This window comes from Rattus norvegicus, chromosome 4 (genome assembly GCF_021556685.1).
Source record: "Rattus norvegicus strain SHRSP/BbbUtx chromosome 4, alternate assembly SHRSP_T2T, whole genome shotgun sequence".
NCBI lineage: Eukaryota > Metazoa > Chordata > Mammalia > Rodentia > Muridae > Rattus > Rattus norvegicus.
This window is the reverse complement of record NC_141537.1, coordinates 43,751,971-43,824,059: the sequence shown is the minus strand read 5'-3', so window position 1 is coordinate 43,824,059 and position 72,089 is coordinate 43,751,971. Positions and strand designations below refer to the sequence as shown.

Below are 72,089 nucleotides of genomic sequence, written 5' to 3'. Positions count from 1 at the left end.
CAATAATCACTGTTCCTTAATATCTCTCAACATCAATGGCCTCAACTCCCCAATAAAAAGACATAGATTAACAAACTGGATATGCAACGAGGACCCTGCATTCTGCTGCCTACAGGAAACACACCTCAGAGACAAAGACAGACACTACCTCAGAGTGAAAGGCTGGAAAACAACTTTCCAAGCAAATGGTCGGAAGAAGCAAGCTGGAGTAGCCATTGTAATATCAAATAAAATCAATTTTCAATTAATAGTCATCAAAAAAGATAAGGAAGGACACTTCATATTCATCAAAGGAAAAATCCACCAAGATGAACTCTCAATCCTCATCTTCGGTTGGTTTATATACAAGTGTGCAATTTCTAGGCTTGAAAGTAAAATGATGCTATCTGGTGCTGAATAGAGGAGCCTTATTTTTTATTATGGCAGCTTGCTATTTTTGTAACATGGTGATTTGGTTGAACACAATAAAGTACAGTAGTAACTGAAAAAAAATGGAAAAAATCTCAGTTTAGAAGTTTATAGGCAAAAACATATTAAATATTCCATGCTTTAGCAAGCAGAGTGGTAGGTTGAAAATAATTTTGAAAAATGCATTCGATAGTCTTTTTTTAAGGTTTACTTATTATATATAAGTACACTGTAACTGTCTTCAGACACACCAGAAGAGGGCATCAGATCTTATTACAGATGGTTGTGAGCCACCATGTGGTTGCTTGGATTTGAACTCAGGACCTCTGGAAGAGCAGTCAGTGCTCTTAACCACTGAGCCATCTCTCCAGCACGGGTTTGATAATCTTAACCTGTAGTTTTAAAGATATGTTTTGGGTGTTTCTTTTATTTTTATGTGTATTTCTATGTATATATTGTATTATGTTCCTACCATGCCAGCAGAGGCCAGAAAAGGGCATCATCAGATCCCTTGGTCTGCCATGCGTGTGCTGGGAACTGAATCCGGTCCCAGAAGAACGCAGTGCTCTTACTTGCATGGCCATCTCTTCAACTCTGGATTGAGATAAGGTCTTACTGCAGAGTCCAGGATGACCTGGTCCTTACTATGCTGGGCTCAGACTTGCTGCCCTCCAGTCTCCATCTTCTGATGGCTTACCCTGCCCATCTAAGAAAGTATAGAGTTCAGTGCGTTGAGCCCCATACTGATGTGAAATCCTATTCTAAATAGTCTGAGAATTAAAACCAAAGATGAGTAAACTGGGGTGAAGTATTTTTGAAGGATAATTTAGAGCGTAAAATAAATTTGTTGTTGTTCGAAAAATAAAAAAAATAAATATCTTAATAAATGGCTCATATCTGAACATATTTTTCTAGTTTTGTGACTGTACATATTTGGACCTTTTTCAAATGACCTAAGTGATTCAAAAACCATACTATTTCTTATAAATATAATTCTAAGTATGTGGCATACTTAATTCTAATACTTAGCAATACTTCTAAATATGAAATTACATCATAAACATTTTATTGATCAACTCCCAATTTGCTATGTACGTTCTCAGTAACATCTGTTTTTGGGTAGGTTTGTTTTTCTTTTAGAGATAATGTAGAGTTGCCCACAGCATAACAAAAGAATTTTGAGATTTTGTGTTTATCATATGAACTCTCAATCCTAAATGTCTATGCCCCAAATACAAGGACACCTACATACGTAAAAGAAACCTTACTAAAGCTCAAAACACACATTGCACCTCACACAATAATAGTAGGAGATTTCAACACCCCACTCTCATCAATGGACAGATCATGGAAACAGAAATTGAACAGAGACGTAGACAGACTAAGAGAAGTCATGAGCCAAATGGACTTAACAGATATTTATAGAACTTTCTATCCTAAAGCAAAAGGATATACCTTCTTCTCAGCTCCTCATGGTACTTTCTCCAAAATTGACCATATAATTGGTCAAAAAACGGGCCTCAACAGGTACAGAAAGATAGAAATAATCCAAGGCATGCTATCGGACCACCACGGCCTAAAACTGGTCTTCAATAACAATAAGGGAAGAATGCCCACATATACGTGGAAATTGAACAATGCTCTACTCAATGATAACCTGGTCAAGGAAGAAATAAAGAAATTAAGGACTTCTTAGAATTTAATGAAAATGAAGGTACAACATACCCAAACTTATGGGACACAATGAAAGCTGTGCTAAGAGGAAAACTCATAGCGCTGAGTGCCTGCAGAAAGAAACAGGAAAGAGCATATGTCAGCAGCTTGACAGCACACCTAAAAGCTCTAGAACAAAAAGAAGCAAATACACCCAGGAGCAGTAGAAGGCAGGAAATAATCAAACTCAGAGCTGAAATCAACCAAGTAGAAACAAAAAGGACCATAGAAAGAATCAACAGAACCAAAAGTTGGTTCTTTGAGAAAATCAACAAGATAGATAAACCCTTAACAAAATCTGAAATGAAAAGGGAGACATAACTACAGATTCAGAGGAAATTCAAAAAATCATCAGATCTTACTATAAAAGCCTATATTCAACAAAACTTGAAAATCTTCAGGAAATGGACAATTTCCTAGACAGATACCAGGTACCGAAGTTAAATCAGGAACAGATAAACCAGTTAAACAACCCCATAACTCCTAAGGAAATAGAAGCAGTCATTAAAGGTCTCCCAACCAAAAAGAGTCCAGGTCCAGACGGGTTTAGTGCAGTATTCTATCAAACCTTCATAGAAGACCTCATACCAATATTATCCAAACTATTCCACAAAATTGAAACAGATGGAGCACTACCGAATTCCTTCTATGAAGCCACAATTACTCTTATACCTAAACCACACAAAAACCCAACAAAGAAAGAGAACTTCAGACCAATTTCCCTTATGAATATCGATGCAAAAATACTCAATAAAATTCTGGCAAACCGAATCCAAGAGCACATCAAAACAATCATCCACCATGATCAAGTAGGCTTCATCCCAGGCATGCAGAGATGGTGTAATATTCGGAAAACCATCAACGTGATCCATTATATAAACAAACTGAAGGAACAAAATCACATGATCATTTCATTAGATGCTGAGAAAGCATTTGACAAAATTCAACACCCCTTCATGATAAAAGTCCTGGAAAGAATAGGAATTCAAGGCCCATACCTAAACATAGTAAAAGCCATATACAGCAAACTAGTTGCTAACATTAAACTAAATGGAGAGAAACTTGAAGCAATCCCACTAAAATCAGGGACTAGACAAATCTGCCCACTCTCTCCCTACTTATTCAATATAGTTCTTGAAGTTCTAACCAGAGCAATCAGACAACAAAAGGAGATCAAGGGGATACAGATCGGAAAAGAAGAAGGCAAAATATCACTATTTGCAGATGATATGATATTATATTTAAGTGATCCCAAAAGTTCCACCAGAGAACTACTAAAGCTGATAAACAACTTCAGCAAAGTGGGTGGGTATAAAATTAACTCAAATAAATCAGTAGCCTTTCTCTACACAAAAGAGAAACAAGCCGAGAAAGAAATTAGGGAAACGACACCCTTCATAATAGACCCAAATAATATAAAGTACCTCGGTGTGACTTTAACCAAGCAAGTAAAAGATCTGTACAATAAGAATTTCAAGACTCTGAAGAAAGAAATTGAAGAAGACCTCAGAAGATGGAAAAATCTCCCATGCTCATGGATTGGCAGGATTAATATAGTAAAAATGGCCATTTTACCAAAAGCGATCTACAGATTCAATGCAATCCCCATCAAAATACCATTCCAGTTCTTCAAAGAGTTAGACAGGACAATTTGCAAATTCATCTGGAATAACAAAAAACCCAGGATAGCTAAAACTATCCTCAACAATAAAAGGACTTCAGGGGGAATCACTATCCCTGAACGCATAGTGATAAAAAGTGCATGGTATTGGTACAGAGACAGACAGATAGACCAATGGAACAGAATTGAAGATCCAGAACTGAACCCACACACCTATGGGCACTTGATTTTTGACAAAGGAGCCAAAACCATCAAATGGAAAAAAAGATAGCATTTTCAGCAAATGGTGCTTGTTCAACTGGAGGTCAACATGTAGAAAAATGCAGATCGATCCATGCTCATCACCCTGTACATAGCTTAAGTCCAAGTGGATCAAGGACCTCCACATCAAACCACATACACTCAAACTAATAGAAGAAAAACTAGGGTAGCATCTCGAACACATGGGCACTGGAAAAAATTTCCTGAACCACACACCAATGGCTTATGCTCTAAGATCAAGAATCGACAAATGGGATCTCATAAAACTGCAAAGCTTCTGTAAGGCAAAGGACACTGTGGTTAGGACAAAACGGCAACCAACAGATTGGGAAAAGTTCTTTACCAATCCTACAACAGATAGAGGCCTTATATCCAAAATATACAAAGAACTGAAGAAGTTATACCGCAGGGAGACAAATAACCCTATTAAAAATGGGGTTCAGAGCTAAACAAAGAATTCACAGCCGAGGAATGCCGAATGGCTGAGAAACACCTAAAGAAATGTTCAACATCTTTAGTCATAAGGGAAATGCAAATCAAAACAACCCTGAGATTTCACCTCACACCAGTGAGAATGGCTAAGATCAAAAACTCCGGTGACAGCAGATGCTGGCGAGGATGTGGAGAAAGAGGAACACTCCTCCATTGTCGGTGGGATTGCAGACTGGTACAACCATTCTGGAAATCAGTCTGGAGGTTCCTCAGAAAATTGGACATTGAACTGCCTGAGGATCCAGCTATACCTCTCTTGGGTGTATACCCAAATGATGCCCCAACATATAAAAAAGACACGTGCTCCACTATGTTCATCGCAGCCTTATTTATAATAGCCAGAAGCTGGAAAGAACCCAGATGCCCTTCAAGAGAGGAATGGATACAGAAAACGTGGTACATCTACACAATGGAATATTACTCAGCTATCAAAAACAATGACTTTATGAAATTCGTAGGCAAATGGTTGGAACTGGAAAATATCTTCGTGAGTGAGTTAACCTAATCACAGAAAAACACACATGGTATGCACTCATTGATAAGTGGCTATTAGCCCAAATGCTTGAATTTCCCTAGATGCCTAGAACAAAAGAAACTCAAGATGGATGATCAAAATGTGAATGCTTCACTCCTTCTTTAAAAGGGGAACAAGAATACCCTTGGCAGGGAATAGTGAGGCAAAGATTAAAACAGACACAGAAGGAACACCCATTCAGAGCCCGCCCCACATGTGGCCCATACATATACAGCCATCGGATTAGACAAGATGGATGAAGCAAAGAAGTGCAGGCCGACAGGAGCCGGATGTAGATCGCTCCCGAGAGACACAGCCAGAATTCAGCAAACACAGAGGCGAATGCCAGCAGCAAACCACTGAACTGAGAATAGGACCCCCATTGAAGGAATCAGAGAAAGAACTGGAAGAGCTTGAAGGGGCTCGAGACCCGTTATAAACAACAATGCCAAGCAAACAGAACTTCCAGGGACTAAGCCACTACCTAAAGACTACACATGGACTGACCCTGGACTCTGACCTCATAGGTAGCAATGAATATCCTAGTAAGAGCACCAGTGGAAGAAGCCCTGGGTTCTGCTAAGACTGAACCCCCAGTGAACAAATTGTTGGGGGGGAGGGCGGCAATGGGGGGAGGATGGGGAGGGGAACACAGATAAGAAAGTGGAGGGGGGAGGGGGACGTTTGCCCGGAAAACGGGAAAGGGAATAACACTCGAAATGTATATAAGAAATACTCAAGTTAATAAAAAAAAGTTTTTTTACTATTTTCTCTTCTATGAAGTTCAGTGTATCTCATTTTATTGGGAGGTCTTTGAGTCACATGGAGTTGAGTTTTGGGCAGGGTGAAAAGTATGCATCTATTTGGATTCTGCTACATGCAGCTGTTTACTTTGACCAGCACTATTTGTTGAAGACGCTGTCTCATTTTCAGTGTGAATTTCTGGGCTCTTTATAAAAAATGAAATGTCTATAAGTGTGTGGATTTATGTCTGTTACTTCAGTTTAATTCCATCAATCAACATGTCTTTTTTTGTCCGAATTCAATGTATAATCTTTTCATCTTCTGATATTTTCTTCAATTTCTTTCTTTGAAGACTAGAAGTTTTTTTCGTTTTTTGTTTGTTTGTTTGTTTTTTCATACAAGTTTCCCATTTGCTTGGAGTTAACCCAAGGTATTTAAAATTTGAGGCTACTGTAGAAGGTTGGCTCTTTCTCAATATGTTTTTCTTCTGTATATAGGATAGCCACTGATTTTTCTTGTGAATTCATTTGTACACACCTATTTTTTTAAAAGTGTTATAGGAGTTTCCTGGTGGAATATTTAGAGTCAATTTTGTTTCAATCATATCACCTACAAATAAAGATACTTTGACTGTTTCCTTTCCAATTTGTATCCTCTTGATCTCAACAGAGTAATCTCTAATGGCAGAGAAACACTTAAAGAAATATTCAACATTCGTAATCATCAGGGAAATATAAATCAAACTGACTCTGAGATCTCATCTTATAAAATTCATAATGGCTAAAATAAAAAACTCAAGTGATAAGCCCGTGTTTGCAAGGATGTGGAGCAAGGGGGACACTTCTCCATTGCTGGTGGGAATCCAAACTTATATAGCCACTTTGGAAATCAATTGGATGTTTCTCAGAAAACTGGGAATAGATTTCCCTCAAGACCCAGCTATACCACTCCTGGGCATATACCCAAAAGATACCCCATTACACCACATGGACACTTGTTCTACTATGTTCATAGACGCTTTCTTCATAATAGGCAGCAATTAGAAACAACCTAGATGTCTCTCAATTGAAAGAGGAACAAAGACAATGTCGTACATCTGCACAGTGGAGTAGTGTTCAGCTATTAAAAACAAAGACATCATGAATTTTGCAGGTAAATAGATGGAGCTTGAGACTATCATCCTGAGTGAGGTAATCCAGACCCAAGAGGGTATGCATGGTAGGTTCTTACTTATAAGTGGATATTAGCCGTAAAATGCAGATACTCATGCTACACTTGGCAGACCCAAAGCTAAATAAGAAGGAAGACCCAAGCAAGGATGGTTGACTCTCACTTAGAAGAGGAAATAAAATAGTTATAGGAGTCAGGTGGAAGGAAGGAACTGTGTGGGAGAAGACATAGGGAGGAAAATGCAGGGGAGTGGGATTTCAAGATCAAGGTTGGGGAGAGTCAGGGGCCATGGATGAATGCATGGAATCTGCAGCTGGCAGAGGTTGGATGAGGTTGGGGGCATCTCCAGTATGTGCCAGAGGCCTGAGATTGGAGAAGCTCCAATGAGTCAATGGGGGTGACTTTACCTGGGACAGGTCAGTGGATACACAGAACCTGAAGAGGATTGTTGGTTTTTAAGGAGCTGAGAAAGAGGTTATTCTGCAGTTAGTCTGAGGAGATCCCTGGCTAGAGTGGTCTGCAGGTTCTTAGAAAATGCAACTTCGATTTGGGGGCTGGGATAAAGCAGTGGGTGAGTGGATGAAAATTAGAAGGAGATCTATGTGATCTACTAGAAATGGGGCCACATGAGAAAGGCTGCAGCAGGTAGGCTGCTACAAAGCTGAGAATAAGACTTGGGGATTAGTTTTTGACCAACTGAGGAAGGTCAGTTAGTCTCCATTCCCAGAGAGTACCTGTTTGAATTAGTGGGTTTTTTTTTTTTTGGTATGCAGGTCCCCAAAGAATGCCTGCTGGGATTGTGGGCTGGGATAAATAGGATTAAGCAATGAGTGAAGGGTGGAGGAGTTTGGAGGAGCAGGTCTGTGTGATTCACTGGAGGTGGGGATTGGAGGAAGGAGGAACACAGCCAGTGGTCCACTATAGAGCTGGGGATGAGAGTGGGGATGTGCTTGAAAGATCTGAGGAAAAGGATGAAGAGCTGTGAGTAGTCCATCTGCTTTCCCCATCAGAATAATTAGTGGGTTCCCAGAGAATGCTTTGAAACTATAGATTTTAAATGATCTTTTCTCCTATAATATTTTAAGGAGTGAAATTTTTATTAATCATTTCCATTTACAAATTTTAAATTTTTCACATGTTAATATATTTCATTATTATAACAAAGTCTTGGGGTTAAGAATAGTTTATATTCCCACTTTAAGGGTGAAGGAATTGAAGACTATAGTTTAATTAATTAGCTAATTTCAATTGGTTAATAAATAGAATGATTGGATCTTAAGCAGTATATATAAGACATTATGTTCTTATATGTTATTACTACATTTCTCACAATAGCCAAAGAATTTTTACAAAATTGACATTGAATATTATGCAGTAAGAAATAATGACTGATATATATGTGTATATATATACATACATGCACATATATAATTTTTAAAGTATCTCATATTCATCACTAATGACAAGTATTTACAAGCATGTTTTACTCTCTCAAAACAAGTAAAAGAGTTAGATAATACAATTCAGTCATATAATGAAAGAGTGACATATTCTGACCACAATCAGATAGTAAATCATAACATTCAAACCAAGTCTTTATTTTCGAACACATTTTCCTAACTGCCACATCAAACTCAATCCAGTTAAATACATTTAAGGAAAGTAAAATTTGTGTTCAAATATGATACCTGAGAATGAACACAAATAACTACTTTTTAAATTTTACTAACATAATTTTAAATCTTATGCTAATATTTAAAAGAGTATTTTAAATTTTACACTTAAAAAGAGAAAAAAGGTGTATTGGGTTTTACTTTTTCCATAATTTTTGGCAATCAATGATTTTAGACTGTATTATACAAAGAGACTGCACTTTGTCATGGATTCCCAACTCTTTCTGGTACTCTCACTTTGAGTGACAGTGTGAAATGAAATATTAGCATCACTGGTTTGCATTCTAAAACTGGATCCCACACAAATTAATAGTTAACCAAATTAACAAAATAAATAGAAAGCACAAGAGTCAATATTCTGCAGGACATGGAGTCTCAATTTTTTGAAATGAGAACAAATAATTCTAATAAGCTATTTCAAAATCCTGCCTAAAATAACAGTCTAATTTGTACATGAAGATAGGAGAGTGTGGACAGAGTCCTTGAAGTCACTTTTATAATCATTTCTTCAAGGTGTACTAGTGACTGACACAAAAGTAGTGAATTCTATATGGCGGGCCACAGGTGTTAGGTGATTAAGGAAAAAATCTTATATTTTAGATGACCTGTGTAAGCTTACTGTAAAAACAATGATCTAGAACAGTAAGTTAATATGCTTTATTAAAAATAAATATCTTAATAAATGGCTCATATCTGAACATATTTTTCTAGTTTTGTGACTGTACATATTTGGACCTTTTTCAAATGACCTAAGTGATTCAAAAACCATACTATTTCTTATAAATATAATTCTAAGTATGTGGCATACTTAATTCTAATACTTAGCAATACTTCTAAATATGAAATTACATCATAAACATTTTATTGATCAACTCCCAATTTGCTATGTACGTTCTCAGTAACATCTGTTTTTGGGTAGGTTTGTTTTTCTTTTAGAGATAATGTAGAGTTGCCCACAGCATAACAAAAGAATTTTGAGATTTTGTCTTTATCATATGAAAAATGAAATATTTAACCCAATACTCTCTTGCTACATACCTTTAGAGCTCTATATTCACATTATTTTATTAAATAACTAATTAATTGTCATTCAGACTATATAGATCACATAAAATAAGGTCATGATATATATAGTTGAGTATTGTACTAGCTTTGGCCATGTAAATGAAAGGAGTTGAGGTGTGCTTTTGGTGACAAAGCTTTTTTCTATAGCAAGATCATGTGATAATACTGCACCGTTCAATTATCCAAGGAGTGAATGTCATGTCTATGAGTTGGAGCTTTATCAATCCAAACTTTCTATTTTCTGCTGACTTCTGTGTCCACAGTTTATTGGCAAATAGTTTATCAATGATTAGCATTTTGGGGGAAAATATGTCTCTAAAACTTTGGAAGAGTGTCTATTAAAATCGTGTGACCAGATTAGATCTAAAGAGACTGTGATTCTTTTTAACTTTGCTTTAAATGTAATTCTGTCACTCACAAACAGAAGTTTCCATGTGTGATCAAGTACAGCCTGAACTACTGTATGCAAATAGAGCACACGGGTTGAAAGTTGAGAGACAATGTCATAAAGAAAAATTATTTGGACACCCCAGAGATCTTTTATCAAATGGGGAAAAAAGGAAAGTTCACAAAAGTTAATTATTAAAAATAAATCAAGTCTAGAAGAAATGGATTTTAATGACACTCCTCAAAGACTGGTTAATTTATTAATCATAATTCTAAAACAAGAGGGTGTATGCGTGTGGTAGAATGTAGAGCGCATAGGCTGAAAACAAGGACTTTGTTCAACTCTCAGGTCTGTCACTAAACAATGGGATACTTCATTGCCCTCAATCTGTTTTCTCATGTGAAAGGCAAGCCTAAGTGATTGCTAAGTGCACCTGAATTGCTAATATATAATACAAGTATATATATGCAAAGTGTTTTTATAGGGATTGTACCAAAGAAAGCATACAGTATAAGAGCAATGACAGTTCCCATTGTTTCCATGAGCAGAATACAAGTCCCCAACTCTTAGGTCAACAGATGGTAAAAGGACCACTATACAACTAAAGCAGACCTGTGTGCTAAACGCCCTGGAGAAGATCTTCATCCTGGAAAACTTAGTGTTTATATCTGATCGTGCATCTGAGGTATAATCTCAATGTCTCTCACAGAGATTTTTCGTATGTGAATGGTAAATATGTGTATGTTCCATTTCTGATATCTTCGCCAAATTTATTTTTCTTCTTTTCCACCTTGTCCATGCCTCCAGGAAACAGAGAATCCAAGTGAAGCATTAGTTTCCACACTTTCTTAGACACTGGTAAACTTTGCAGGATGCCTGATCAAAAGCCTAATAGATCCGGGGTATTTATATGTCTGTACTGCTCCTAGCAAGATTATTTCAGTTAGCTTTGTTTCTTTAATGGGTCTCCATCCACTAACTACCTCATGGCACTTTTAAGTTCTTATGCTCATGTCCCTTTCTGTACTTTAAAAAATAGGAATAGTTATTACACAACTGATCTGAGTTTGGTATACTTGCCATGTGACTTATCCTGATTTGCAGTTTATAAATAGAGCCTTATAAATAGACTCTTGGGATTATCTTACTTGAGTGTGCCACCTACATCCTATTTATTTCACTCCCGGATGATCTCTTTTCTTTATGTGAAAAAAAGGTACTTGGAAATATTTTGCTAATACAAAGATGGGAGGGTTAATAAAAGTGTGAAGCTTTGCTTTCAAATGCTCTCCTTATACTAAATTCACTTTACCTGTGCAGCTGACGGTCTGGCTAACATGTTAAAATTGAGCACTCTGGGTGTGAGAAAACAAGATATTGTTCTATTGTATAAAAACGAAGTGAAGAGTTCTGGTTTTTTAACTAGATACAGATATCAAAGTACCAAGTCATGAAGGCGAGTGTGGTAGCATTTTTAATGTTTTTTTGTTTTTGTTTTTTATAAGCTTCCTAAGCACCTCAACTAGAAGCAGCTTATTAACAGAGGATCCGAGAAAGCTGGAAAGAGTTTAGACAGAAGTAGCAAAACAATTTTAAATAAAAGAAAGAAAGCACCGGAGGTTTGACAGGTAAGAAGAGATTAGAAAGATGAAGTTAGCTCATTAGAAAGATGAGATTAGAAAGACTGTGTGTTAGCAAAGTGCTGACCAAAGGTTCCAGTTATGTAAAGCTCGCCAACTTGAACAGTGGTAGCTACCACAAATCAAGAGAATTCCCCTCACTGAAGATGAGCAGTCAAGACAGAAGAATCCACTTCAAGTAAAGAAGACCATTTTCAAATGTGCATTCATTTTGTATTTTATAAAGCCAGTTTTGCAGACCATAGTCACTGTGTCACATGTGCCAGTGAACAAAACCACTGATATTTTCCTCATATGACCTAAAGGCACTTTATGTATCTTTGCAAATGTCTGTCCTCAGCCCTCCAGTTTGCATTTATATCCATGTGTTACTCTGAAGTGTTCCGTGAGGGCCATACCATACATATCCTAGCTATGTAAAGGAGATCTAACCTCAACGTTTTCATATTCTCTGGTTCTAGGTCCCATCCATGTCCACCTTTGGAGAATAAATTCTCATGCACAGAATGTGTGCAACTCAAGTTATACAATAACTTACAATATTTACAGAGTTGTCATTGAGAATACAGGGGACCATTGCAGCTTCCGATGTTGAAAAAACAGTCACCTCTTTCACTGTATGTTTCGTGTTTTAATTGGGTTCAAGTTTAGGTAATTCAAAGGTGCCGTGCTCACCATGTTTAATGTTTCAAAAGGTATTTCCGTCTCCATGTTGACTACTAAAACCACTACAAATTTCCTTTGAAGCTTTCCAGGAATTTGCCTCACACACCGGTGCATGTTTACTTTCCTTGTTCTTTGTCAACTCAGATGTTTAACTTTTTTAATTACTGCAAGGATTTGATTATAGTATGTGCATTATTTACCTACTTTTCCTGCATGCTAGCCTTTTCAGTACTGGGTAGAGACTTTAGAAAATAAACTATGAGTTGAAGAGCACACAGTGGCATTTATTCTGCCCACTTCCCCATCACATTAATAGAACAGATTTCCTGGGGGTTGATTTCTATGCTAAGGCATTTGAGTATTTACATTTTTTTGCTTTTTTAAAATTTTACTTATTTTCAGCACCTGTACTTGACCCCTGTACACTCAAAATTTGAGACGGCAAGTCTCAGAAAATGCTAGTTGCAGTTTTTAGCAAACTGTAGATCTCTGCATGTTGCAGACATTCACACATTCCACTGTCCAAATTTGCCTACTTCATGGTTTGACTCTCCTTATAGAATATATTAATTATTCACTGCTTTTATTTATTTTATAGGTTTGTATTATTTAATTAAAGCAGCATTTTTATCCTTACTTTTAATATTATTTAATGACAAAAATGTTTGATGTCTTTTCGGAACTGAGCTCATCAACACATGCAACTTTAAACATCAAGAGTGAAATCTGGAACATCCTGGCCAGAGTAGCTTGGATGCTATCTTAAAAAAGGCCTTGGAGGCAGGCTAGCATAGTTTACAAGCCACCAGACCTATTTATAGGGCTGACTTCTTTTGCAATGTCAACTGTAACCTTACACTTATTTTAAGCCTCAGTATCTCAGCTATCGGCCTCTACCAGCTGTTTTCTCTCATTTGATAAATCAGCGAGACCAATGGAGCCCGCCGAAGTACCCGGTCAGATTAGCAAAGATAACTTTTTAGAAGTTCCTAATCTGTCCGATTCTGTGTGTGAAGATGAAGAAGTTAAAGCGACCTTCAAGCCTGGCTTCTCCCCTCAGCCAAGCAGACGGGGGTCAGAATCTTCTGAAGACTTATATCTCGACACCCCAACCTCAGCTTCCCGGAGAGTTTCCTTTGCTGACAGCCTTGGATTCAGTCTTGTGTCTGTTAAAGAATTTGATTGTTGGGACTTACCAAGTGTTTCAACTGATTTTGACTTAACTAGGGATGTCCTCCACACAGATGAATATATTTTATCTCCACTGTTTGACTTGCCTTCTTCCAAAGAAGAGCTTATGGAACAACTTCAAGTCCAGAAGGCAGTGCTGGAGTCGGCTGAACACCTTCCTGGGTCGACAAGTGTGAAGGGCATCATTCGAGTTCTGAACATTTCTTTTGAGAAGTTAGTGTATGTGCGCATGTCTTTGGACGACTGGCAGACACATTATGACATTTTAGCAGAATATGTTCCTAATTCGTGCGATGGTGAAACTGACCAGTTCTCCTTTAAGATTTCATTGGTTCCACCTTATCAAATGGACGGCGGTAAAGTGGAGTTTTGCATACGCTATGAAACTTCTGTTGGTACATTTTGGTCAAATAATAATGGGACAAATTATATATTGGTTTGTCAAAAGAAAACAAAGGAGCCAGAGCCTGTAGTAAAGCCACTGGAAGAAGGTCCTAGTAGACAAATAAAAGGCTGCTTAAAGGTAAAATCAAGGTGAGCTCATGCTTTACATACTGTAATGTTTGTAAAACGTAGTTATTTTATATGATACAAGAATTAACAATGAAACAGAAAAAATGTGTTTCTTGTTCATAAAAATAAGTGTGCCCGATTTAGCAGGTTAATACTGCATAAACAATAGCATTGTCATATTCTTAATTAAGAGAAATTCATGTATAATACAGTAGTAGGTGTTGTGTATACTGTTTGCTTTCAAACCCTGAATTAGAGGCTCATTTATGAAATTATTTTATTTAGAATACATTAATGTTTCTTAAATGCCCATACTTCACCCTGAAAGATACTTAATCTATATAAAATTGTATTTCAATATGTACCTGCAGCTCAGAAATTTGTAGATTTTCAATAGCTGCAATGTAGATTGTAATTGTGTAATGGGTTATATAAAGACATTTGGAGTAATGAATACCAGGTTAAATCATAAGAGAAATTTATTCAATAATGAACTAACAAGAAGACAATTGTGAGTGAAGTAAACATTGCACTTAAAACTTCATAATCATATCGAGTGTACATTATGGAACACAAATTAGCATAATTTAGTAAAAGTAAGTGGAGCAGAATAATAAAAAAAAAAAATGACCCAGATAGAAAGAAGGCTATTCAGCTATGGCGATGAGAGTTTTGGGACATGACCCCTCATTAGTAACCCAGCTCGTCTGTTAATGTTGAAATATAGAAGTAGCCTTCAGCTCACTCTGTAGTACAGAGCTGGCTAATTTCCATGACAGTAGGTCAGCAGATAAAACACGCAGGAACAGTTAGATCCCTGTTTGCTCCTCCCCACCTCACAAAGGAACAGCCCCCCTTGCTCTTCTAGCCGCAGGCAAGCATTATTCTCTGAGTGATCGTCCTAAGGATCCCCAAACAAATAATTTAATCACTTCACCAGAAACACTTTAATACGATGAAGAGGAAACTATAAAGAATGAAAACGCGCAGATTCCAAGTACAAAAGAGAAACTTTCAGAAATTACTTTGAGAAGATATTAATAAATTTATGTTTTAATGGATAAAGAATTAAACAGTAATTAACAGACATGTTGATCTAGTGGATTCATGAATTAGGCTAACATAGGTTAATGCAATTTAAATATATAAAATAATACACTTTTAATTTTATGTCCATGCCCTTTGAAAGGAGCTTAGTCTACTTTATTTGTTATTCCATCTTTCTTACTTCAAATGAAACTTCCTTAACTTGTAATTTATATTATTAAAAGAGAAAACATGTTTATAACCTCTATATATGCTAAAATAAAACTTAGATGTCTGTGATAATACTCAGTAACATTATCTACAAATTAAAAAAAATAATAATTCAAAGAAATTCAAACTAACCTCCGAACAAAAAAAAATCTAGGTATTTTCAAAACTTTATTGAACGCTTTTACACCATGCAGCCAGGTGCTTGCTGGACATGTTAGGGCAAGCAGAATTTAAGAAAGGTAAGAATATTTGGCTAAACAAGCAGTTTATTTTTTTAATCTCAGTACATGTTTCTACGAGTTAAAAATCCAGCTTCAAAATGTCAAACAGTACATTCTGAACCGAGTTCAGAAATTTTTTTGTGGGATAGAATACATCTCACTTGCTACCAGAGTAAACAGGGGGCAGCTGATAGGCCCGGCTGAATTATAATTATGGACTCTAGCCACGGTGTCTTTGGAATATATATATATATACATATATATATATATATGTATATATATATATATATATTCACATATACCTTTGTATTCAGAACAGTAATCATCAGTTCAGAGCAGACACCACTCAGCTTTTAATATTGCTTTGGAAGAAAAAAAAAGCTGAGAAAAACCGAACTACAAAATGGTCTGAAGGCCTGTAAAGTTTCCTAATGAGTTATGAAAATGGAAAAACCTCTTTCCTTCAAAACCACAAATACATTTTCTGTACAACTATAACTTAAAAATGACCAACATAATTCAAACCACATTTTGAAGAAAGCATTTGCCTCTGGGGGAGACTTTCTGTGCTGAGTTTCAGTCCAACATGAATTTTTACATCTGATTTATATACCACTCAAGGTGGAGTGTATAAGGAAATCCTGACAGATCCTCGGAACAGCATGTGCCATAATAGAATATTTATACAGCTTTTCCATGATATAATTTATATGCAATGGGCTTTCAAATATTCCTAAAACTCACACAAGAGAGCATTATCAAATTTCTAAATGAGTAGTGCAGTTGGATTTCATTGGGAAAGATTTGGTTGGGAATAAAGAAGGATCCCTCATTAGGATTATTTTACAAAATGCAACCAAGGTTAAAATAAACTAATCGTCATTTGATAAAAGGTAATAGCTTCAAAATATCCTTCCCATAAACAAAAGAGTTGTAAGGTCTGTTACAACAATTCTACACTCCCTACACTGTTTGATTTGGCGACATTTCTTTCATGAGATAACATAAACAAAAATATGCATGAATTTGTGTTTCTTACCTTCAGGTAGATTAAGAATAAAGAGTGTGCAAAACAAGTCAGAGTTAAAATGAAAATTAGGATGACCTAGTGAGCAGAGTAACAAATAACTTCAATCACTCTTAATATGAATGCTAATTTGCTCTCGGTGTCTGTGAGACTGTGTCAATAATCCCTTCTGATAAGTATAGGGCAAACTGCATGCACACGTATGGTGAGGCAAGATTCCTCTTATGCCAATCTCCCACACAGGCTAGATATTTCCAATATAGACATTTTTCTCAGGTTAGAGATTCTAAATGTCATTTTTGGTATAGTGTCTCTGTTTTCACTCGAGGCTTATTATTCCATGTGATCTGAAGTATCTAGAGAGAAAGAAAATCAGAGCTAGTTACTAATAGGCATGGGACTGCAAGTGACTCAGAGTATCTAATATCAGCGAAAGGCATGCCTCGTGATGTATTTGTTCAGTGTCCCCACACATGCGGCAATCAGGTATGTGTTATTTAACAAACTGAGCAATGTACAGATACATGTAAGTTAAAAATGGAATGCAGATGCAGTATGCTTGGAAAGTTAAATGCATTTGAGTTTGCGTTCCAGCTCTCCTATAGAGTATACATGTGGACTGGGGCAAATTAGATTGGCTTCCCTCTCGGTTAATTGTGAGTAGCATAGAGTATTGGGAATATTCATGACATTTCCATTATATGCATGTGTGTGTGTGTGTGTGCGTGTCTGTGTACGTGTGTGTATTGGCATAGTTTCCAGTTCTTAGGAATTTACTAGGAAATTATTAGAAGTTACAGTGAGCTGCTTTAAACAATCCAAAACTAACTTCAGCTTGAGGAATCTGTAAAACCTATACTAAGGCCCCACATTGCAACCTTTTAATTTCAGGGCTCATGGACATTCAGGTGGAAAACGTTCCTCTGTGTCTCGCAAGGTTTTATTCAATGAGAAAACTTAACGTTTCAATTTTCCTGAGATATGTTTGACCTTACAATTTGCGTGTCTTTGGGAAGAGAACTTAGTAACTGCTACAATTTCTGTATTTAATAGACGAAAACTAAATTTCTATTTTTTTTTAGAAACGTTTTGGGTGAGGGTTGCTGTGTGTCACAGTACGCATGAAAAAAGTTAAAGGACAACTTACACTAGCCAGTTCTCCCCTTCCTCCATCTGGGTTCCTGGGATTGAATTGAAGAGATCAGGTTTGGCAGAAAGATTTTAAAGACCAATTAGCTACCTCTCCGGCTGCAAAAGACCATTCTTGAAGAAGTAAAAGAGACATTATTTTGGGCATTGAATGAATTCACTTTTTAATTTGAGTAAAAATAAATAAAAATAAAGGGTACATATGTTATATATCTGTGTGATAGGCATCTTGCTAGTTTTCTTAAGAGATCAGCTTACTTACCTGCCTCATGGGGATATTATGAAGGCCAGTATGAAAATTAAACAATCTTGCATCTTTAAAGATTCAAAATAACACATACAAGTTAGGCATCTGAAGCTCTCATAATTGTCACCATCATTAACAATCTTCAGCAGATAACTAATATCCTGACCCTTAGTCTTTCAGTTTTTCTCTCCTGACATCAAACATTTGGTGTCCAGATCCCCCAGCAAATCAACTGTGTAAATTCAGGGCGAGTGTGTCAGGCTCTATGTTATTAAGCAGCAGTAACAAACTGGTAAAGGAGACAAAAATATGGGGCCTATGAATATCTGCAGAAACTCTGGAGAAGCAGAGCAGAGTGGACAGAGAGGAGTGTGGGAGAAGAGGACAAAGAACCAAAAAATCCAATCCCATAAGCTGTGGGTATGTGGAAGCCACAGATTAAATAAATAATATATATTTGTGAGATGGATTTTAGATTGCAAAGTTAGAAAAGTGGCTTCACTAGAATTTTTTTTTCCACACCACCTGTCTGATGTGTGTTCTCCGCTATATACAAGATGACCTCACCTGTTTTTTCTTTATTTTATTAAGTGAAATCAATGTATTATTCTAACTAAAGAAATAGTTTGTATAGGTGTTGAATGGTATTTATGACTTGGCCAGGTGAATGCAAATAAAACCCTCAAGTGGCCTTAATGCCAAGAAAAGAATGGCTGGTCTTCACTTTTCTTCATACTTAAGGTATGGAACTAGGCACATGAAGGAAAAGGAGAGAGAAATCTTTTCTAAAGTGTGGTTTTAAGAATAGAGAACATTTATCTTTCAAAACAATAAAATCATGAAAACGAGGCCAAGAAAAGCACTAGAAAAAAGGGTATGAGCTCAAACCACGGTGTATGTTCCAGTCACAGCCACTGGACTGTGAGACTTCCTTAATTTACACATCCCACATAGTCTGCGATCCTGGAACTAGTCCAAAGCCGTGTAAATAGCTCCACGAGGCCTCTGGGACCTAATGTGTTCCATACAGAGCTCATTTTGAATACATACTAATTGTGGAAGCTGGGCCTGTTTAAGGGGAGGGACCTCTGGCAAGACCACATGGAAACATAAAACACAGCTGCACAGGTCCCTCAAGAGGGTGCCGAGAGCTGCCAGCTGCTTGACAGTGAGAGGCCAACCTGCTGACCGTCCTTGGAGACCCACCAAAGTTCCATGGCTTCCTAATGTTGTGGAAATCTGTACCCTTATAAGCCTAGACTGCTATTGCATGGGGGTGAAGCTTTCTGTCAGAAGAAAGGAGTAGGGGTTGTTCTGTGGTATCATCCTATCTCTAGTAGAAGGAATCATAGTTGAAGCCATATTTCTAGTACCTGTGCTGAGTCCCCCTGAGTCCATCTCCTTCACTGAAGCCTATCTACAGCCTGTCAGGTTAGAGAGAACAGCAGAACTACGTACCGGATCCCTTACTATCCACCAAAATATGGTGGTCCAGAGCCAACTCCAGATGGATATGACTCCAGTGTCCTGTTGGACTTAAAAGATACACTGCATTCTGATACTTTGCTCTTCTGATGTTGCCTCAAATGTGTATGCATGTGTGTGTGTGTGCGCACATACACATACTTGTCTTCTCCCTCAAGTACAAACTCATGTTTCATAAGGGTTGTCATGTACTTACTGAGATCAGATAGATACACAGTTCCCTTTGAGTTTCAATAAGATAACGCAAATGAATTTTAAAGTCCAAACTGTTGTGGGGAGCAAGGCATATTTACATGGATAATTGTGGCAAAGGTTGGTTCCTGGAATAGTCTTCTGGATTCTAAAACCAGTAAAGTACAATGCAAAGTAAATTCTGTCTTTGTCTCTAGTTACTATTTGAACTTGGAGAAGCTGTATCATACCTCTGTTTTATTGACATAAAATTGGAGTAATAATTACTGCTTGGCAAAGCTGCAATAGCAAACAAATTAACTCACACACGTATGCACCAACTCCAAGCTGCTGACACTTGGAGATATTCCAAACTGTAGTCTCAACCGCAGTGTGATAAATTCCAGAGTTGACCATGTTGAATGTGGCCAGCTCTGTGCCTAGGGTAAGTGGGGAAATGCTTTGTCTCTCATTATCATTCCTTCTGCCACCACGCAAGGTAATATAGTTTCTAAAATTCGTCACCTCCAATAAGCTCTTGACACTAACCAGCAAACTGCAAAATTGTGCTTTTGTAGAAAAGTGACTTTCAAATCTCAGACACCCTTGTGTGTGTGTGTGTGTGTGTGTGTGTGTGTGTGTGTGTGTGTGTGTATAAGCATTTTTGGAAATTGGAATCAAAGTAATTTTTAAAATGAGTTATAGCATGGTTTTGAAATCATGGTGCATTTTAAAAGATGCTCTTTGGAACAAAACTCTAGGTATGAAGACTTCACCATGTCATCTACTTATATTCATGATCAGAGAATAAAATTTGTATAATCTGTTATGAATCTTGGCATGTTTGTCACCTGTGTGTTTTAAGGAATGCTCTTTGTCCCACCAACAAAGTACACACATTTTCTCAGAGTTCAAATTTGTCCTGGTTCTTAATTAATATGTACTTATCTGTGATTTCTTTTATTGGATATTTTCTTTATTGACATTTCAAATGTTATTCCCTTTCCTGGTTTCTCCTCTGGAAACCCACTATCCCATCCCCCTTCCTCCTGCTTCTATGAGGATGTTCCCCTATCTACTCACCTACTTCCTCCTGCCTCCCCGTCCTGACATTCCCATACATGGGGCATCAAGCCTTCACAGGACCAAGGGCCTCTCCTCACATTGATGTCTGACAAAGCCACCCTCTGCTACATATGTAGCTGGAGCCATGGGTCCCTCTTTGGTTGGTGGTTTAGTCCCTGGGACCTCTGGGCAGTCTAGTTGGTTGATATTGTTGTTCTTCCTTTGATATTTTTGGAGGGTTAATTATACACCTTTGTGTCTAAAAACAAAATGAAAAATATCCAAATAAATTAATGATTTGGACTGCTATTCTATACTTTTTGTAGAGATCTGTTGTGAATTGGTTCTAATGCTTTGTCTTGGTTTGCCCCTCTCCCACTCCCCACCCCCCAAATCAGGAATTTTCAAGTCTAGACACTGAGGGTCCCACTCTCCAATTGTTTTTTGATTGATTAATAAGGAGCCAATGGCCAATGGTTGGGCAGTGAGAGAGGCGGGACTTCTAGGTTCTCAGGAGAAGAAACACAGGCTGGACAAAGAAAGGATCTCACCAGAGGAAATGGAAATAAGATGGACCCCCACCCCCACCCCTGTAAGGAACAGGAAGGTGTAAACGCAGAAAATATAAATACAAGAAGGATAATGACCCTCAAAAGGGCTGCCCAGAAGTGCATTGAGAAGCAAAGATAAGATGGCTGCCCAGAAGGAGCCAGGGCAACAAGATAAATTATAATTTAAGAGGTGTTAAGTCATGAATGCTGGAGGGAAGAATGTGCTGGTTGCTGGGAGGTTTATAAGTGTTCAGCCATTGAGCTAGTCAAGACTTAGCAAAATTAGGTGTGGTATGTGTGTCTTGCATTTGTGAACCCAGAGATCTCTTGGGCTGGTACAGTGCTCTCTATTTAAATAATTCAGTGCCACAGAGATCAAATGTGTATTCAATAAGTCTTTTCAGTTTGTTTGATAGCCTCTCCTTAATGTCCCTCTGCATTTTAAATGCTGACTATGAGACATATTCAGATTGCAACTACACAAAGAATTCTAATATTGTATAAAAAGATTGTACTGTGTTTGAGTTCTGAGCTTGACTTGATTTTGAAATTGATAGCAGTAATTAAGTTTAAAATAGAACACTCTCAACTTGACACTTCTAAATCTTGTTGAGTAATAAAAGACACAAACACTTGCTTGTCCTTGGACAGCACCAGAGTCCCAATACTAGTGATGGAATTCTGACTTATTTTACGTAATTCAGTCAGGATGAAAGCATACTAACTAACTATAGTATAAGAGAGAAACAGCAACCTCCCATTCTTAAAGATTTTAGTAAATGTCTTTGACTAATTACAAATCATAACATTGCTTAGGTAATGAAATGAAACTTATAAAGCATGTTACTGACATCTGTTTTTGAAGATTAACATTTATAGTTTTATAAACTGCTAACACCAGTTAAGTATTTAAAGTAACCAATAGGAAAATCATATTCAGACACAATAGAAATGGTGTTATTTTCTTTAGCATGACCATATTATGATTTTTTATATAAAGTTATGATCTTCTTTTCTAATATTAATACAAAACTTGATTAATCACTCTTTTTCTCTTCTTCCCTTGGTTTTGTCAATACTGAAGTTTCAAACTGAGGGTCTTCTGCCTGTGCCTGATTGACTCATGCTCTACTGACAAACAGTGTCTTTGGTTTGTAGGACATGATTTCTGAATGATTTTCACTGAGTCAAATTGTAGGAGAATTTGTCTAATTCTATGCTTTCCGGCAGAACAATGCTGAAAATTGCCATGACTTTGTAGTTTCTTCCTAATTATTTTCTGGGAATATTACATTATTCAGTAGCATGTTTGGTAAGAGAGCTCTTTAATTATATGTCTATTCATAATACTTTGCTTTAAATAATTCAGATTTTTTTCTGGCTTTCAGTTGAATCAAACATTGGAATCTCTATGCTTTTTCTTTCCACGTGGAAAGGTTTAATGAGAGTAGAGTAGAGGAAGAGAGGAAAGGAGGCTGGACATGGGCACATGGGGAGGGGAATGGGTAGACAAGAGACAGGGAAGGGGGCAAGAGAAGCGAAGAACAAAGAGAGCAAGAGAGGTGGAATCTCTATGAATACACTTTAAATTTAAGCAGATATAGTTTTTACCATTGATTTCTGATTTCTGTATTAATGTCTTCAATAATTTTAGATATTTTCCTTGGGGTATGAGCTATTAAACTTGTAACCTGGCTTAGTTTAGTGTCAAAGAAAAAAAGAACCCTTTAACCCATCAACTGGTTAATGTCTGAATGACACCATTACAAGGAAATTGCTTTCCCAGATCGAAGGTTTCGTGGCATTACATGGGTGAGTGGTGGCCGGTAAAGGAGGTTTCCCAAGCCTGCAGTCTGTCATTAAGTTATCAATGAGTAGCATTGCTATGATGGCATGTCTGCGCAGCACAGAGAAGGCTTCTGTTCATGACATTAGAAGATAAAGGAACCTCAGACGATCACTTAGTTCACAGTCTACACCAAAACAGCTGTACGAGAATAACTTAAGCCTCTTAGAAAATAAATGGGGAAGAGGTTAGAATGATAATTATGCTGGCTTATACATAACCCCATTTTTAAAATAAAATTTCATTTGACGTAATTATACAAGTAAGATGTCGAAGACTATTTCAAATAAATTGTGAAACTCCAAAGCTTTGTAGAGGAGCTTCCATATATGGCTTCCATATACCATTGCATGAAGTCAATACTCTATTTACAAGCAGAGATCATTTGAAAGTATATATAAAATATCCTCAATTCTCCACTGTTTATATATGTGTGACTTCGTGTATGCACATATATTTACAATGACCTCTCCAAATTGTTAACAATTTTGCTGGAGTCTTATATTTCTCTATTATAACATCCTGGTCAAGGCTAAAATTTGTAAACCAGACTAACTTTCAGACAATCATAATAATACAGAAGTCAATGTATCTTTTTACATGGCTTACAAATGTGTTTCTACAAGTATCTTGGTGCTACTTTGGACTTGGCCACATTATAAGGCTTATTTATTCTTGTCATTAGTTCTCATACTTTCTGTAACATGTATTGTGCCCTGCTCACAGGGTACAATGAAAACAACTTTCCTCAACTAAAAGACTTGTATTGGGCTAATACATTTGACACAACTTATTTTGGAAATAAACCACATTAGCATGTACCTGCTTAGTTTATTATTTTTGTATTTGCCGGCAAAAGTCCCTTCCAGACAGCCTTGTTTGCAAGTTGAGTCAGTATATTGACAATAGGGCATTTTAAGTAGGCCCTGTACAAGATGTTTTTTTTTCAAAATTCCTCATGTATATTATAATTTATAAATTTTACATTTTAATGTATGTTTTTATTCCTCTGTATAAAATGCAAAAGGATTTCATTGCCATGCATTTCATTAAATCCGTTTTCAAAAACCATCATTTACTACTTCATTCAGGATGACCAAAAAACAAAATACCACAACGCTACATTTTGATGGTCGTAAGTGGGAGGCTGGGGGCCAAATGTTTAGACTAACGTAGTTAAATTACCAAACTATACTCCTTTAACCCTGCAAGCAGCTTATTATAGATATAGACGAAGAATCTGTAACTCAGGTTTCTCAATATAATCCTTCACAAAGCTAGGTTTACAGCCGGTCCTAATTATGTTCCCCTCCATGGTAACCACTGCCTTTCTAAATGTACTAAGAATATTAAATCTCAATTAGGTAATGGGCCATAAATGTTCTGGAATATATATATTTAGAAAGTTCCTCAAAGTTTATAAATACAAAGCAGTGACTATGCTCAAACTGTTGTAGCAATAGGGATGTTACGGAGCAAGTTTTATCAGTGCATTATGAGTTCAATAATCCCTATTAGAGTATCCCATTTCTCCTGAAAGCACAGACATCTACCTATCATTTTTTGTGTATCCATGGTAATGAATATGATGGTTGCTATAATACCCTAAGTTTTGGGAAGTTTGGGAACTTAGTTAACACAGAATAATGAAATGAAAATCCAGGAACAAAGTAGCGACTAGGCTCATTATATGCACAAATAGAAAGTTCTAACAGACATCAATTACTAGAAGAAATTAATTGTAGAATCTTCAGTCATTTGAGAACTATTTTCTGAACACATTGTTCCAGTATTGTCTTAAGCACAGTGGATACATCAGTGGAAGACACCAACCTTGTTCTCCTGTAGCTCCTATTTTAATGGATAAGAAACTGATAGAGATAATAAACAAAAGATTGATACAAGATCTTAGTAGATGGATGCAACTATGTAAGTAGAAAGGTTCCATCCTCAAGAAAGCTGTCCAGCATTGTCGTACGGTCACATGGTCATTGTGAGTCTTTATTGACAAGGAAGGCAAGAAGAGTCTTGTTGACGAATTTTAAGGTTAAGAGTGATGGAGAAAGACCTTGATGTTTTACAGCCTTCTATGGATATTCATGTTTATTTCCTTCAGGGATGATTCCTGCCCAACAGTTTGGAAGCACAAAGGAAGGGGAGCTGGACAGACAAGGATAAGCACAGGAATTGATTTCTTGTCTTGTCTGACACCAAACTCTCTTCAAATCCTATAGCAATTCTGTTTGAATGAAGATGGAGTGGTTAGGGTTAGTGTGACCAAAGAAGAAATTCCACAACTCAGTTTTCTTTTTAAAATTTCTAAATTACCACATATCATTATTTGTTTTCATAATGCTTTGTCTTGGATATGGGCTATGGTTTCTATACCCAGTAGACAAGTTTGTGTAAATTGGCTTTTGTGAGGAAAATATTTTCTACAAATCAGTGTAACATGAATAGAAATCAAGCTAACAATTGAAAAGTGAATATGAAGGATAGCATGTCTCTTCACTCATGTACTATATTGGGAAAATAAAGACAAAAATAAATGTATTTACTTATATGTTTATGTGAAATATGCCCTTAGACATGATAAAAAGCCCACAAATTAAACTATCAGCATTATCCATGAATTTGAGTTCTCCTGCATGTTCTGCCTTTTTAAAGAACAGTCACCTCATCCCCATTATTTTTAGCTCCAGACTCTAATTGTTTCTTTTATGGGGTCTAGGCCTATAGTGTCCTTGGTAATATGCTTCATGATGCTTGCATTTACAGTAATTGTTTGGCAGTTTGCCACTGAGTACAACAACTAGAAATACTTGGCTAGGCCAGCTTCAAGTCTTCATAAACACGGTCAATTTTCTAAGCAGCAATAGTCAACACAACTGATGGCAATCTTTTACAATCACGTATTTCACAGTGGGGAACCAGATGCATTGTTTCCTTACTGTAGAAAAAACACAAGAAATATGAAGGAACTGAGGTATGGGTGTGTAATTTCTATGAGCATTTAAAATTAATGTTTAATGGATCTGATTATACCAGAAAAAGAATATATCCACAATTTGTATCAACACTAGTGCATTTGGTTATCTTTAGTGCTTTCCTCAATGCTCTTCTCTAAATAAACCTGCAGTAGCAAGTGAGTTTTACTAGGGGTTAATTTTATCCTAGTTACACCATCTTTTGTAAAAACTAGTGTAGACTAGCACTAACCAATGTGTCTCTAAACTGAATACCCTGAGAAAATAGAACAGTTAGGTATCCACACTCAGGTTCTGCTAGGAAGATTCTGATTTAGATGGTCTGGGTCAAGTTCTAGGTTCAAGGAAAGTTTTAAAGTTTTCAAGATGACTCTGGTATATGGAAGATTGAACAGAAAGGAAAGAAATGATAGGAATGCAATTGAGTTGTAATTTTAAATATATCCTAAATCTGTTATTAGTTATCATATCCTGAAAATGAAATAAGACTGTTTAACCTAGGGTAATCAAAAATTCAAATGATATGAAACTTTGGAAAAATGTCACCTGAACAGTTTCTATGCATCTGTAGCTGCACCACTAAGGTTCATGGGCGAGGAATACACTTTGTATTTATTAATGATATTTTGTCTGTTCAATGTGTTGGAGAAAAGAGCATATTTCCTTTCAGGAACAATGGAGCACTATGTAGCATGGTGAAGTAAATGTCAATTTAGAAATAAACTTCTTTTTTTTAATGTTCTTTAAGTTTATTTTTTATATTGGCTATTTCAAATTTACATTTCAAATGTTATCCCTTTTCCTGGTTTCCCGTCCAATCCCTTTCCCATTTCCCTTACCCCTGCTTCTATGAGGGTGTTCCTCCATCCACTTACAGCTCCCTGCCTCCCCACCCCGACATTCCCCTACACTGGGGCATCCAATCTTGGCAGGACCAAGAGCGTCTCCTCCCATTGATGTCCAACAAGGCCATCCTCTGCTACATATGCAGTTGGAGCCATGGATCTGTCCATGTGTACTCTGTAGATGGTGGTTTAGACCCTGGTAGCTCTGGTTGGTTGGTGTTGTTCTTATGGGGTTGCAAATCCCTTCTGCTCCTCCAATACTTTCTCTAAATCCTCCAACAGGGACCTGGTTCTCAGTTAAATGGTTAGCTGCAAGAGTCTGCCTCTGCATTTGTCATTCTCTGGCAGAGCCTCTCAGGAGACAGCTATATCAGGCTCCTGTCAGCATGCACCTCTTCGCATCAGCAATAGTGACTGGGTTTGGTGACTGTATATGGTCTGGATTCCCAGGTGGGGCAGTCTCTGGATGTCCTTTTTCCTTCAGTCTCTGCTCCAAACTTTGTCTTTGTATTTCCTCCTATAAATATTTTTGTTCCTCCTTCTAAGTACTGAGGAATCTGAACTTTGGTTATCGTTCTCCTTGAGCTTTATGTGATCTGTGGATTGTATATTGGGTAATCTGACCTTTGTGGCTAATATCTACTTAACAGTGAGTGCATACCATTTGTATTTTTTTTTGTGATTGGTTATGTCATTGTCACTCAGAATATTTTCCAGTTCCATCCATTTGCCTAAGAATTTCATGAAATCATTGTTTTTAATAGCTGAGTAGTAGTACACTGTGTAGAAGTACCACATTTTCTGTATCCATTCTTCTGTTGAGGGACATCTGGGTTCTTTCCAGCTTCTGGCTATTATAAATAAAACTGCTATAAACATAGTGGAGCATGTAGCTTTGTTACATGTTTGAGCATCATTTGGGTATATGCCCAGGAGTGGTGTAGCTGGGAGCTTAGGTAGTGCAATGTCCAATTTTCTGAGGAACCTCCAGACTGATTTCTGGAGTGGTTTTACTAGCATACAATCCCACCAACAATGGAGGAGTTTTCCTTTTTTTCCAAATCCCCGACACCATCTGTTGTCACTTGAGTTTTTATCTTAGTCATTCTGACTGGTGTGAAATGGAATCTCAGGTTATTTTTTTTTGATTTGCATTTCCCTGATGACTAAGGATGTTAAACATTTCTTTAGGTGCTTCTCAGCCATTTGATATTTCTCAACTGAGGATTTTTTGTTTAGTTCTGTACCCCATTTTTAATAGGGTTATTTGATTCTCTAGAGTCTAACTTCTTAATTTCTTTGTATATATTGGATATTAGTCCTCTATAGGATGAAGGATTGATAAAGATCTTTTTCCAATCTGTTGGTTGCCATTTTCTCCTAATGACAGTGTCCTTTGCCTTACAGAAGCTTTGCAGTTTTATGAGATCCCATTTGTCGATTCTTGATCTTAGAGCATAAGCCATTGGTGTTTGGTTCAGGAAACTTTCCCCAGTGCTCATGTGTTCCAGATGCTTCCCCACTTTTTCTTCTATTAGTTTGAGTGTATCTGGTTTTATGTGGAGGTCCTTGATCCACTTGGACTTAAGCTTTGTACAGGGTGATAAGAATGGGTCGATTTGCATTCTTCTACATGCTGACCTCCAGTTGAACCAGCACCATTTGTTGAAAATGCTATCTTTGTTTCCACTGCATATCTTTAGCTCCTTTGTTAAAGATCAAGTGACCATAGGTGTGGGTTCATTTCTGGGTCTTCAATTCTATTCCATTGGGCTACCTGCCTGTCTCTTTACCCATACCATACAGTTTTTATCACTATTGCTCTGTAATTCTGCTTGAGGTCAGGGATGGTGGTTTCCCGAGAAGTTCTTTTATTGTTGAGAATAGTTTTCACTATACTGGTTTTCTTTCTTATTCCAAATGAATTTTACAAATTTCTCTTTTCAACTCTATGAACATTTAAGTTGGAATTTTGATGAGAATTGGATTAAATCTACAGATTGCTTTTGACAAAATGGCCATTTTTACAATATTAATTCTGCCAATTCATGAGCATGGTAGATCTTTTCATCTTCTGAGATCTTCTTAAATATCTTTCTTCAGAGACTTGAAGTTCTTGCATTACAGATCTTTCCCTTGCTTGGTTAGAGTCACACCAAGGTATTTTATATTACTAAGGACTATTGTGAAAGGTGTTATTTCATTAATTTCTTTCTCAGCCTGTTTGTCCCTTGAGTAGAAGACTACTAATTTGACTGAGTTAATTTTATATCCAGCCACTTTGCTGAAGTTGTTTATCATGTTTAGGAGTTCTCTGGTGGAATTTTTGGGGGTCACTTAAGTATACTGTCATACCATCTGCAAACAGTGATATTTTTTTTTCGGAGCTGGGGACCGAACCCAGGGCCTTGCGCTTCCTAGGTAAGCGCTCTGCCACTGAGCTAAATCCCTAGCCCGATATTTTGACTTCTTCCTTTCCAATTTGTATCCCTTTGATCTCCTTTTCTTATCTGATTGCTCTGGCTAGGACTTCGAGTCCTATATTGAGTAGGTAGGGAGAAAGTGGACAGCCTTGTCTAGTCCCTGATTTTAGTGGGATTGTTTCAAGTTTCTCTCCATTTAACTTGATGTTGGCTACTGGTTTGCTGTATATTGCTTTTACTATGTTTAAGTATGGGTCTTGAATTCCTGATCTTTCCAAGACTTTTAGGATGAAGGCATGTTGAATTTTGTCAAATGCTTTCTCAGGATCTAATGAGATGATCATGTGTGTTTTTTTTAATTTGAGTTTGTTTATATAGTGCATTATATTGATAGATTTCCATATATTGAACCATCCCTGCATCCCTGGTATGAAGCCTACTTGATCCATAATGATAAAGGGAACATCTAAGGACTGTTTTTCATCTTAAAGACACTGAAGAGTTAAAGGCCGATAGTAGGACACCTTGGTAAGAGGGGAAACTATGAACTAAGTTCTGTTTAGAGAATAAAGCTAGTGAGATGCTAAAAGTTGTCTGAGCAGTCAGAAATGTGCAGTCAGCAGTGTCAATTATGTAAGTTCCGATTACGCTATATCTTCAGTTGATAGTAATGGATCTGGAATCTTGCCTTTCTATAGTGTTAAATAACCTTCATTTCTTTGACCAATTTTATGTGACAAGAATGGCGGTGCAATCCATGAGGGGAAGGATTTGCAGTCACACATCCTTTCTGAAGAACGTGATCATGGGAACTAGTCTATGCTTCAAAAACCAGGAAGCTCCATTGGCAGTCCTAGTCTTTTTCAGGGAGGGCTTTTAGGGAATGTAGGATCATCCCAATCTGTACCCTTGATCTGTTATATACTATATTGATATTATTTATCTAAGTAGAGGAGACCAATAAAATCTTCCCCACAATCTGCTTCCTGTGCTTTCAATGCATGGACTATGTCTGAGTGGCATATTCTTGCATCACCACAGTAACCTAGGGATCTCAGATGAAATGTTTCCTCCCTAGTAAAACCTTTCCTCCTAGCTACTGCACTTACTGAAATTACAAATTTTTTAGCAGTTATTTTTATGCTTTGGTGTGTGTGTGTGTGTGTGTGTGTGTGTGTGTGTGTGTGTAGATGTGCAGGTATGCAGTTGTGCAAGCATGCATTCTTCTTGCACATAGGAAGTCTGTGTGTTGTGTATCATTGTGTGTACATGTGGAATCCTAGGGAGGGCCTGAGATGCATTATCTTAGCACACTCTCTGCCTCATTCCCTTGACACGGGGTCTTTCACTGAACCTAGAACTAGGGAGGCAGCCAGCAAGCCTTTGTAGTCCTGTTGCCCTTTTCACAATACCAGGGTTACTACAGGTGTGCAGACAAAGCCAGAATCATATACAGTAGAGATTTTAATGTGGGTCCACATGCTCTCATAGTAAGCACTCTGACTTGAGGAAATCTTGCCCATCCCTGAAAGGGATTTTGGAAATGCCAGTTTGGGTTTGTCTTTCATTAGATTTGAAACTTTATGAAGACATAATCAGTTCCATGTCTGCCTGGTGGTTCAATTTCAAGACTACTGTCCAGCATGTGCTAAATTTTCTTGTAACAAATGCATTTCTAATTTTATGTAGCATTATTAAGAACATTCAATATTAGTATTAAGTTCTTTTAAAAACCACCCATAGACTTAGTTACAAGGATGACTGCACATTCTGGACTGCACTACTCAAAGTATGTAGGTGAGATCTTTATTGACGCAACTCCATCTCGTGGAAACTTGCCTCTTTCACCGAAAAAGAACAATTTCACATGTGTTTCTGTAGCATTTATATCTTATTTCTTAAGCAACATATTGCTATTTTGAAGATTTCAAACCATACTCTGACTCAGCTTTCTTTATTTCATTTTCTTAAGTTTTCTTCATAATGAAAACCACTCTGTACAGAGTGGAACCCAAAGCTTTCAGCTGGTGATCTATCTTCACAGGATCAACTCCATCCTGTGAGGATCACTCTAAAGCCTCCTGTAATACAGACAATGCAATAGTGTCCGATTTGTCCTCTCCTTGAATTTCCTCTCTTAAGTTTACATGTCCAGATACATAAATTCTAAATCTGCATTTCTATTCTCCAGTCTGGGACCTAAACAAGAAAAGAAATAGGTGTTTTCTGGCATTTAATGAAATGGTGTTTAGTATTGGAATGCCTTCCAGGATATGAAGTATAATTTGCTGCAGTGATAATTACTCTAATAAACATTAGTTACATTAAAATAATATTATTTTCTGGTAAACAGCTTGAATAAAATAAAACTGATGTAAAAATCTATTCAAGGTAGTGAGAACCTAATTTAATTTTGTATGACTAATTTAGTATCATGATACATATTTTATGATAGATTACCGAAGACTTCTGTGGACACATCATAAGAGGGTATAGCATGTGGAGTTTACCAATTGAAAACTAACAGTCTGTCCCCTGAAATTTTGCAGAAAATAGAAGCAAAGTATATTGCTTCCCTTCCACATATTAAAAATCCACATTCTTTTCTGTTTTACAAGATTGCATTGTACTTTGAATTAGCAGAAAGTGAAGAAAGGCAGAATATAAGATCTCAGATGAAAAGCACGTGAAAAGCTACAAAGGCTAGCCCGAGACTTTCCCATAGGTTCAAAGAGAATGTTAATGTAGAACTATGTCCTTGATGCCCGTTGTAAACAAATATTTGTTCAAAGACTGATATAATTTTAGATACTGTTGGAATATAGGTAGTAATTTTACTCTATTGGCATATATGTAAAATTCCAAACCAATAATACCATTCATGGTTTGCTTGCTGTGGCTGGACACTGTGTGCTATGTATTCATTTACTTGTTAAGTTTAGCATATTAGCTTGGATACTTACTCTTGATTGAGCTCCTAGTGCCTGCTTTCTTACACACTTCATTGAGCTTTTGTCTGCTCTGATCTCTTGTTCTTAACCGAGTCCACACTACTTGCTTCATCCACTTCCACTACAAATTATGCAATGGTTGGTTTCATTTTAGAAGGCTGCTTTTTTTTTTTGAGTGCTTTCTCCACTTTGCTATGTTGTAAGTCAAAAACCAATTAGACACTGGAAAAAATATAAAATCATATTTTATACTAAACTTTGACTGATTTAGTCAAAATGCTTCAAGTGGTTTGTACATTTCAACCTGGCTTAAATCAAAGAAGAGGGGGCAAAGAGGAGGAGGTGTTTGAATAGGAACTGGTAATCTCACATAAGCACAGATTCTTTTGTGAAGAAATCTGACACAGAAGATTGAAGGGAAAAAAGTAGTTCACAGAAGGTGTGGGTGAGGGGATGGTAAAAAAAAATGTAACACAAAACATGGACATTTGAGAGGTATGCTTCATTGCTTTGCATCGATGATTTGCATATTAAGAAGTCAGGAGCCTTCACATTAATGAATCCCTAACTAGTTTCTGACACAATAGACTGATATGTCCCTGGAGGAGTCATTATGGTCTATCATGTCAATGATCCACATATTAATGACTCTCTAACAGGCTCATCAACAGGTAGCCTAAATAGGTTCCCATTGAGTTCTTTTACATTTGCTTTTTAAATGTATCTTTTCTTCCCTTCCTTTTGTAATACTATTGTGAAGAATTGACAAAAAGGCCCATTAAGATAATTTTAATGTGTGACTTAAGTTCACAAAAGCATTAAATTTAGAAATGGTGCCTTAAGACTAACCCGGACTGCCTAAAAAAAGTTTCTAAATGCAGTTGAAAACAAAACTAGTTTGATAAGGGAGCACTTATTTGGATTTTAATATGAACCATCTTGTCTAATTTACTCAGTTCCTGACTGTCTTGATACACTAATCTTTGATGTGTTTAGTACTAGTAGAAGAATTAGTTTGAAAGTATGATTTTAAAATGAAATGACTGGAATATGGAATTAAATTCCAGAAGACTATAACATACAAGCTATGAAACATTTATTTAAACTGAAACAATAATTAATAGTAAAAATAATTTTAAAATATATAGAAAATTCTAGAAATAGTTGATTTAGTAATAGGCTGAATATCTCATGATCTGAAAGAATGACTTCATAACTTTAAATAAACTTTAAATAAAAGTTCAACAGCAAGATTCCTAGTATCTTAAAATGTCTTGGGACACTTTATCTAATTAATTATAATTATTATATTAAAAAATTTGTTGATTCTTTAAAACAAACATGGAGTCTATGATGTACTGTAATATACTGAGGAATTGGAGTGGTTGGAGAGATGGATAAGAAGTTAGGAATATCAGCTATATTTCCAGAAAACTCTCGTTCAATTCCCAACATTATCATAACAGCTAAGGACAGGCCATTACTTTAAGATCTGAAACCCTCTTCTAGCTTTGCTTCCAAAGGCATCAGTAAAAGGAGAAGAGAGAATAAAGAGAGAGAGGTGGGAAGAGTAAGAGAAGAAAGGTGATAGGAGATAAGAGAGAGAGGAGAGAGAGGAGAAGAGAGAGAGGAGAGATAGGAGAGAGAGAGGAGTGGGAGTAGAGGGAGGCGAGGGAGGAGAGAAGAAAGCATGTGCATAGGAGTGAAGGACAACCAGTATTTTCTTAAATGTATTAGCACCTCTTTATAGAGAAAGGTTCTCTTATCCATGCAAGTTATACATGCAAGAACAATGTCCTTACACATTATAAACACATAAGTAAATAAAAACAATGAAGAGTTGCTCTACTAATACTTTTGTTGAATAATGAACTATTTTACTTGGCTTACTGTAGGCAAGAGAAATAGTGATACATGTTTGAAATTCTTTGTCAGAATCCAAGATTGAGAGAAAAGCTGGGAAATTTTAGTATTTTGTTCCTTATTAAATAGACTAAAATAAACAACCTGAAAGAGAACGGACATCAGAATGTTGGGGAATGAAGGACCTCAGCATTTCAGGTGAGTTGTACCAGGTCACTACTCTGACCTCATACAGAACCCTAAGTATTCTTGGTTGTCCACATATGGAATTAGCTAAATGCAAAATAGCTAGGCACAACTGTAGGGGGATTTTTTTCTTTAATCATTTGATGTGGGAAGACCCACTTTTAGTCTAGATCTTTGAATGTGAAAGGATCTGCCTTTCATACAGATCTTTGAGGTGAAAGGGTGTACCTTTAATATGAGCCACACCTTCTGGTGGCAGTCCATGTGAAATGAATGGAAGACAAAACCTCCGTCTTTGTGTGCCCATCTTTGCAGCAAGCCCATTCTTTCATTAGTATTAATGCCCACCTCGTCAAGATTCTAGTACATACTGAAGACCAGCTGAGACTCCCAACCTAGTGGACTGAACTACTACTGGAATCTTGGCCTTTCCCTTGGTAGAGAGTCATTAAACTAAGTGGACCTAAGCGTGTAAGCAACTCTAATAAATTTCATCATATATATATATATATATATATATATATATATATATATACACACACACATATATACCTATACCATATACACACATATACATATAAACATATATATATGTATATATATATGGTTTCTTAAACCATATATATGTGTATTACAAATATTATAACTATGTATAAATATAATATATAAATGTATTTTTTCAATATATAGTATCCCATAGTCAAGATAGTAGAGAGAATGAGCAGGTGCATAAGAGTAGAGGACAGGGGTTGGGGATTTAGCTCAGTGGTAGAGCACTTGCCTAACAAGCACAGGGCCCTGGGTTCAGTCCCCAGCTCCGAAAAAAAAAGAAAAGAAAAAAAAAGAGTAGAGGACAGAAGTCATCAGGTGTCCTTTTTGAGGTCCTCTTCATTTTACTTTTGAGATAGGATCTCTCATTAGACCTGGATCTCACCAGTGGGTTAGATTGACTAGCTTGCGAGAACTGCATTCCTCATGTCTCTGCTTTATCAGATCTGGGATATCAGGGCCCATTACACTGGATTTTGTATATTTGTGTTAAACATCTGAACTCACAGCCCATATTCAGTGCTTTGCCCACCGAGACAATTCTTAGTCCCCAAACCAATGTACATAACCAACCAAATAACTTACATGATAACTGTGAACACTATAGATTTTATTGGGAAAACTACATATTTAGAGAGGCTTTTTAATATGCGTCCTGACATATATAGCTCATTCAGCTTTAACTCTGCTGAAATCTGTTTTTTTGTAGAACAAAAAAAAAATGATAAAAAAGTATGAAGGGAGTTTTAGTTGGAATGTATTAATTTTGGGAAAACATACATATTAACATTCCAAAAATACTTTTGAAAGACAGAGGCAGTTGTTATCTCTTAGGAATTAGATTGTGGGAGATTTTGAAGAATGAGCAATCGAACTTTGGAGACAGCAAGGGTTTCAGCTGGACAGTCACTAGTTTCCTGACATCTACCTGTGTCATGGGTGTAATTATGTCCTTTAAGAACTTAGATAAAGTAAAGACCTTAGGGCAGTAAGTTTGAGAGTTTTTTTCCCCAGACAACTTGCTGATATACATTCTTCAGTTGTTCAGGACCCATCACCTAAAGACATTTACATTTCTCGCCATAAAATATAATTGGCAGGTGGTAGCAGAGAAGTCCCTTAAGCCAGGTTTATCTATAGTCTTCTTCCACTTAAAATTCATGAATTCTGCTTGTAATTACATCACATTCCCAAGAAACCTACAATGTTTTTTAGTCCACATCTCAACTTCCAAGATTCTACTTAATGATGTACTAGACCCTCCTCAGTCAGTGCCTTGAGAAGTGCACATCACTTCTGTCAATATGTGTGATGCTTGAGTCCATGACAGAATAGTAAAATGTAAGATGTCCTTTCTGCTGTGGAGAGGAGCTAGACAAAACAGCACCTGCCACGTGGACATGACCAGACACATTCAGACTTGTAATTTTTCTTGCTACAAACTAATGAAGGTTCTTTGAGAAAACAAACAAATAACAATAACCTACCAAGAATTTCTCCATGAAAGGGTGACTTTTAGTTGCTTCTTTGTTTGTTATTGAAACTATTCTTCACAAAAAGACAAAGCATCATTGGTTTTTGAATTGAAGTATCAAGGTGAAACAAAATGTTCTAATAATGTAAATTGAAACAGTATATTTCAGAATATAGTTTCAGGGTCTCAATAGGATTAAAAACCAAGAGAGATGGTTTATCAGGTAAAAACTTGGCAGCAATCTGCCACCCAGGCTGACAACCTAAGTTCAATGATCCACAGCTAACACATGTAGGTTCCTTCTGATCTCTTTACAGACACAATATGTAAACACACAGACACACACAGACAGAGACACAGACACACACATACTCAAACGCACATGCATGCACATGTGCATGTACACAATTAATTAAAACCTTTGAAAGAGATGAAAAACAAGAAAATTAAGCTGATTGGAACAAATTGCATAGTGTTGTAGCTGGCTAGGAGTTATTCAACAGTAATTCTACTTTCTCTAAAACAGACAAATAACTCAATGTTCTCTATGATCTTATTCTCTTCTAAGCTTGAGAAGTTCATTTAATTTATTCAGCCAGCTTGTGCTTTATTATTCTTGACTTTTCATTATATTTTAAATTTTTATGAAATTAGTTTTTGTGTTAGGTTCTAATACCCTTGTTTATCTTAACTTATGGTAGATATTAGCAAAGTTTAAATTATCATAAAGTTCTACTTGACATGCATAACATAGTAGTAAATAAGTGATTCCACACTACACAGTGGAGAATTAAAAGCCCTGTAGTTTTGTTTGAACAGGTTACATTACAATTTCAAGGTAACAACTACTTCTATTATTTTATTTAAAATTTTTCACATACAATATATTTTATCATATTATTTTTCTTCCTCAAACTCCTCTCAGAGCTACCTACCGAACTTCATGTTCTTTCTCTTTCTCATTCTCTTTCTGTCTTAAAACAAACAAGAAAAGAGAAGATGAAAAGCAGCAAGCAAAAAAAAAAGGAAAAAGAAAAATATAGAAAGAGGACATCATGTCAGGTGTTAATCTGAAGACTTAGTAGATAAAAACAAAGCAAAACCAAACCAAACCAAAACAACAACAATGAAAGCGCAGAGCCAGCATTAATATTCTAATATTCTTCTCTAAATACTGTGTTCTTTGGGTGATAGCTTGTACTAACAATCTAAGTATTTTGAAGGTTGGCAACAGGATCAATAATTTTAAGGTTATGGCACTGGGATACACGAAGACATCATGTTTTGAGGAAAGAAAAGAAAAAAATCTCGTAGAAGATGTTCATAAGGGACATAAATAAGACCACAGCTTGAAACACAAATGATGTAGAATATCTTAATTACTGTTTTTTAGCATAAAATGAGAGGTGATGAACAAACATTTAAAAGCTGACCCTTTATAGACAGTTGTGTGTGCTCTGGGTCAATATTAGCGAACATTAAATTCAATACCTATGACTCTTTTCGAAATGGTACTTTGTTACAGTCAACATTTTAAACACTGTCTGAATAGTTACATTTTGCTCCTGACACCCTCATTCTGCCGCTCACCCTGATGGGTTGATGACATCTACCATACCAGACTATGATTTTGTTGAACTAGTCTTTGAGAAGTTTCTCCAATAAATTATGGGCCATATATGAGATTTTTAGCACCCTGACATTATAGGAATTTAGGAAAAACTATTATTAATTATCCTAAAACTGCTACATTCAACAGTGATGAAATGAACCATAACCCAGGAATGGTAGGACAACACCCAAATGTCTAGAATTATTAAGTCTTACATTGAGTAAATTGTGTTTTAAGGGAAGGTGGGAATAGGCATCCAGGCAGGCCACTTTTGAGAGGCTGTGTTTCAAAAACGATGGCTTGTTTCAAATGTCTGCTAAGCTTTCTTATACTGTGGGATTATGATAAGAGACTATTTTAAAGTTTAAGAGAGTGTAAACCAAGGTATGGAAGTTTTCTTTCCTTTAAGTAGCTTGTGAATTAATGAGAAAATGTGGTAGATATTAAAAACAGCCAAGTTCGAGTTAAAATGGAGATAGGAGTCAGCTGCTATTCTATAGTATGTACAGTGTGCATGGCACATCATTAATAGTAACAGTATTGATGATAAAAAGTATTATCAGCTCCATCTATTAGAAAGTATACAAAGTAATTACTCTAAAGGACTAAGTGATGATGTGGAGGAAAACAAAGTATTGAGATACTGTGTATCTGGCTTGAATTCACAATATTAGTTCAAGTACAAGCTAAGTACAAGTTTAGTAACAGAAAAACATATTGGTATGGAAGAATTAGTGTTCTTTCCAAAGCTATTGATCTCAGAAGAATTCTGGTTTAGAGACCAGGCCAATAGGATATCTAACTTTACCACTAGTTACTTTTTGATAACTGTGCCAACATTGTAGAGCTGATTCATTCTCTGTGTCTCTGTGTCTGTGTCTTTGTTTTTGTCTCTCTGTCTCTGTTTGTCTCTGTCTCTTTCTCAAGATTATAGGATGATATCACCTTAGTATTAGGTCCCTTATAGATCTAAATCCTATTTAGATTAGTTAAACCTTGCTAAGAAGTTGAATGAACTCATCCTGTTTCTCTCATTTACTATCAGACATCCATTAGTTAAAACAAGAACAACCCAAGTAATCAAAAACATACAGTAATCCTTCTCACAGTCTGCTTTAAACTAACTCCAGTTTCATTTTTGATTTTCTACCTCGATAAACAATTCAAACCTTCTGAGAGTCTTATTGCTCTTGGACATATCCTGTTTCGTGCCATTTATAGTTTATACTTGTTACTTACAATTTTTTGATTACTTTGAAATCAGAAACTTCTTACTTCTCAATTAGTAAATTCAGAATGAATCTGCGAATTGTCTCCAAGTTTCCTCATTTTAATGATCTTTCATCTCTAAGGCAGTAGCCATCTTATCTCATTATTTATTGTAATATGTTTAATTCATTGTAACTATTATGCTTTATTGATTTATCTATTCCTGTCATTATTTCATTGTTTGCTTGGAGTAAATATCTAGATATTGCTAATGTTATATTTTTCAATATTTGTTATAGTTAATGGTACATATTCAAACTATCTGTAGAAGAATGAACGGTCCTTCCACATTAAATAATATGGGTAACTATCCCATATAACTCTGTTTATGAGAATGAAATATTGTTTCAAAGAACCTAGATTCTCTTTAACACATTTTTAAAATTAATTTTAAAAATCTAAATTAAAACAACTACGTTCAATCATTTGACCCCCAAAATTCTAAACTTGGGAAGAGATAATAATTTAAGCCTTAGAATATATACAGATGATCATTTGCTGCTTTTCTTTGATTAAATTTTGTGTAAAGAAGAGATGGCATCATTAAAATGCTGGCAAGAGATAGAAAGAAAAAGAGAAGCTAGAAAAAGGGCTGTGCATTTATTCAACAGCACGTCTTTGCTATTAGACTGCATCAGGCAGTGTGTCAATCACCAGGATCGCCAAAAAAAAGGGGGAAAGAAAAAAAGAAAGAAAAGAAAACAGTTCTTGAGAACACAATAGGGATCTGAGAGATAGTAAAAAGATGGCTTTACTTATGTTATAGTCAGATATAGTGAAGGAGGTGGATCCTGTTGTCCATAACCAATAGTCTTCATCTATTTTCTTTCTCTTTTTCTAGTCCCTCTTCCCATTCATTTACCCTTCTCCTCTGAAGGACTGTTGACCCACCAAGACTATCCCCAACCATGGCACATCACGTCTCTGTGGGGCTAGGCACATCTTCTCCCATTGAGGCTAGACAAGGCAGCACAAAAACGAGCACAGGATCCACAGGCAGGCAACAACTTTAATGACGGGCCCCTCTGCCCTAACCCCTGCCCCACCCCAGCTTCAGTTGTTGAAGGGCTGGAATGACCACCTAGTTGCAAGTCAGCTATTTGTAGGGCCCTAGGTCCACCCCCTGTACACTCTTTGGTTGGTGGTTCAATTTCTTAGACCTTCAAGGGTACAGGTTGGTTGATTCTATTGGTCTTCCTGTAGAGTTTCTATCCTCTCAGGGGTCCTCAACTGGGGTGTCTAAATCCTTCCCACAACTCTTCCATAAGACTACCTGAGCTCTGTCCATCCAATGTTTGGCTGTAGGTCTCTGCATCTGTTTTAAGCAGCTGCAGTGTGGAGTAGGACACACTCAAACTCTCAGAGTACAGTTATGCTAGGCTCCTGTCTACAAGCATAGCAGAGTATCATTAATAGTGTCAGGGATTGGTGCTTGCCCATGGGTTCACCTCATTTTTCTAATTGTAAGCCTGCTTGATTAAACTCTTAATTGTAAATTGGTTTAAGTAAGCACTTTAGATGTAGTTAGTCAAGTAAAATGTTACTTCAAGGTTAAAAGTGATATTTTGTTTGCACATATCCTACAATATATTGCAAAGAGCAAACCACATGCTCCAATAAGTAACATAAAACTATTGTAAATGATGAATTGACTATGCAAAACACAAAACAACAATGACCACAACAATAACAACAGCAAAAACCCAGACCTGTGATGATCTGATTTCTCAGATGTGCTGATTTCTTCCTTCCAAACTTCCTTAGAAATGCTGACTAGAATCCTGAAAATCAAGATTTCCTTCAGATACTGGTTCTGAATTGTGTTGATTTTTATGTAATACAAGATTCTTCTCCCCAGGTTTAATCTTTTTTAAATTTTACAGTCTTTTTCAGTTTTATTTTGTTTTATTATATGTGCATGAGTGTATTGCCTTCACTTATGTCTGTATTCTGGAAGCTTGCCCGGTGTCCTCATATGTTAGATGATGGTGTTAGATCCCCTGGGACAGGAGTTCTTGATTGTTATGAGTTATACTGTATGGGTGCTGGAAATTAAACCTGGGTCTTCCATAGGAATGACAAGTGCTCTTAAGCACTAGACAACATTTCAGGACACCTTTTATCATATCCTTCAATGAACAAAGAGTTCAAAGTTTAGTAGTAGGGCTAGAAAGATGACTTAGTGATTAGGAGCACTAGCTTGCTGCTCTTACAGAGGTCCTGGGGGAATGGTACCACACAGTAGCTCACCATCACATCACTCCAGTTCCAGGGGATTTAAGCTTCTGTTTTTCATTGGTATTGAGTACAAGTAGTTCACAGACATTCATGCTCTAAAACAGGCACTTACAATAAAAATAATAGTTTTTAAAATATTTAAATTTTAAGAGAAAAACTAAAGTTTATTTTATTATAATTTTTTATTATTTAATGGATTCTTCCTGCTCTGTATAATCATATATATTTTTCTCCTAGGAATTTTCAAGTTTTTGTCATGTTAATAATTTGTTCACCTGGAGCTGAATTTTGCATATGTTCTATTGTCATTATTTTCCCTAGATAGAGTCATGTCCCTGTCTTCATTTTATTATCTCCTTATCTCCCCTCTTTGCTAGATTTGACCTTGATGCATCTTCTCATTATTCTTTGAGTTCTATTTCCCAGCTGGTTTGCAGCTTTTCTGATACTTGTCTTTCAAGTTCACTTTGCATAGGAAGGAACCCTTAAAATTAGAAGAAGCAGATTCCCCCTCCCCCTACTCTATTTCTCACAGCTATGGAGTCATTATTATCATCTGTTCTTCTCCTTAGAATCACATACCAAAACTCTATGAAAACCGGCTTTATCATTTTGACTACCATTCATTGAATCTATACATCAACCTTCATAATATTTCATCCCTAACTATGATCATAGTATATTTCTTTAATATTTGTTTATGTAGTTATATCATTTAGAAAAATTCAGAGTTTATAAGATTTGTCCTCTATGTGTTCTGCATAGTGTTATAATGTTTCTGTTTCTTGAGTATCGAGCTTTCATCCTTACATATATCCTTGAATATAAAGTTTTCCCTTATATTCCTGAATGTCCATGTTTTGAGGACACTCGATAATAATAAGGTTGTTTCATCACTAATTATTTGTCTCAAGGGTGAGTTTTTTACAAATGAAACTCTTGTCCCTTCAAAACAATCATTTTTAGTGAAGCAATTAAAATTGATTAGAAAATTCACTGATAATGTTTTGGTAAATAAAAATGTTTTTTAGTAGCAAATAATTTCACTCTACAAATAAATTTTAGTAGTGTTTTAGGAAAAAATAAAATTTGGGAACAACTGTTTCTTTAATAGTTTATATGTCCTCTTAAGAATATTTAATCCATCCTTTTAGAATACAATGTGCTTTGCTTGTATCAAATGCCAATTCCTCCCAGATCCAGTCCCACCTCTCCACCCACTCAATTCTCTTTTCTTTAATTTTATTTTTGTTTTACTTATTCACATCCCATCTCACCTTCTCCTCTGAGTGAGTGGGGTCCTCTGGATATCTTCCCATGCTGGCACTTCAAGTTTATGCAAGGCTAGGCTCTTCCCCTCCCACTGAGGCCAGGGGGAAGCCCAGCTTCTACCTACCCAATTCTCTCTCTCTCTCTCTTTCTCTCTCTCTCTCTCTCTCTCTCTCTCTCAACATAAAGAGCCCAATGTGTTGTGTTGATTGACTGCTCTTAGATACAGGGCTTTTCCTGCATTGTGGTTGCTTTACCACAGAGTATATCATTAAATAAATCTACAATACTGCCTCTTCTTCTAGCAGCTCTCAAAAGCCTATAAATTTGCAACCGGAGGTGGGACTTCATGCCCACCTGCCACCTTTATGCTAGAGTTTTGTCTGGCTTGAGTTTGCACAGGTGTCACACATGATAATATGATTCCTGTGAGTTCATACATGTGGTTGTCCTGCTATACCCATAAAACAGTTCTCTAAATGTCTCTCAACCACTGATAACGTATTGCTATTACCTAAGAAAACTATGTGTATCAAAGCTCATCAGAGAAGTTTCCTGGGGCGGGGGTGCAGCGACCTACAAGTGATCCAAGTACTGAACAAGATGCTGCAGGGTTTACAGACCTAAATAGGCTATTTATATCGTACACCTTTCCCGAAGACTCAGAGTTCTTGGCTTAAGGGGACAATAGTTTGTAAGAGCCAGATGGGGTGGCTGCATTTCAGACTTGCATGTTCTTAAACGAGATATTATATACTCAAAATAGCAAAATTATTGTTTTATAGGTGAATTTCATAAGCGATAAATAATTGCATAGGTATAAGTCTTGGTAATAGATTAATTCAATTTCTGTACTTCAAGCTCTATAGTTTAAGAATTTTTATGTACATAGAATATTAGTTTTATTGTAATGCCCAGAAATGTTGCTTTCAGTAATGTTAAAATGAAACAATAAAAAATACATACAAAATTAAGTTACTTTCTTACATAATCAGGAGGGGGAAAGCTTAAAAAGTACATATGGTTTGTAGAAATAAAATTAGCCATGCTGGAATTTTCAGAACCTAGATTCAATTATACAAGTTTATCAGCAAATGTCACTTTTTAAATTTCTTCTCTTTTTTGTTGTTGCTTTATTTTTTTGTTTGTTTTGTTGTTGTTGCAGAAACTCACTGGGGAAAAAAGTCATTGTAATAAAAACGGATTAAGGGTGGGACATGATGGTGCATGCCTTTAATCCCAGCACTTGGGAGGCAGAGGCAGAGGCAGAGGCAGATGGATATCTATGAGTTCAAGGTCAGCCTAGTTTACATAGAGAGTTCTAGAACTGCGTGCTATGAAGAAAGACCCTGGAGAGGAGGCTGGTGGGTGGAAAAAAAGACTGTCAAGAAAAGTGAGAGGACACAGGGGGTGAAGTGCTTGCTATGTGATCTGAGCTCAATCCACAGAACCCATGTAAACTCGGAAGGAGATAATCGCTTCCAAAACCTTGTCCTGTGCTATCACATTTGTGCCGTTACACAGGAACCCATCCATGCACATCAGATGTACCTGATAATAATAGTAAAATGTAAATTAATCTTAAAAAGAAAACCAAGACATAAATTAACTTTTGAGTAATTGTACATAAATTGAAAATTTCACTAGTTATATTTTTATATTGAGTGTTGGAGACTAATACAGTTTTAATGACCTCATTAATCTGCCTACTGACATTTAAAAGGGGAAAGTACATATCATTTCTAATAAGAAGGCAATACATACAACAAAAAGCAATGAAACCTCAAGAATTTTGAAGAAATAAGGTAGGTACTTACATATGAGCCTCTGAAATCTCCATCTTAAAATTGGTCAGTGCCAATTCACACATGATACTGTTGGGCATAAATCTTGCACCTTTCAAGTTTTAGTGATCTGGTTTGACCTTATTTCTTTTTCTATAGAGAGAAATTTACTTTCATAACAATGCAATTGAAATATAAACAGGCTACCAAACATAATTACCTAAATGTTAGACACCAATTTTATAACAACAATGGAAAGTCAATTCTTAAAACTTTGCCATTTATACCAGAAAAAAAAATCCTCTCAATGAAAGGTTAAATAAAATATAATGAAAAGCACACATTTGCTTATAGCTTTATTCTGGCTATGTTTTAGTAGACACAACATAATCTCATTTAAAATATGTCATTGTATAGATTAAGTTTTTATAAAATCAGAATTAATTACTCTATCACCATGGAAGGTTTACTTACATGATTTGTAATACAAAATTATGAAAGGTTATACAAACTATTTGTCTTACTGATAATTGTCCACCATGTAAAGATATTTTAAAAGATGTAATTTCAAAACAAACGTATGTTTTTCTAAATTTTAGCAGTAAAGAAGAACCATTGCTAACACCAGAAGAAAATAAGCTTGGGACTTTGAAGTTCACAGGTAATGTTTATTTAAAATGAAACAAAATCTATTTTTCTGAACGTCGGCAGTATAAAAAGTGTTATAATTAAAAACCAATTGTATTAACTTTTCAGAGTCCTACATCCCAACCATTATTTGTTCTCATGAGGACAGGGATGACTTGGGAGCCAATTATCAACATGTAAAAGACATCGACAAGAAGCATGACGAACATAATGAAAAGGAATTAGACTTGATGGTAAGTGTTCAGGTTGCCACAGCATTAGAGAAGACAAATCTATTTATGCTTCAAAGATGCTGCAACGCCTGCCTCTCAATGGCTTCCGCTAATATAATTTGCACATGTGAAGCCATGGCTTATTCTGTCCCTGCAACTCCATCTAGCTTGAGCAACAAGGCACTTTGATTTCAGTATGTGGCTTCTGCTCTCCGCAGTGGTAAATTAATGACATTAATTTCTTATCTCATTACCAGTGGCTCTGAGTAATGGTTTGTGGGAATTAGAAGCTAGGGCACCATCATGACACACACTTCTAATGGTCGTTGACAGGTGTGCACGTAGCATAAACTCATCTGTAAAGTAAGAGGGTTGAAGAGTAAAGGTCCTATCTAACCCAAGCAGTCTGTAAGGCTGACATTTAACCCCATTCTTCTTTACTATTTCTGTCCAAGTAGGAATTCCAAAGTTTCTGAACATGGTAAACTATTTAATCGCGAAGGAAGAAGAAAATAGCCAGTGCTACACAATTAGAAAACAGGAAACAAATTCAACATTGTACAATTTAGTCTAAACTTTGTTACTACAATATTCACACTTGGTGAGACATCAAATCTGTTCTGAAATTTGGAGGAGACGGTTCAGTTCCCACTTTCAGGGAACAGTGAGAGGCAGAAGCAAATGAGTCATAGGATGTAATTTATTCTTCTTTGCATTTGGTTGGCTCTCCTAGCGTGGCGATACATGGATTCATAATCATCTAAGATTAAAATGACATTTGCCTCTTCAAGTGTCAATGCTGAAACCGAAAAGAACTAGAACTCAACCTCCCCTTCCCCACATTTCACCTCTGCAATAGTGATATGGCAACCGTACCACTAAAGTATGCAATTTACTGTGCTCCAAAGTTAAGGCACTACAAAGTTGTCACCCATTGTGAGAATCCTCACCAGCTGAAAGTTAACATCACCTTTCTTTCTTTTTTTTTTCAAACCAGAGAATATAATGAAAGGACCTTGAAAAAAAATCACATACATCACCAATACACCTCATTACCATGAGCAGCCTCAAATATAAAAGTTTGTTTAGAAGTTACTGGATTGTACGCCCAATAAATGAACAGGGAGCTGTAATTTAGATGCTAATTTGCTCTATGCTGACGTGACTGCATAAAACAATGAAGTTCCATAATAGATGGAAATACAACCAAATCTGTGGAAGCCACAGGCATTGGCTTACAAGACAGCTGTGCGGTTGACAAGTAACATGAGCCTTATGTGAGAAGAAGGGGAAGACGTAAGATTTGCATATAATTATTGAGATCATGCAAATGTCAGTTATGAGGAGGAAAAAAAAACACAGGCATCTCACTGTTAAATCCTGACAGTTGGCATCACTGAAGAGCTCAAATACATTTGAGTACCAGTTGGCAGAGGGTCATTAAAACAGAATTTGCAGAGACATTAACTCCCCCACTTTTCTTTGAGTGACGTTTTGCTATTAATAGTTTGCAGAGGCTTTGCAGAAAACATATTAATAAGAGAAACTGTAATGGGGGCACCTACAGCACGTAGAAATGTGGCAAGGGGCACCCAGGAAGCTGCTCTCTAATTGATTAGCATGGAGCTATCAATGTGTATATCCCAAGTGAGGAAAAAGGGCAATGACAAGCAAGAATGGTTGAATAATACAATGTGATATTTGGAAGCAGAGACGGAGTGTGATTAATTTGGGCCCCTTTTCTTACTGATCTCATTCCTAAGTCATGCCATAAAAAGATCTTGCCCCAAACATTCAACTTTCAGAATTTGGGTGAAACCCACAAATGAAATGAGTCAAGGGAATCTACCATATAATTACTTGAACTAATCAAATCTAATTCACTTCTCATATATTTAAAAAGATCATATTGTCATAATTTTGCTGTTTTTTTTTCCACAAGATAAACCAACGGTTAATAACTTCCCATGACGAAAAGAATACATTTTCAACAGATGCAGTCAACTCCACAAATAAAGCTGAGGGGTCAGAGAAGAAACAAGCTCGCCATGAAATCCACACTGACTTGTGCAGAGGGCCTTTGTCTCCGAGTTTATCAGCAGAAAGTTCTTTAAAGAGAGATTTCTACCACAGCAGAAATTATTCCCCAGGAAATGAGCATGGTCATCCACCTTCAGAGGAAATTATTTCGGATGTGGGAGCCATAGGGTCACCACTGGGAGATACTAGTTCTGATGAGTTAATGCAACTGAAAGTCTGCAGCAAAGAAGACGTAGACGATAATGCCAACCCAGCCCACGGGAGTGGCAGATTGTGTTCTTCCTCTGATCAACTAAGGGCAGGTGGTCTTGAGAATAATGAAGCAGGAATCAAGAAAACTGGAATAAAAGATTACAAATATTCACACGGAGATTCTTATTTAGAGGCATCCACAAGTTTGAGAGAATCAAATGCGTCTTACAAAGATGAGTACGACAAAGTGGATGATAAAAGGGAGAAGAAAACATGCTTAGGTGTTAATGAAAACCCAGGCAAGAATTTTCAATCAATATTCCAGAACCAAGAGAGACAAATGGGGTGTGCAAAAATAAGCGGTGAAGGGGCTAATGCTAATAACCAAGACTTGACCACTCTACTGAGCAAAGATACCACAACTAACACCTGGGCGGTAACCGTCGATCCCTCTCCTTCAACAAATACAAACGTGAATTGGAGAGAAGCCGGAAATGGTACCGATTTAGAACGAAGAACTACTGATCTTGGTTCTCCAAGGAATTTCAGTCTCCTGACTGATGGTTATCTTTTTCAAGCTGACAGGGAAAAATCCGACTCTAGTAATTCTGAAGATCGGAATATGAACCCACAGCACAAAAAAAATTGGAACGTTCTGGAAAGCCAGCCAGAAACAAGAGAGACTGAAACAAATATAACCAAGCATACCAAAGAACAGGCAGAGTACAAAGACACGTGGGGAAAAAGAGATAACAGTAGGAATCTGAAAGCTACTTCTACAGAGCAATTGTTTACGTGCCAAGAAACAGAATGCTGTGAACTGTCTTCTCTAGCTGATCATGGTATCACTGAGAAAGCACAAGCAGTTGCAGCTTATATAATTAAGACAACATTAGAAAGTACTCCAGAAAGCGCGTCTGCTAGAGGAAAAGCAATAATTGCTAAGCTACCTCAAGAGACAGCACGACATGACAGGCCCATCGAGGTAAAAGAAACAGCGTTTGATCCACATGAAGGGCGGAAGGATGATTCACATTATTCCCTTTGTCATGGAGATACAGCAGGTGTAATCCATGACAATGATTTTGAAAGGGAGTCACATTTAGATATTTGTAATGTACGTGTAGATGAAATGGAGAAGGAGAAAACCACATCTACGTGCTCTCCTAGGAAGACATATGACAAGGAGAAACATGGAATTGGAAGTGTAACATCTATAGACGAACCTTCACAGGTCATTACAGGCAATCAAAAAGCTACGTCAAAACTGGATTTACATTTGGGAGTGTTACCAACAGACAGAGCAATACTCTCGGCAAACGCAGATCTTGAGCTGCTTCAAGAATTATCAAGGAGAACAGACTTCAATGCTGTTCACTCTGCATTTAACTCAGACCCTGGCAGCGCTTCTCAGGACAGCTCTCAAGTTTACAGACGCTGCTCTAAAAAACCAGTACCTTCTTATGGTGAACAGAAAGCAGTTATTAACACAACACTCCAGTCTGTTCCTACGAAATCAGAATATAATTGTCACCCAGAAAGTGAGATCTTCGGTCATGCCACGTCTAAACCGGAAGTTGTTTTCAAAAGTTCAGAAATAATAAAATCAGGTAGTAGAGGAGAGCAAGGAGTGGGTCCGATTCTCCAACAAAAAGAAGGTAGTTTGGAAAAATCCCAAGACCCGATGATTTCAATCAACGAGCCTCTTGAGAATCTGGATGAAGTACGTTCTGAAAATGAAGGGTTAATGCGTTCTGGTCAGTCACAGTGTTATTTGGGTGACAAGGGATCAGTGAGTTCTGCTTCTGCTACTGTCCCTACCCAGGAACTCCAAGCTCAAGGCAGCGAGTCTCTGCTTTCAATATCCATCAACTCTAAAATACCTTATTTCCTTTTGTTTCTAATATTTCTTGCAACTGTCTACTACTATGACCTAATGATAGGCTTGGCATTCTATCTTTTTTCCTTGTACTGGTTGTACTGGGAAGGGGGGAGGCAAAGAGAGTCTGTCAAGAAAAAGTGAGCTTGGCACAGTTGCTAGTCTCTCTTGAAGGATAAGCTATTTAGTCCCAAACATTTGGAATGGCAGGAAAGACTATCCATTGTTCAAAGAGTCCGTGCAGTTATTCTCTTGAAGGATCATTTAAAAAGGAATGCGTATGAAGTTTGCTCCTTCATATAAGTAATTATTCTATATAGGACCATTATGCTTGGATCATTAAATACCTATATGAATATGAGATGTGAAGCACGTCAAGTTGGAATTAGGTACAGCTGTTGCTCCTTAGCAGGCTGTGAAGTTGCAATGCTTCACGTCTCTTCACTATTTAAAGCGCTATTTCCTGCATTCATTTCTTTCACAGTAAAGCTTTGGATATTTTTTCCCTGACACTACTTTCCTCCTACGTTTTTAAAAAATGGATAAAACACAGACAATCATGAGGATTTTTTTTTCTTTTAGCCCCTAGGATTAGCAAAGGAATTTTTATTTATCGCTGTGACTTTTATCACCCATATTGATAGATCGAATGCTAAAATTTCTACTTATACCTTTAAGAAAACACCCATGTATGTTGCAATATAAAAAAAAAACTTAAATTGGAAATATATATTATGCACGCTCACATTATACTTCACGTGCATACCCTTGTATCTCTTTGTACCTACGATGTCAGGGTATTCATAAACCAAATTTAATCAAGACTTCTATAATAATTATAAAATTTTCATGCAATTCTAAAAATTTTGTGGGTGGCCTGTTTTAAGCAATGCCTTTTTGTTTTGTTTGTTTTTTTTTGTTTTTTTTTTTTTAGTTGAATGGGTAGACTGTAACACAAATGAACAATTTTAATGTTAAGTGCTGTCCAGACATGAAAATCTGTAATCATTGTTTCAAGATGACTTTACACCTGTAGAGTAGTGTGCTCAGTCTGTGGGTTACAACCCCTTTGGAGGCTGCCTATCAGATTCCCTGCATATCAGATATTTATGTTACCATTCACAACAGTAGCAAAATTACAATTATGAAGCATAAACAAAATAGATTTATGGTTGGGGTCACCACAACATGAAGGACTTTATTAAAGTGTTACAACATTAGGAAGGCTGAGAAGCACTGCTATAGAATATAAGGCCTTAAGTAATAATATAATAGACACTGAAATGGTTTGCTCTTCCCAATAGTTCTTCTTTTAGATTAGTCATTCATATTTTATCATAGTAAGGAGATGAATTCTATCTTAAGGTGAATTTACAGGACAAACTTCTTGTCTTTGGTGATACTCATTATATGAGATTATATTATATGAGATGAATACTCAAAATTATAAACAGGAAAATAGGTTTAGTTGGAAGCATACTGAGAAAGAAATGAACATAGAGTAGAGCAGTGATTTTGGCTACTATAATTATAGGTAAAGGTATGAAATAAAGGTACATTTTTACTTTAGTGGAAATAACTGTCAAGATTCATACAGAATTTATTTCAGCAATTTCATTGAATAATTTTAATACATAAAGCCCTATGCTATTCTATGGAGGTCCTTCGATGCACTGCATATTTGGATCCCTGTATATAGCAAAATAATATATTTTTAACTGGCTTGAAGTATGAGAAGTATTAGAGAGAGGGAGCCTATTGGTCATCTTTCATGGAAATTTCTTTCAGGGAAACTTCAACTGAAAACGATGTGATATTTATATTTACTAATAACTATAAAAATACACGTCATCTCATATATCTCTCAAGTATGAATTTATAAGAAAATAAAAATATTTAAAATGGCTTAACATTTAATACCTAGTGGTTTGCTTAAGTTTCTTTATGTGCACAATTATTTCTCAATCTTGTAATTGCATGCTTCTCTCAAGTCTCCTTGAAAGTGAGTCATTGGCTTTAGTTGACCCAATGTAAACATCCTGAAGTAGAATGTAGGTTAAATATTTGCTTTTTGAGAAGCATACAAGTGGAATTTCTTTAAGCAGCCCTTAGAAATTATCTCTAAAATTGTTGCTCTCACATTCTGTTGTCAGGACTAAGTTAAGTTGCCGTTAAAGTTAGCATTCCACCAGTTCTTTATGGCTTAGAGCTTTTTTTATTCTATGTTTTAAGAGTTCTAGTCAATATAGCTTATCTTTTTAATGAAAAGGGCACTATTATTTTATGAGCACAGGTGCCTGAACGAGAATTCTTCCCTTAAATGATCAATGTAACTTCCTTTACTCTTCTATTTGATTTCTGGTAACATTAACTCACCAAAGGTTCTCGTGCATTTGTAATAAAGCAGGAACAAGCTTCAAAGGATTTTAAACACCCGTTGGTTGTGTCTTTCTTTGATGGAAAGAAGAAACACTGGATAGAACTGGCTTTTCAAGCATTACTTATAGGACTTGAAACAAAGTCACAGAGGCATTTGATAGGACTGCTAAAGGAGGAGGTTGAACTTGTCAGCCTCTTTTGGTCACATCTCTACACTGAGTAAGCAGATAGAGTGGTAGGATGAACTTGTTGCCTCTGCCGAGGATGACTCCGCTATGGGCCATCTTGGTAAAGGCCATGTTTTTTAAGGCATACCTGCCAGTTTCTTGTCTCACCACACATTGACTATGAACATAATGAAGGCTTAGTAGGGTAATACAGCAACAATAATCTTTACATATGCCATTCTTATTTTAAATAAGAAATACGATTTAATCATTGTCATCTTCTATCTTTCTGGGGTTCACACTCTTAGACACAAGCCTCTAAAAGATAATTGAGAAGTTTAGCAATGTTAAGGAGTACAAAACAACTGCCTTTTAAAGATTTCTGACTTCTGTGAGCTATCAATATCACAATAAAATTCTCAATCAGAATAAGATGACTAGGTGGTTTATATCCACTCTTCAACATTTAACAATGTTGGCTTATATTTACTTGAGGAGCTCTAATATGTGGATAGTAATTTTTTCAACAACTATCTATATTAAAATATTTGTCACTATTTTGTCAAACAGGACATTCTTATACCTCATCTTAAACCAGTATTCTGGTTAAGCAAAAAACATTTTACCAGACCAGACCAAATATGAGGAAATAAATACTTTATCTCTATCCAGTGCTAGTCATAGAGCTTTTAAAATGTTTTGTTTTACAGCGATGAATGTTATTTCATGTGCAAGGCCTGTTTCCTTTAGTACAATCCCTTTTATATATAAAGAAAGTAAAAAGCCAACAAATAAAAGAGAAGTAGTGACAATATAGAAGGTGAATCTACTTATCGGCTTTATGATAGCAGGCTTTTCTTTTACGTGTCCATTGATTCTGGAAACTGGAATTCCCAATAAGGACCACCTTTTGGTGTTAACCTGTCTTAACTAGTCCCTTGCCAGGCACCTCCTCAGTTGTGTATCTCTGAAGAGATCAGCTAAAAGGGTTACTGTTATTCATTTGATTAACCATGGTTGCTTTTGTATATTTCTTTGGAAATTTCATAATAAAAATCTTGTCAGAACAACTTAATTTCCATCATTTGAAACATATTTGATCAACAATATACTGTTTCTACTACAGGACTCAAACTTTAAAATTATAAATTGGATTTTAATGAAGCTTCCAGCCTAGCTTGGAATGTGCATGTACTTTGAAATAAATTGTTCTATTGTGGTTTGCTAAAACCTTATTAAACAAACAACTATTTTAAAAGTTCAAGATTTTCATTTTATACCATTTGAATATGTGGCAAATTATACATAGGACATTGTTTTTTTTTTTAAAATTACACAGTACATTGTGCAACGCATTAATAAAATTTTACCCATGTCACTTTCTACTATATGCAATGCTTATAAATTGCCAGAAAATAAAGTAAGATGTCAATAACAGTAAAGAATTATGGAATCATTTTGTTTCGGCTGTAGTGTCCCCAAGACCTTATTTTACAGTAGCCTGTGATATCTAATTAAATTTTTTCTCTGGGTTGATATTTGTACAGGTTTCTTTTTATCTTAGTATAAACCATTCAGTTTTCCACATTGTTTCCTTCTTGAGTTCCCTTGTAAACTAAGATTCTCTTAATTAGTTCCCTTAGCCCTATACATATACATTACAGTGCATAGATTTGATGGTCATTCTGCATACTCTCCCTGTCTAGTGATACACAATTGCTACATGTAATTCAATTTCCATTCTTTTTTTCATAGTCTCCTTTTATGGTGCATAAATCTTTCTCTTTTCATTTTTCTGCCAGTGTTATCCTTCCTGTTGCTTGTACTGGACACTTGGCTATCCCAAAAAGACCACAGAAGAAACACAGATTTTTATTTTTTTCTTCTGGTCACCTTACATGGTCTAGTTTGCAGAGTACTGTATTTGTCACAATAACTTTTTCTTTTTTATTTTTTTAGATATAATTAAAACAATAAATATTTTAAAATCATATCTGGGCTGATAAATAATTTCATGAAGATTAAATTAAAAAGGCAAAGGGAATTTGGAGAAACCATTTTAAGTGATGTGTTGGATTTGGGATATGGAAGGAGGAAAATGGTGTTTCTTCTCATTTCCCTTAACAATAATCTTATAAAACACTTATTTTTCATGCTAAAACTTTCTTCCTCAAACACAGAAATATTTCTGTCATTTTATCTCATGGAAAATAAGTAAACTATCCTTACTTGAGGGTAAAAATAATGCATACCTTCATTCAGTGGCTAAGGAGGAAATTAATGGGACACAGCGTGTTGTCAGAGAAAGTGACTCTGTGGTTTAAAATCAACAAACATCACAAGGTATAAAGTGCAAGAAACCCAATCTTCCCAGCTACTGCCATGCCCTTTGAAAATGGCTGATCTCACCACTCCACACCTGTTCTGCGTGTCAACCTTCAGGGTAAGTAAACAGAGCTTGGAAAAGAAAACAACCCATGCACTTTTAAAGGGGAAAGCATTTGTCTAACTAACGTATAAAAGGGACGCTGAAAACACACAAAAATATAAAATACATTAATGCAGCAACCTACAAATATTTTGTATAGTAATAAATGTAATATTCAAAAATTTATCTTTTCATCATTTAAGATAAAATGGGTATTACAAATATATACTTATTTTAGAGGTTTAGGCTAAAGAATATGGAGGCAGGAAATGCAATAGCTGATTTAGTACCATTTAAGACCATGAACAATGGGTCACTTAAGAGCAAAGAAAAAGCCAGATACACCTCCACTCTGTTTTAGAATTCATTAACAGCATGTATTATGTGACTTGGTTCGGAATGGTGACAGATTTAATATTCAAAAGACACACTCTATGAAAGACAACATCAAACAACAAAGAAATGGAACAGAAGAATCATAAAAAGCTGCAAGTTCTCCCTGTAAATACTTAAATAGAGAATAATGTACTTTTAGCAATTGTATGTAGGAAATGTGCATGATAAAGTTTATATTTTAGCAATGAAAATATTACACACTTGAATCAATTTTTTTCCCTCCGCGTGATACTTTTATTGACTCTCTGGGAGTTTTTCATCATGCATCATTATAACAATCCCTCCCAGACATTCCATTTCTGTCCCCGCAACCTTTATGATCTCCCCTCAAAACACACACACCACACACACACACACACACACACACACACACACACACACACACACACCAGATCCAAATTGTGTTATCTATATACTCACTATACTGTGGTCAAACAAACAAACTTTCAGTGGCCTGCCCTTTAGCTAGAAATGAGTCCATCTCCTTCCACATCTCTACCAGAAGCCATCAATTGTAACACTTCTTAAGAGCAGTCTTTGGTTAGCTTCCAGTATAGGTTATTTATTTATTTATTTATATTTATTTATTTATTTATTTATTTATTTATCTGTCTGTTATTTTGATGTTTTTGTTTTGTTTTGGTTGGGAGGATTGCAGGATTGCGGTGGTGGTAGAGACTGTTGTAGGAGTCTTCCATAGGCCTCCCTCTTGAGTGTGTGTCTAAAGCAGACCATGGATATCAACACAGACCCCAGCTTCAATAGGACCACAGACTCAGACATGGTCTTTGGCTGGAGCACTGTCCTGGATATCAACCTGGCCTTGGGTGGAACCACAGGACGCCCAGGTCAGTAGGCATGGCCTTGTGTCACTTTATACACTATAAAATGTTGCATTGCCTTTCTTTACAGTCGACTTATTCTCAATTAATAAACTAATTCTTGGGAAATCCAACATATCTTTTCATGGTGAATATAAACTTTCACCATTTCTTGAATGAAATGATTCTGAGTTCCACCTAAAGATAGAAAGGAACCAAGATTAAGGTTATTTTTTTCCTGCTCTCTCACAGACATAAGTAGAAATATCTTGAATACATTCCTAATCTTTGGAAGTTGTCCAGGAAAATCAAGAGTAAAAGTAAAATTCAAGGATAGACGTAAGACACACACACACACACACACACACACACACACACACACACACACACACACCAAAACAAAACAAAACAAAACAGAAGCTGCTGAGTCTCTTCATCCATGCAAGAGATGGAGGAACATTTGTCAGTAACTGTTCTCTTTCTTGATTTCAAAACAGCATTGGCATCAACTTCAGGTACTCTAAGCACCAATAATGTTAAATACTTTCAAACAATTTATTTTTATGTTTATGGGAGTTTTGTCAACATGCTTATCTGCGCACTATGGGCGTACCTGCTGTCCACAGATGATGAAAGAAGTATGAGTGGTGTCTTTGTAACTGAAGTTACTGACAGTTATGAGCTGTTATGTTGAGAACTGAACCTGGGTATTCTGGAAGAGCAGCCAGTACTCTTAACTGAGTCATCTCTCAAACCACTTTGGTTTTATTTGTTTGTTTTATAATTATTTATTTTAAAGATCATCAGATAATAATCCTACTCAACAGTGATTACTCAAAGACAATTTCATTTCTATCCATCCATTATTTCTAATTCTTTCCAGGACTTGTAACACATTTATTATTGGATTTATTCTTAGTTGTGCTATACATTTTATTGTTATTTGAATGAGTAAGATTTTTCCTGTATTGTTTATGTGCCTACAATTGAATTTCTGGCTGTTTTATTCAATTTGATTTTACTCTTGATTATGGTGCCTTGTAATATCAGATTGAATTCTCTCATTTTTCTATGTAGGTACAAATAGCACTAATTTAGGGAGGGTGTTGTTTCTGCATACATTTCTTAACTCTTGGAAATCTGCAGATGCTCTCTGGGTGAGCTTTCATTTTATGTACGGCACATGAAGATACTGCTTCATTTACTGGCATCTAAGCAGGTAATCTGTGTTATCCCATGGATAAACATTTTTCTCTTTAATGAGAACCACATGGTAGAGTCAAGATGATTATTAATTTTTCTCCTTCCTCTCATTCCTCAAACAATTTGAAGGAGGAATAAAATAATACAAAGATGTATAGTGGGAAAAACATGTGATGCTATTTAATATACTTTTCTAAGTTCTATCACAGGCTAAATCCTAGTTGACTTCAAAGCCCAAATAAGGTTAAAATCTATCCAAGCACTAGAAGACATACACAGGAAATCCACTGACATCATCTAAAACTAGGAATGTAGCACTAGGACAATAACTGTTTCTGAAAAGACTAAGACATTTATTGCTGAAGAAATAAGAAACTGGTACAGGATCTTAATGTAGGATACATTTAGAGTCCTACTTGGAATTGACTCTGACACATCCATCACCTCTGCTCTTCAATCCTTGAAGAGCTACAGTTTTATTTTCTGTGTAATCTGATGAAAAAAAAAATAAAAGCCTCTGTGGATAATAAAACTTTGAGAGTCATTGGAGACTCATCATTACAACAGCTCTGTTCAAACACTCTACAGAGAGAAATAACAGCAAGCACAGCCCTGTCCCTCTCTCTGCAAGCTTACTCTCCATTTTACAATCTGGTCCCTCACTACACTCTTAAATGGTAACAGAAAGCCATAGTTACTTGACAAACTTCTCTGGAATAAAGGCAGAGACATAAAGGTACATCTGAAACAAATGGACCATTTCCAAGGGACCAGACCAGGAACAGGAAATAAATCCCAAACAATTTTAACTGGCATCCTTAAATAGCTGTAAATAGTCCCTAGAACAAAGAAACCCTCTGTGAAAGAAGAGGTGGTCTAGGAAAAATAATGAGATTATTTTTTTTAAATGAAGGTTCAGGAAAAACTGAGGAAACATCACAGCATGTAGAATTCAGTGACAAGAGAATAAAGAAAAAATAATAGAATAATAATCATGGGAGTCAACACCAATTCAGAAGGCAGAATACCCAACCAAAACAATGCGACTGAAACTGGGCTGATGTGAGAGGCTCTCTAAGCAGGAGAGGCACTCGACAATGAAGAATGCAGCTGATTGATAAGTATGTGCACTACTTTGCAGAGGACCCCAGTTCACCTCCTGACACTAACATTTCAAAATTCAGAGGTCTTCTTCAGGCTTCTTTGAACTCCTGCACTCCAATGTCTCCATGTGTACCAATCCACAGACAGACACACAAATTTATACATTGCTTTAAAAAACAGTTTAAAAGGTAAATATTCAGTAAAATGTATACACACACACACAATGCAACACAACACACACACACACAATAGGCAAGGTATAAAAAGAAAACTATCACTGGCCATTGAAAATATAAAAAAATACAAACAATAAAGAATGTTCTACTTATCAAAATGATGCATGTTCTAGTGCTACATTCTTTTTTTTTTTTTTCTTTTTTTTTTCGGAGCTGGGGACCGAACCCAGGGCTTTGCGCTTCCTAGGTAAGCGCTCTACCACTGAGCTAAATCCCCAGCCCCGCTACATTCTTATTTAAGAAAAGACAACTCACTACAATGCAATGAATAAATAAATGAATAAATGAATAAATAAATAAATAAATAAATAAATAAATAAATAAATAATAGGAAACATAACTGGCAGTCCTTACAAAGAATTAAGACTTTATACAGATGAAAACACAATGTCACAAAATTTCAAAACTTTGGAAATGATTAAATTATCCAGAGGAACTTCCAGAGAAAAGGTTTCATATCTTCTTAGGAGTCAGGGTGTATGCTTCAGTTAAGAATGAAAGTTTTTCCCCAAATTATCGGTAATTCTTATGGATAAATCTAAAACATTAATTTGGTACAACTTTTCTATCTTCTAGAATTTTTATGAGTTTATTCTGATATATTTCTGCCTCCTTAATATTTCTACGTTAATGTGGTTTTCTGCATTCTATTTTCAGTTGACTCTTGAATAATTTCTTTCAACTATTTTCTAACATTACCACTTGTCTCTCTTTTTTATGTCTAGTACTTATTACTCTTTCAAAATCTAAGAGCTATAAGTTACATTTAAAAATATTGAATTTTCTTTTTCATGTTTTATCAGATTTTTTCTTTAAGTAAGCTTTTTGTTGGTGTATGCCTTCAACCCAACATACTAAGGAGACTAATACAGGAGGATTATGAGTTTAAGGACAGCACAGGCCATGTAGATAAAAAAGACAAACTTGGGACACACAGTATAATCCTAGCTCAGAAAAAAAAGTTAAAATTAACACAATAAACGCCTCTTCTTTCAAAAATAAAATGTTTATTTTTTATTAATCTAAGGTCAAATAAATTCTTCATGAAGTACTTCATGCTGGATGCTTCGTGAAAATAATCTAACATAGAATAGCTTTTTGTTCTAGTTCTGGACTTAGTTGCATATTCTTGTATGGTGCTTGGGTTCATTAAATCTTTTAGAACATCCTCTGGTCTTGTTTATTTTTCATGTCCTCCCTATTTCAATATGTTTTTATAGTATCCTTTCCCCAACTCTTTGGTACTTAGATGTAAAATCAGATGAGATCATTGTGTCTGGTTCATGTGCACTACAGGGGTAAAATAAAAACAAATGCTATAGGGTCTCAAAGGCAGAGTGAGTTTGATGTTTTGAGTGAGCATACACTACCCTAACTACATGCAAGATGATAGGGTTTTATTCCAGATTTTAGATATAAATTTCTTTCCTTGGCCTCAAGTTGTACACACATATGCCTTGGGTCACATTGTCAAATGTTTCTTTCAGTTCTTCCCTTGTTGTCATTTCTCAAATATGGCTGAGAGAAGGCTGGTAGGCACCACACTAGCTAATGTGGATGCAAAAGGAGCATGGGAGATGTTAAGTTTACCAGTTGCTTTGCATATATATTCATATATATATATATATATATATATATATATATATATATATATATATGAATGATTGTCCCAGGACAGAATACTACAGAGAGGCCTTATTTAGAAGACCTAATTAATCAATGTCAATTTCAACAAAAGCAAGGGATATTGGCTATGCTCATCTTTCTTCTTTCTGATGAGTATTGCTCATCTTAAAATTAATTTAGAATTTTCAGTTTAGAGAAGAAATTCTGAGTTAAATCTCTCAAAAACATCTGGCATTCTTATAGATTATATTATCATATATCCCTCTGTGAGAGTTTTAAAATACATAGAATACCATGCACTTAAAATATATGCTGTGTACTTGAAAAAGAAATGGCTTATCAGGAAAGCTTCTGAGGCATTCTATAATGTAGTCTGTACTTTAACAACCAAGGATTCCCAGGGCTTGGTCAGGTGTGTCCACAAGACTGGGGGAAACAGCCAGGCACTGGTGGTGCACACCTTTAATCCCAGCACTTGGAAGGCAGAGAAAGGATCTCTCAGTTCAAGGCTAGCCAGGGTAACCCAGAGAAGCAGTCTTGAAAACAAATCAAGACAAAACAAAAAAACAACAACAACAAAATTACTGATGAAACCAGACCAATTTTGTTATGAAATCCACACATATATGGTTTAAATTAACATTTTTCACATACCTTTCACAGTAGCAAGGGAAAAATGGCAGCCTGAACAAAATTGTGGGATTCCACTGAGAAGCCTGAGAAGGAGTCCAGGTTTATAGTTTTCGCCATTCCTCCTACCCTCAACGCACTTTCATTTTATATTGCTCTCTCTCTTTTTGACCTAATCGTTGGCACTAAGAATATTTTACTGTTGCCTTGAGATGGTTTTAGGCACTAAAAAAGGAAAGTATCTCACAAAATTTTAGGACAAGGGTAAAATCCATTAGTGCTTGGTATTGCCCCACTAAATTACGTAATCACTAAAGAATAAAACAATACATAACACGATGCAGATTATTTCCACCAAAGAAAGGTGGAAAAATTATTTCCATTTTAAAAATCATGTGTCTAACAATTGTCTTACATTAATGTTATGTTTTGGTTTCAAAAGATGAGACTAAAAATACAGTAGTACTTCTCTAGCTCATTGCTGTCTCTCTCTTTCAAAATCTACATCCTGGACCAGATTGCAGACTGAATGAGGTCCAGACTGTTGTTTGAAAATCCTGTTGCTCTATTTCAGGGCAAAATCGTGGTGCATGTTTAGTTTTCATTATAGGAAAATAAAAATTATATGTTGTCTGTTTATCCCATTAGGGTCCTTTACAACATCTATCTTACTACCAGAATATGTCTTGCATGTTTAAGTCAGCCTTTAGAAAGATGGATTTATAACATGAAAGGTCATAGGTTGGTTGATCCTTTTTGTTGTTATTATTATTGGAAAAATTTCATGAATCAGTATAATTGTTTATCATGTTGGCAAACTAGAGTTGATTGTGCTGTCACATAACACTGTGATTAAACTACAATGGAATGTTCACAGAGGAACTGAGCTATATGTCATATGTTTAAAGCTAGAGTAGTATTCAGATAAGAAGTATGAAAGAAAGAAATGTTTTGGCCATGATGGTTGAATTAATTAAGTCAACTAAAACTTATAATGGACTAATAGGTAGAAAACTTTCATCCATATGCAAGGCACTGCTCAAAATTATTAATATGAATTACTGAGGTTAATCTAATTGCAAAACCTATAAGTTAAACACTGTCAATATTTTTATTCTAAACATGAATCTCTGAAGCACTGAGATCACTCAATTTTTAAGGAGTGGAATCATAGCTCAGTCTTAGACAGGAGGCAACACAGCCCATAGAGTTAAAAAAAATCCTCTGGAGTTGACAGCCTAGTTTTTTTTTTTCTTTTTTTCGGAGCTGGGGACCGAACCCAGGGCCTTGCGCTTGCTAGGCAAGCGCTCTACCACTGAGCTAAATCCCCAACCCCACAGCCTAGTTTTAAAATCCTGAATCCATGGAGGGTTCTCAGATCAGTGTCTGAGTCAGAGAAACTACTTCATGCACATCAGTGACTTTAACTGCATTGTAATTGTCAATAACATAGTCCTGCATCATAGCCACGTCTCGCTAGCTATGCATAAGGTTTCTAATGTACGACAAATGGTAAAAATACAATAAATAGATCTTCCTCCTCAATGACCATTTAGCATCCTGGAGAAAGTAGAAACTCAAACCAGACTGAAACAGTGTGCCTGGCATAAGAGACTCCATTGTAAATGGGAAGGTCAAGGAGTCTTGAGAGCAGAACGTGGGATTGAGTTTGCAGTTGAAAAGATGGGGTGAGGAGGGATTCTGAAGTACGAGAGGGCATCCATTAAGGCAAGTGGTCCTCAAAATGTTCAGCTGGTCTTTGGGGGCCTGGGTGGCTTGTTTACATTGGGGGTGTGAAAGACACTGAGAGGCCGGAAAGCAGTAAGAAGTTCAGGTCTTAGGGAGCTTTAAGAAGTGTTCGAGTAAGATCAAAAGCACTTCTGGAAACATCTTTTGGGTAACAGAGCTTGGAGTGGAAGCAGGGAGGTAGGGAAATTCCTGTGGGTATGAAAGTCGACAAGGCCTGCTACCCTCAACTTCCCCCTTAGTAGTCTGACAGAATGCTGGATGACCAGCGTTAAGCTTTTCCTTCTCTGTATGTCTCTTGTCAACTTTATCCATATTTCCTTGTCCCAGAATGAGGAAGACAGGCTGATAAATATAAAGGCATCAGTTTTTAGTTCTCATGAATCATCCATACTTTAATTTTTACATAAGATTTTTTACAAATAATTTTTGTTTATAACGGTGGCTTCAAATTCCGACTTTTATTTAATTCCTAATGAACCTATTTAAATGGCACATGGCTTTACAAGAAGAACCATTCATTTTTTCTTATTTGTATTTTTTAAAAGCTATAAATTAATTAAAAGAAAGATCATATTTTATTGCATTATCTTTAAGCAGACATTAGAATATATCTAAATCTAAGCTTTCAGAATGCACATGACATATGAAGCTAAAATTAAATTAATTTGCTTAATTAAATTAATTTGCTATCACAGCTCCAATAAACTAAAAATATGATTACATTTTTGTGTGAGTTTTTTCCACGTCTTCAAAACCAGAACACGTCATTAATAGAAACAAATGTACGTTTTGTCTCAAAACTTTTTAATCTTTAATGTAAAAGACAAATCCACATTTTTTTCCAGAATAGCAAAAGTCTTAATTTTTTTTCAAGTAAAGAAATTTAATTTTCAGGGTATTGATCTTTACTTGAGAACGTTGGTTGTGACAACTGCATCGTATGTCATATTGCTCTTTGGAGATGGTAAATTTACCCTTTGACTTTTGGAAGCTGAATGTCTTATAGAAACCACAGCAAACAAAGCTCCTTTGGTCTGAGAAATAACTATGTGATCCTAGAACTAAGTGTGGTTCCTTTTCTGAGAGTTGCATTAAGAGCCACCCTCCAATATCTGTCAAACATTTGCAGTTCTACTTCAAACATTTAATTTCTTTCCAGAATTAATTCACTTGCATTTAAACTCAAAACAATGCTTTGTCTTTCATATGGAAATACAAAAAAGTAATAAAGAAGTTTCAAGGAAATTAAAAATTGAAAATTCTCTTAATTTTTCAAAAACTTGTTGAATTTAGTCCTAAACATCATAAAGTTACACTTTTTTTTTTGTGGGTGTAAGATAACATCATCGACAATTCAGGCTTGGATTAAAAAAACAAAAAACAAAGACTCTTTTTAAGATATACTCTGTGAGTTGATTGTATTGTCAATTAGTATGAAATGTTCAAATGGTGTTACTTCTTTGGTTCTCATTATCTCTTTTTTTCTTTTCCATGAATAGCAATAGTGAATTTCCTGCTCTGCTCTCTCTCAGCACAGATGTCTAAGAAGGGCATATTCTCCTAGGCCTATAGATATATAGATACACAGATACATAAGAAGGGCATACTCTCCTAGGCCCTAGGCCTATAGATGTATAGATGCTTTTAAAGGGTAAAGTGTCTTCTTCCGCCATACCATGGGTGTGTGTTAGAAAAATAATTGGATTGGATTCAGTTCAATTCACTTCTCATCAATGTACCTTAGCAATTGATTGGTCAAAGGCAAAAATAAAGTCAAATTTGTCATCTCCACATAATAAAAAATATTTTAAAACCAACATTTTACCCTTTGGCAAATAATTTATACATATAATTGAACTAGAATATAATGTAAAATATCAAGTATAATTGTTACATATATGTTCAGTATCTCACACAAACTGTCTTTTTGCTCCATAACTTAAAAGCAATCAGGATGGAATGAAGGCTACTGTTTAAATTTAATAGTAACATATAAAATATACATTTGTGGCCCATACATATACAGCCATCCAATTAGACAAGATGGATGAAGCAAAGAAGTGCAGGCAGACAGGAGCCGGATGTAGATCTCTCCTGAGAGACACAGCCAGAATACAGCAAATACAGAGACGAATGCCAGCAGCAAACCACTGAACTGAGAATGGGACCCCCGTTGAAGGAATCAGAGAAAGAACTGGAAGAGCTTGAAGGGGCTCGAGACCCCATATGAACAACAATGCCAACCAACCAGAGCTTCCAGGGACTAAGCCACTACCTAAAGACTATACATGGACTGACCCTGGACTCTGACCTCATAGGTAGCAATGAATATCCTATTAAGATCACCAGGGGAAGGGGAAGCCCTTGGTCCTGCTAAGACTGAACCCCCAGTGAACGTGATTGTTGGGCGGAGGGCGGCAATGAGGGGAGGGTGGGGAGGGGAACACCCATAAAGAAGGGGAGGGGGAGGGGTTAGGGGGATGTTTGTCCGGAAACTGGCAAAGAGAATAACATTCGAAATGTAAATAAGAAATACTCAAGTTAATAAAAAAATAAATAATATAAAATATACATTTGTTATTACCCATGTTTACATAATGGATTTTTCTTATAGCTCTTATGACATTGAAGAATATAGGTTTTACTTATTTATTTCTACTCACTTTTTCCTTGTTTCACAGTCATTTGTTCAATCCCACAGTTATATCCAATAAAAGGTTTAAAATGAAGTCACTGTCAACTATTTCCCTGTAGCAAACACAGTGACTCACCTTCCAAATAAAAGCCTATCAACATGAAAGTTTCCCAAGGGTATATTCTAGGTCATAATCTTTATGTTAATGAATTCTTACTGAATAGTAAATTGTACGAATATATTACCTCATTCCTATAACACATTACCTGCCAGCACATAATTACCCATCAAAACAGATAGATATCACCCCGTGACACCAGTGACCCCTGCAGGTAAAATTAAAGAACAGAAAGTGTACTGTAATAGGACAAAGGGTACTATTGTGCGTTTCAGTATGAATAGATCACATAAAGGCTTTAGCATTTATCAAAAGCTACCCCTGAAATTTGTTGCAATTATTTTCTAATCACCAGTGGAGATTTTGTACTCTTAAGTACAAAGCAAATTCTTTGGATCGCTAGGTATTACCAAACACATTTAAGTTTTGAGTATGTGCCATAGCTTCTTGAGGACCGTGTCCTGATATGGCCTTTCTGAAGCTCTTGGGCACTACTCGATAAAAGAGGTAGAAGGGATAGCCAATTACTATCTTGTTTACTAGGCTGCCTGACAATTAGGTTCAGCAATGACTGGCTGGATACTTAGGAGATGCAAACCATTTCACAGGTTACCATTCTCAGAACTCCCAGTGAGAAAAGTGTTATCCCTTACATACAGAAAAGGACATGTCTAAGTAGCTCTGTGTCAAAGCAGGTAGCATATCCCAAAGTCCTTGTTGCTAAGCATTGCCCTACAGGGCTTGAAGGTGATATTTAGAAAAGATAAATGAATGCATACACTTTACTTGCCAATGTAACATTTATTTATCATATTGAAATTATAAAAAAACAGCAATTATAAAAAAACATACATTTTATAGAACAATTCAAATTAATAACTCTGATAAACAGTTTTTAATCTCTGCTAGTACTAAAGAAAGTAGCCACAGTTCAGCCAGTCCATATAAACGTAATTGAGCTATTATCTAAAATACTTATATCAATATTAAAAAATTGAATAACCTATGAAAATATGACTAAAATTTATACCTACACATTTCTTCCTGATTTCTAAAATTGCTTCTTCAGAAGTGGGAGAGAGTTATCTTTTAAAAATTTATCATATCAAATTGGGGAGAAGTGGTTGCTTTTAATTCTAGCACTATGGGAGGCAAAGGTAAGTGGGTCTCTGTGAGTCCTAGACTAGCCTTATTTACATAAGGAGTCTTAGGTCAGGAACGGTTACAAAACAAAACCCTGTCTCAAATAAATAAATTAATGGAACTAATAGTGGGGAAACTAATTACTAAGCAAACAAGCAAGCAATTAAGAGTCTTAACTACTCTTAAGAAAATAAACAAAGTAAGAAGTGATAGTTAATGAAATGTAAGAGAAAATGTCTGCCTTGCTTGGCTTGGGTGGTATAAATGTGACAATCTCAGAATATCTAAACAGCAAACATTTATGTTCAGTTTTGGATGCTGGAATCCCAGGATCACAGCACTGATAATTTCTTTATTCACACTAGGTTTTTTCTTTTTGTTCCCTTCCTTTCCTTCCCATCCCCTTCCATTCCCTTCCATTCCCTTCCTTCCCTTTTCTCTTTCCTTCCCTCTTCCCTTTTCTTTCCCTTCCCTTCCCTTTCCTCCTGTCCCCTCTCTTCCCCCTCTTCCGTCTTCTCTCCCCTTTCTTTTTCTTTTCTTTCTTTACTTTTTATTTATTCTTCTTTTTCTCCTTGCTTTGTTAGGATAAAAGAAAACAAAATAGTCTCCAAGAAACAAGATTGTTCTAATCATGAGTTGAGGGTTGAATAATTTGAAGAGGGCCATGTAAAGGTTGAAGAAAGGGCATTCAGAAAGGATGGCTGAGGAAACTCCTGTTGCAAAGAGAATTCTATCAAGGTGATGTATAGGAGGGAGGGGCTCAGACAAACAACTCGTCGGGGCTCTGTGACAGTATTAGAATTTCATTTTTCTCATAAATGGATTTCAGGTCAGAAGAAACAAGGACTTCTCAAGATGCTACGGAGGATTAGATCATAGCGGAAGAACATTATAATTAGAAGATAGGAGGACATTAGAAAGCTAACTCTTTCTTTTAGAACGAAGCCAATTGTTTCTCAAGGTTCCTGTAAACAATGAAAACCTGAGAATACTAGTTTTAAAATATCACTTCCTGTCTCTATTTTAGAATGGTAGGATTACAGGTGTGCACTGCCACACTTAGCAAAATTGTATCTATTAAATTGGAAATGATAGATATTAGAAAGACTAATGGAGAAATAAACAGTCTTAAAGACAAATTTGCTTAACTTTTCACATTTTGAGATAAATATAACTCAACTACAAGATAATAGTAAGTCAATCTGTCTATTGTACCAAAAGGTTAGGTAAAATAGGCCATTTATTTGATTTAAAAGAATATTCAAAGGCTGTTCATACATACAGTATTCTGTATGTAATATTTTAGAAAAAGCTGTAGAATTTATTGGCCTCATATAACTCTAATGACCTTGGTTTATATTAATATTGAATTGGATAATGTCTAACTGTAGTTTTTACAGCATTGGAAAACTTATTTTCAAGGCTTCAACACAGTGAGCTTTAAAGTCTGAGTTACAAGGTTACATGATGGTAACTATTAGACCAAAGTCAGCATTTTAAGCCCCACCTCCCCAAGGACAAGCTAATGTCCCTGAATGCTAGGAGTTGAGTACTTTGGAAATAACAAAGCCGCATGTTTTCACTCCCCTAAACAAGTTTGTGTGAACTGATTTTCAACATGTGCATGTTCACATGTAAGCAAGAGCACAGAGGCAGGATACGTCAGGATGTATACTTGCGTCTGATTGGACCTGATGGGAACTATAGTGAATTGAGGGATTTGACTTTTTCATCTCCTATAACACCTGAATTGAGGCCATTTGCTGGTGTCTCAGAGTGGATCTGACCAGAGTCTATTTTGGTAGTATTTAAATAAAGCTTGCTTCAAATTTGACTCAAAACTGTGGGATTTGTTTTCCTTGAGAATTTTAGGATTAACAGTAACTTGAAACATAAACTATGCTGACTCATCAGTAGTTAGATGAATAAATTCTGATAATTTTAGCTATTCAATAAGGTAACTGTTTTCAAACATCCCAAAGATTATAAAAACATCATAGAAGAAAAAGGTAAATTAGCTCAGAAAAGTGATTGAGTGTTTGAAATCTGAGCCCAGCTTTAAGCAACTTGCAAGCTGACTTGCATGGATGTGTTTCTCAACCAGTAACAGGAAAATAGCATATCAAATTGGGGGATACATTTGAGATGGGCTGTAAGTTAGACTGTATCCTCCAAGATGATAGATTGAAGTCTTAATTCCTGTGCCTCCAATTATGCTTGGATTTGGAAACAGGATGCTTATTGATGTCATGAACCCAGATGAGGGTATTGAGGACCCGAGTGGTCACTTAGGAAGCTTTATCATTGGAAAGAGGCACTATGGGAAATGGTATGCATATGACCACAGAGACAAAGACTGCAGTGAGGTTTCCATAAACAATGGAATGTCAGTCAGCGATTGCTAGCAAATGTCAGCTGCTGCAGTAGACAAAGGACCATCACACCAGACTCCAAAGGGGGAAAGTCCCTGCTGCATTTCAACCCCAGATGATAACCTATAGGATTAAGACAATAAATCTGTGTTATTTTGCACTCTCCAGTTTGTGCTTCTTTGTTTCAGCATCTCCTAGAAGTTAGCATAAACCACACAGTGACATAATTGACTATATAGGCTTCTGTCTGCCATATTTTTATACCATCAAAATCAAAGAACATGAAAACCACATTAAATAAAATGACACTAATAGAATTTTATTCTTAACTTTTTTGTTTTGGACACCAGGATGCTTTGGCAAACAAAATCAACGTACAGCAAAACATCAACCTAACAACCTTACCCTTTGTCTCTTCTTTTCTGGGTCATTTTAGAATTGTTTATGTAATAGGCAAATGCTTGTTATTACCTAACCTCCAGAGTCTACATAAAGTAAAAAGAATTGGGATTATACTATTGACTTCATATATGTATAATAAAGGTGATATCTGTGGTCCAAAACCAGAAATGTTTTATTACCGATGGTACATGAAACTAAGAATATAATCTGATTTTTTTCTGACTCCACAAATGAAATCAAGCTCACAGTGCTGCTGGTTAGGCAAACCTTGTTTTCAGGCTGTAAACTGCATATGACTTTCTGAATACATTCATATGCATGCTATTAAAATAGCTTATGTGTGCTTAAATTCCTAGATTATAAAAATAGCACCCAGCCGAAAAGTGCAGTCTTCGTTGATGCTCTCTCCTGTGACCATTAGTCTTCCATCATATCATTCCTGAACAGCCCTATTCCCTATCAGTCTTAATTCATCTTTACAAACAAATCAAGTCAGAAAGCCAGGTGAGGTATGTGCCTCTACCCTCTATCCTTCACTTCCCTGTGCCTCTGTCAGAATCAATAAATACCCCAAACGGGGAAGGGGCAAGCGACTCATTAATACTACTGCTCACTGTTTCCAAAATATCGGTGGCATGTTAGGGACCCTCTGGAAGCCCTGCTCTGAAGTCTAGCTCTTAAGCACACTTAAGACATAGCATTACAGCCATGGGACACAGAGAGAGGGGTGTGCTTACAATAACTACATTTCAGAATGAGAGTTGTGATTCACCCACTCAAAGCATTTTCCAAATATCTTTTCTGTATACAAGTCACTGGTTGTCTTTTCAGAGATGTATCCAGGCCTTGCATCTCCTTGTTTAAATCTATCTTTGAACACAAACAACACTCTGAAAATTTCCAATATTACATGACCCTCCCCCGCCACACACCCCTCCCCCCCCACACACCACATAAAATCATAGAACTGACTTGGGACATTTGCAGCCTGGTTAAGACTGAATGCAGTACTAGACAAAATCCTCTTTAGTAATTCATGTGAGGAATGTAGATATCAATGTCATAGAAATTCACATACAATATAAAGGATTAAAAGAAACCAGATAAACAGGAATGCTGAATGGATCCATATGCTTTCCTTTTCTCTCTTCTTCACCTTAAACTTGGATGTGAGGTGTCTTAGCCTTATTTTTAAATTGTTTTGTTGCCTTGAGTTTGGAGGATTCTGTTGTTATTCCTCATGGATTTACTAACTCTAAAAGAAATTGTGTGAAAAGCCGCCATCAGCTTGAACCCGGCACTCTCTATTTTGTTTTTGTGAGACTTGGCTAAAAGCCACGATACCTTCTATTTATTATCTCAAAGCACCACTAAAACCTACCATGTAACTCATTGCCATGTAAATTTTTTTCTTCCAGAGAGCTTTGATTTAAGCAATGTATGCATCAGGAAGAAAACATCATATAATTATTTACTCAGAAAAAAAAGAAAAAGAAAAAACCAAGAGAGAGGAAGGTGAAAGGATGATGTCCCATGAGGCTTAAGACTGACAGATTAGCAGCATAAAACCTTTTTTGTCTGAAGAGTGAGAAAATGATTCCAAGAATTAAGCACAATATACCTCTCAACTTGTCAAAACTAAAAAAGCTTTAGATGCGCAAAATGCCCAGCTCTCTTTCCTCATAAACAACTAACTTGGAATTATTTTCTGCTTGGAAAATAACCAAACTGAAAATGAAGCCTGTAATGATGAACATGACATTTTATATATCAAAGATTCTAATGTCAGGAATTGTTCACAAGTAAAGTGGGGAAACTTCACGACTTCAAAATAATCTCTTAGTGTGTCAATTCATGGATCAAATAAAATGCAACGATAGCCTATCAGTTCTAATTATTGAATACAAAATTTTGAGAAAAAGAAAATAGTATTTTCCAAGCATATTGATATATATTCCTTACGTTAGACTTCTTTATTAGTCATAATAAAAGTATAGATTTAGTATATCTATTTACATGAATATAATATGAAAAACAGGATTAGTTTATTTGAACAAGATGATATATCTGAAAAAAGTGGCAGCAGTCATATCCTCAGAATAGTAACTTTGTCTACTACTTGTCATTCTTGATGACCCATTAGTTCACTAGATTGCCTCTAGTGAAAATCATTGCCCTTCACAAAGAACTGAACACATTTCTCTTAACTGGGGACTTCACACAATAAATTTACCAGTATTTGCTTTCTCATTTTTCCCTTCCTTCTTCTCTCTTGCTGTCCTTTATCTCTTCTTCCTCCTCATCTTTTCCTTTCTTCCTATCTGTTTCCTATACTTCCCCCTTTCACATATCCTGATAAGAAATTATTTGAATAGTCTAGGAATAGATTACATGTGCTAGTAATTTTCAAGAAGTTAGAGGAGGATTGTTGGTTTGAAAGTTTAGTTATCAATCTCTGTGTTAATTTCCATATACTGCAAAGTGAAGCATCTTTGATGAGAGCTGACATATGCACTGATCTATGGGTATGACTTCCTAAGCCATTAGAATTCAGTTTAATAACTTTCGCCATTTAACAGAGTCATACTATGCTCTCCTCTAGGTCTATGACCTTTCTGGCACAGGCTTTGTCTCCAATATTAGTGTCAGTTATGTATTTCAGTGTTTAGAATGGATCTTAACACAGTCTGGAGAAGGTTGATTACTGCCATACATTGTTGAAGAAGGGAACAGACAAATGCTAAGAGCCAGAGGCGGTATATCACTAAAGCAAGGCCATTTCTCTTAATGAATGCGTAGCAGTTAAGACAGTATACTTAAGAACTGTTCAATCTCAAGACAAACAAAATGCCAGAATGGAGACGAAAGGTGGTCATGAGTTCCCACTCCTACCTAAGACCTATTGGCAATGTGTAGGGAGCAGCACAAATAGATAAAAAGATGGCGCTGACATCCGGTGGTCGTTTGTGGTAAACAACCTTTCAGCGCATGTGTTGACATACCTCCAGCATCTACAAGACCAGGGTGATATTCATGCTAATGAGGTATTTCATGCTCCACCAATCCCTAACGGACAAAATTACAGCCATAGCCTGTTTTGTATATAAGACTAGTGCCTTTGTTGCTTGTGGTCCCCATATCAACAATGAGGTGTTCCTACAATAAAGGCTGTTGAGAAGAA

The 72,089-nt window shown here is 36.2% G+C and overlaps 1 protein-coding gene across 1 annotated transcript; it reads left to right on the top strand.

The window, feature by feature from the left end:
* Positions 1 to 13,229: 13,229 nt before the first annotated feature.
* Positions 13,230 to 53,823, top strand: Ppp1r3a (protein phosphatase 1, regulatory subunit 3A). The gene is given in 4 exon segments (NM_001109222.1): positions 13,230 to 14,080; positions 45,128 to 45,189; positions 45,285 to 45,409; positions 47,331 to 53,823. Coding segments are annotated over 4 exon segments (3,291 nt in total). The 5' UTR covers positions 13,230 to 13,289; the 3' UTR covers positions 49,644 to 53,823.
* The last annotated feature ends 18,266 nt before the right edge of the window (positions 53,824 to 72,089 follow it).